Here is a 72,089-nt window from a genome sequence, read left to right as displayed (position 1 = left end):
TTGATTGCATCTTTTATAGTAACTAATGTATTTGAAAGGAAACATACTTTAGAGAGACTAATGAGTCAATTTAGTGAAATGTAAATCACTATAGTATTAATTTGGATTATTGAATCCATATTGACTCCGACGATGAAATGTTGGAAATTGACTCATACATACTTTGGCATAACCATAAAGGCACTTTGGTTGTGACATGATATTTCGTTTTGAAATGACTCATATGTACATCACTTTGTTTTAGTGGACGAGACAACAGGAAAAAGATTGACAGAATGCGAAGTAACGACATGTCTCTCAATAAGTGTTTTCTAAAGTACCAGATGCACAACCCCCTCCTCCCTCCCATTATGCTTTTAAGTAATAGAACATATCACTCATTTTACAAAGTCTTCAGTAAAACAGGATCGAGACCATCCTAAGATGCAAATGGTAAACAATCCATATTATAAAGATAAAAAGGTGAAATTTAGAAAAATATTCATGCAGAATGCGGACCATTAAAGTGACTTACGGCTCTGGTGAATGTTTTGACATTTGGACTAGTAATAGTTCCCAAGAAATTTGGGTTTAAAAACTCCTAGAACATATAACACAATACAAAGTGCAAAGGCTCACCACCCTTATTAATGCTAGAGAATTTACATCAAAAAGACTTGATGAATATTGCATGTTTAATAGGATCAATATAGAGCATCTTATACCCAATGGTCTCGTGGAGGCTACCATCAAAGGTTACAGATGATGCCTAAGGAATAGGTTATGCATACCAACCTATATTTCATTGCTTTGGGAATATGCAATATTACACGCATCTTACTTAATTCGTTTTTAGAACCCAATATTAGTCAACCTTTTCTACGTACCAGTTGGTAACTGGATTTAAGCCTGAAATTCGTATTCTTATGCATTTTTAGTTGCACTATATATGTGCTATTACGACTCCACATCGTACTATGACGGGTCTTCAAAACTGTTAAGTAGTTTTGTTGGAAATGAGTTCCCAACAATTATCCGCATTTTAAAACTTTTGGCAGGAGATCTCTTACCGCTATATTTGCGGGTTTTCACTTTAAGGAGACAGTCTTCCCGTCGTTAGGGGGAGATAAGAAAAAGTATTTTCCAAGGGAACGACATGAATTATCGTGGTGTTTTCCCACTGTGTCTCATATTGATTCTTGTACTCCACAAATGTAAATGTGAAGTGATAAAGAATATTCGATTTTCAGAATATACACTGATGTTGCTAAAGTGATGAGATCACATAGCTGCAAACCTACCTGCAAAGTTACAAATTCACAATACAGGATATACACCATTGCAACTACACTCAGTGGAAGTGTGTTTGAGGCCGTGGCTCCATAAAGGAAGTTGGAGAGACCAATTGGTTCGATCAATCCTCACCTAGAAAGGAAGTAGGTGAGTAAGGCACAACTTATTTATATCATCAGAAATCATCTCATAAGATTGTCTCTGAATATGTCCATGAATCAAACTGGAGGACGCTCTGAAATTTTAAATGATTCTAGAGAACAATAAAATCCCGACGGATTATGAGAATGCATATGAGTCAATGTAAAGATTATGCGTGCACAATAATGATATAATCTATAAATAGTTGCTCCAGAAGTAGAGCACAATGAGATCGAACCATGCTTTATTTTGATTAATTTCAAATAAATAGCATATTTGGCCTACGCAATCCGGGTAGAACTTAGTTCTTTGACAAATTTACGGGTATTTGGTGTGGTAGTACTGACGAACCTAGTGTAGATCCTGTGGGACATATGTGGTTATTTGTCACAAAGTGCAGTGAGAAGAATGAGGTCTTAAAGTATAAAAAATCACCTTGTGGCGCGAGGTTTCTCACAACCCCTGGATCGCTTACTCTTTTGAACATCATAATATTCAGTTAATTAGTTTGCTTGGTAGTTTCAAAAGAACTTGAAACATAGTAGATGTGGTTATATCTCTGGAGATTTAGACTCAAAGATATTTGCAAAAGTGCATGATGGCCTTTTGTTTCCCAAGTCGAATGACTCTAAACCATGAAGTGTGTTTGCAGTTACACTGGAACACTCACTTATTGATTTAAACAATCAGGCGGATGTGGTATACCCGTCAAAGTGACTATTTGATTGGGAAGGGATAAACAAGTAAGGTTTTGTGCCATGCGTATTAAATAAGTCCTGATTCAGAATTATAACTATCCTATGTCGACGGTATGGACATGATAAGTACTCTTAATGGAATAAGAGATCTTACAAGTTATTTAAAAATCTGAATTTGAGATGAAAATCATGGGAAATCTCGATCTTATCTATGTTCTAAACTAGAAGACCGAACTTGTGGTATATTATTCCACCAGTTTGCATATGTCCATTTTCAGGAAATTTAACAAGGACGTGCATGCTTCTAGCACTCCCATGATTAGTCGAGTTTCAAATGTACATAAATGACCAATTCGTCTAAAGGAGGATGAAGAAATTGGGTCGGGAGATGAACTTTCCTTATATAAGTATAATAGACGCATTATTGTACTTAACATAATGTACTCGACCAAATGTTACATCCTCAATGAACTTGTTAGCTAGATATAGCTCAGCGCCAACGCAACGTCATTGGAAAGTATAGTGAATGTAATCATGTGCTTAAAAGTAACCATTGACATAAATTTGTTTTATCCATGCAAAAACATAAAAAGGAATGCTAGCGAAAATGCAATCCAAAGGTTGTTGATTATAAAGGAACAATAATCTCTTCTCCAACGAAAGTAATCAGGGGGAGATACGGTAGACTACTTTCTAGGTCATTACCAATATTCAATTTTGAAAAGTACATGACTAAAGGAACAGTCTGGAACAACTCTGAAAGTAATTAGGGGGAGGATCCAAGGATATGATGTCGACATAATTTACTTCGAAATTGAAGCTGTGTTGTACTCTTTTTCCCTTCGATCAAGTTTAGTTTTCCCCAAAGGATTTTGTTACTCGACAAGGTTTTTAACGAGACAATACTAAAAGCATCAAGTATGTTGAACATTGAAGACATAAAGATCGCGTTTATATTATTAAAAATATCTGAATCAAAGAAATGAAACACGATAGTCCGTTAAGCAACGTAACTTCCAGAATCAACAACATGGCTCTATAAACATCCAAGTCACCAAAGTAAAGTGTGATAAACTCCTTTTGACTGCATTAGACTAATGAAAATTGACTGACATCAGGGGGAGCACCTAATGGTGTGTTGAACTCTTTTCCTTCACCGAGGTTACTTTTTCCCACAGGGTTTTGTTGCTCGGCAAGGTTTTTAACGAGACAACAACAAACACCGGGAAGTAATTTCCCAACTAAGGCTATTGTCTTTCCCACAAGGATTTCCTGCCTTAGGAGTTGTGAAGCAACTAGTCAACTTCAACGGAATAAAGTGATCATCTGCAACAGATCACCTTTACTTGCATCTGTCACGTTGTACTCTTTTCCCTTCGTCAAGGTTTTATCCCACTGGGTTTTCCTTGTCAAGGTTTTAATGAGGCAACATATTTGAGTCCAACTATGTTCTAAGTTTGCTTAATATTGTACTCTTTTTCTTTAATTTAGGTTTTGTCCATTTGGGTTTCCCTGGCGAAGTTTTAACAAGACAATTAACTTAGACTCATCGATCCGTGAATATCATATTGCGTGTGATGAACTACATGTAAAATACGAGACAACATGTGAAATACTACATGTGAAGTGCTATACCAAGGTTTTATCCCACTGGGTTTTTACTTGTCAAAGTTTTAATGAGGCAATTGATTTCGGCACAAACCATCAAGGAGAGGACGTCATTTGAAGAAATACATTCAAAGCACTATATGTGAAGCACTATGTATAAAGTTTTGTTATTGAACCGCACAAGGGGGAGTGTTACAGGGCCTACGGCCCATGGATGTGCGGTCCATGGGTTATCCATTTATATGTATATATTGTAACCTATGTAATAGAACTGCTAATCTCTCTAATATGATGGTTCTTCTTCTTATCTCCACATCTCCTTCCTTCACTTCTGATTCTCATCAATCAACATTGGTGTTTTGTTAGTTTATTGATTGTTTTCTAGGATCATAAGTCTAATTTTTAATGTTTTAATAGTTTTTTATGAAATTAATTTTAAGATATGAATCTACAAATTTATTAATGTTTTATAAGAAACGGACCTGTGCATTGCACGGGTGAGAAACTAGTAATTAATAAAATAAAGGAAAAGAGGGGAGGGACGGCTAGAACCGGTGGCACGGGCGGTCGGCTAGCCGTGCGGAGCCCACCACTCACCGTTCCTACTTTATTTTTTTATTTATTTTTTATCTCCCCTCCTTTTTCTTCTTTGATCAAACTTCCAATCCTAGTTCTTCCATGTTTTTGGATGTTCCTTTGAGCATTATTACTAAATACACTTGTGCCTCTTGCTCAGGGCTTACTCGGAGGTGTCCCAAATGCCCGAAAGGTAAATATCCATTATTATTTCATGGAATTCAGTCGGGAAAAGCCATGAATCGGCGTAAGTAAATATTAGGGTTTAACTAGTGTAATTTTCTAGGGATTCACCGGTGAATGCCGCACTAGAATTAATTAATTATTTTCTAGAGATTCACAGTGAATGTTGCACTAGAATTAATTAATTAGTTGCTCTATACTAGCATGCAATATATCTAGGGGCATTTAGATATGATGTGATCAACATCATATATTATTCTGGAAAAATTCAGCACCAGACATCTTTCAAATGCATTGCACATATTAAAAGGATACTGAATTGCTCAGTATAAGATACATGGAATATCGAGAACTCTTAAACAAGAAGCTCTGATATTGCCGACATGTATCGAGGTCATGGAACTGCAATTCGTTTTTATTTTTTACGAAAAGCGAAGACATAACTCTTATGCATTCTAACATGGTCAAAGATACATGATTTTCGGTATGATTTTTACGAATATGACATTTGCCAAAAATCCAACATCAATAATTGTACTCGTGTGCTGCTTTTCACTAGTAAAACGAAGCTCCGAAGAACACGTTAAATCGTTGGCGCAGTCGCATCACTGCATATAACACGTGTGTACGAATCCTGTGTGAAACTCGTTCTTGTCAAAAGTACTCAAAAGTGAACTGCGTTAAGACAAACCCCATAACCAAAACTTATTTGCGGATAGCTCCCTAACTATCTAAGCAGCGCTTAACCAAAATTATGTCTAGTATACTCGGCATAATAATCACAGCCAACCAATATACCTAAGAACAACCTCCTCACTACAATTTTCTCTCTGCTCTCTGAGTTTTTCGCTGCCATTTTCCCACAAAAAACTCCCCTTCCGAAAACCTCTTCTGATCATTCTCTCCGCAGCTTCTTGAACCCTTAAAAAATCAGTCTTTTACTTTGATTCCATCCAAATTTTTTCTTTTCTTCATTCAAATCTGCACATACCGGTACGTTTTACTTCACGAATTCATACAAAAATAGATAATTTACAGCTCAAAATTTAGAAACCTTATGATAAATGTTAATAGTTGAAAGGTTGATTAGTTCTTGTTTTTTTTTTGTTTCGCACCTAATAATGTGTTACGGTCAGCAGTATTGTATTGGTCTATGACTTTTAGTTCATCACTACAACCCTAATTTTGTGCACTTTAAAAATTGTTTTTTCCTATTACTTTTATATCCGTAGAATCACCAGCTATTTGTTAGTCTTACTGTCTGATCAAAAGAATTTGTGCCTTATTTTCTAACTAGGGTTCTGGATTGGGATACGTTTTTTTACCTAATAGTGTGTAAGGGATCGTAATATGTTTCATATTTTTGTTTGTCTGATGGATTGTGCGTGTTGTGTGTTTAAGCATGTCATAAGAAGATGAATTCATTCTCTGTTACGCGGAAGAAAACTCCTTTTCAGAAGCATAGAGAGGAAGAAGAAGCAAAGAAAAAGGTAACAACTATTTCCGTTACTTATCTTGGTTTTGTGAGCTGCTTTGGCGTTGTATGTTGACAGCTTTTTTGGATTTTCAGAGAGCAGAGGATGAAACTGCACGACTGTATGCTGAGTTCTTGGAGTCATTTCAGAGTGATAGCACTCCTGGATCGAAGACCTTTGTTAGAGGAGGAACGATTAATCCCAATGATAAACTGAAGAATGATTCTGAAGGTCAAAATCATACTCACTTCCATATGCCTCTTCCCTTCTGTAATTCAATTTTATTTGGTTTGTTTTACGTCCTCGATATATGGGTGGCTTTTTATTCTGAGAGCACATTAATAAAAAGGTGGGCCTTTTATTCATTCAACGATGGCAGGAGGAACTTCCAGAGATGGGGCATCTGTTCCAAAGAAGGGTAGTAGGTAAATGAATGTACTTTAATTCTGAAGATAAGAGTCATGGTGTTGCCTATATTCCACATACTGGAATGCTGCAATGCATCTTGGCATGTCTAGTATACGCTACTTAAGGCTGAGGAGGATTCTGGAATATTAGATGAAACATGCAAATTCCTTAGGTTCTACAAGAATATATTTCTTTACAAATGTCCTTTGGGCGTTTCTGTCTTGCACTTACAAGAAGATTACTCGCTCGCACTAAACTTAAGAGCATATAAACCTTAAAAAAAATGTGACCCACTTTTCATGAGTTGAATGGATGAACGCACACGCATTTACGCCTTTGTTGCATAGGTTAGCCGTTCTCTGTCTCAGGGATACAATTGATTGTGTTGTTTCTACAGTTATGTAGAGTTGCTAAAATTTCCCTTTGGCACCAGATGTCTGTTGTTTGTAAGGTACATGCTGCTGCACATTTATGAGATTGTCATGGCCTTCTTAAATTATGGTTTAGGGTCTGCTAAATGGTGTTGTTGTCTTGCTCCGCTTACTATGTTTTACAAGTTTGTGGGCATTCCCTGCAGTTTGCAACTACTGGCCTATATCTGCTGAATCCACCAATTGAAATCATCAACTGGTCTTTGGAAAAGCACTTGTGGGCATTCCCTGCAGTTTGCAACTACTGGCCTATGTCTGCTGAATCCACCAATTGAGATCATAATCAACTGGTCTTTGGAAAAGCACGACAGTAGATAGCATATCTATTTCCCTTCTTTTCTGGCATTGTTTGAATTGTTATAAAATTTTGAATCCTACTGCTTTTACTCAAGGAAATTGCTTTCCAGCCTACAAAAACTTTTGCTAACATATTATAAGGCTATGACAACACGAATACGCGTCTAATTGCATTGACTTGGGTTTGAATTTGTATTTGTCATTGATGTTTTGCTTGAAATTTTAGTTCTAACTTCTAATTTTCTATACTGTGGGTTATCAAGCTGGAACATGTTTTACTCCCTATTTGTCCCATTAACTTAGGGGAAACATTTGCAATCACATATCTCCCTGTCAATGTATGCACTATAGTGTCCGCGATTGTGCGAAGTATGTTAACTTGTCTTGCTTGATGCTTGTCGAAGTGTATTCGCTTGCAAATTACTTGCATCACATAGACAGGTGCTGTAATAAATGTTTCGGTATCGATATAATTTCTCTTTGGGAGGTTTTTTATGTCTCAGACACTGTTGTTTGTGCTGATTAGTGTTTATATAAAAATCTTGGCACCACTCCTATGTTCCAAAGATTGATTAGAGCTGATCCAGAAAATAGGTTTTAGAGTTCACTACTTTCAGCTAAATTTTTTTCATTCTTTTCTATAACCTACCGTCTTTCGTATACAACCATCTGATGAGGTATCATCTGACCCGTCTTCCATTTCAATTGGTCACAAACCCAAGCTATTGCTATTATTAGGGAAGGGAAGTGTGCATGCCCTAATGTCATAGTCAGGTAATATAAAGTCAGGTGTGCAACGGGGACCCGTTTAGGAGAATATGCTCTTATGTTTTTCCTGTGCTACTCCCACAGTTTTGCTGTATGTTGCGTGATCTTATGCCATAAGAAAATTGTTTGCTTTTGTTTCAGAAGTTATTTCAGAAGTCTGTTGCTTTGTGGTCTTTCATTAATCACCATAATAGTATTTAATTATTCTTTTCAAAAGAAGCATTTGGTAAAGTGAAAATTCAGCCATAGCTATGTTTCTACAGGTACGTTCCTTCTTTCTTACCACCTCCGACCAGAGCAAAAGAACCTGAGAGAAAGGTAATTCTGTTTGATACTGCCACTGGTGTTTGTGATTCTCCATTTCCGCCAACAATTGGTTATTGATACTTTAGTACATATCTACCGCTAATAGCTCTGCATCAAATTTGTAGGAAGAGGAGAAACCAAAGGAGAAAGAGAAGGGAAAGTCTAGGAACATCGATCATTTTATGGAAGAGCTGAAACTTGAGCAAGAGTTAAGGGAGAAAAGGAACCAAGAGCGTGGTCAATCACGTGATGGACGCCAGATTGAGAACTCTGCTGTAAGAACTGTGACATCTGAATGGTGTCTGTGCATTGTAGGACTGAATATGATATTATCAGTTAAACTAAATATACTAGTCTCGACTGTTTTCCTCCAAATGCTTAGTTACTAAGTATAGCATAAGTTCTTTACTGTGCACAATAATTATAATTGGGAGAAGTTTCTATTGTTCTCTTTTATGCAGTGGTGTCTAAATATCATCATGTCTCTCTCTTATTTACAGAAAGTAGTTTACTGATTTGATGCATATTGTGTCTCCAGCCACTTAGCCGATTTGACGAGCTACCCGATGATATTGATCTTAGCGGGAGGCTTCCTGGATCATTTGATGATGGGGATCCACAAACTACAAATCTATATGTTGGAAATCTTTCACCGCAGGTGAGTCACGTCTCTAAATACAACTTTATTTTCTCCCGATTTTGAAGGCTGGCATTTAATGATATTATCCCGTTTCTTTGTCCCAAAAACTACAGGTGGATGAAAATTTTCTCCTGAGGACTTTTGGAAGATTTGGTCCCATTGCTAGTGTAAAGATAATGTGGCCTAGGACGGACGATGAACGCAAGCGACAAAGAAATTGTGGTTTCGTAGCTTTTATGAATAGAGCTGATGGACAAGCTGCTAAGGATGAAATGCAAGGTTTGAACCTTTCTATATTTTGCATGCAGACTAGCCCAGTTATCCGCTGTTGAGTATTTACTTGCATATTTATGTTTCTCATATAATCACTGTATGCATGCTGATATTCTCTCAGTCATGCTGAGTATATGTTCCCTTTTCTTATTATGTTTTTGTATTAATTGAGGTCTTTGAGGCTTAATCTCGACATATTGGAGAGGGTACGTTATGCGTTGGCACTCTATAGTACTTTAATTCATACAACGAGTATTTGTAACTGTAAACTGGTTATTATATAAAACTCCCTCCGTCCCACCAAAGATGACCTATCCATTTTAATTTTGTGTCCCTCCAAAAGTTGACCCTTACAAATAAACAAGGCCATATTTCTAAAATTACCCTTTAGTGGATTATTGTTATTAAATCTTACTATAAGAAATATGTATAATTTGATAGTCATATTTATAATCGTTACGTAGGTGTTTTAAAATGCTTTCCAACGATATAAAAGTTACAAATATCCGTGGCATAATTTGAGAGATATTTCATTTATAAATTTTACTATTTTGTTATGCATAAAGATATAACTGTAAAAATATCCCTCCCTCCTTGCCTTAAGAATTGTGCAAACTTGAACTAGGTCGTCTTTGGTGGGACGGAGGGAGTAGCTTATGTATGCTTCATGTTTCTGTATTGTATAATTTGAGGTTGTAAAAGTCTTTTCTACATATATGGATGCTTATTCTTGTCTTCGTGTTGGCTCTTAATGAACTTGTTGTGTCTTTGCATCGCTGTGTTGAGACTCAGATATAGTAGGATTACTGATTACCTTCTCACTTCTTTTATGGGCAGGAGTTGTTGTTTATGAGTATGAATTGAAGATTGGATGGGGTAAGTCTGTCTCCCTTCCAGGGCAAGCGTTACCAGCTCCTCCACCTGGGCACATGGCCATAAGGAGTAAGGAGGTTCGTCTTAGATGAATTATTTTTTGAAAGTCATAGCCTTCCATTGCTCACTAGGCGCATATATGTGTGCGTGTTTATATTGCGTAGATATCCAAGGGAATGCCTGTTTTTTATCTGAGATCTTCTCTTTTACATTTTTAACTTGTATGTTACATTCATAATTCTTTAAGTGAATCAATCTAAAACTGTTTCTGGCAACTGACAGGGTGCTACTGTAATCTTGTCTGGCCCTGATGGTCCACCAGTAACTTCTGTTACAAATCAGAGCTCTGAGTTGGTAAGTCAACTAAATAATTTAGAACCCTGTTTTTGTCAAGTAACTTCCTGAGCATCACCGTGTTACCTTGTATTCTACAAACTTTTGAACATTTTCAGGATGATGACTACATCCTGTTCTTTTATTTTCTTGCTATTTTAATGGTAGGTACACGGATCGACATGTTAGATGTTCATCATAATAAACCTAATCTTTGTTCATATCTGCCTGACAAGAGAGCTTCACTTTCTAGATTTTCGCCACACCAGAGCACAGATTCCATGTCAGACTCCTGCTGACATTGTTGTGGGTAAATGTACAAAATAACGTCAGATGACGTGTATATATGTGTCCTGTGTGTGCTTGGTCTTGAATGGAGCATATAGTTAATATCTTGCGACTTAATGGAAAAAAAAAACGGTACATGCCTTGCATGTATATACAAGAGTTTGAGATCCGATAAAACAAGTTGTCATAGACTTATAGCAAAATAAGTATGTGGACATCCCTGTCCATGTTTTTTCTTTTCTTAGCTCATCATGTCAGAGATCATGTACCAGCGTCCGACATATACGCAAGTACTCGTATCATTGTTACATATGTTACCACCATTACTTTCACTATTACTGTTGTCTTATTTTTTGTACCGTTGATGTGTTTTCATCAAAACTACAGAATAAGAATTTTTGGTGTTCAGGTTCTCACCCCTAATGTACCTGATATAACGGTTGTCCCTCCTGAGGATGATCACCTTCGCCATGTGATTGATACTATGGCGTTGTATGTTCTTGATGGAGGATGCTCATTTGAACAAGCTATAATGGAGAGAGGTCGTGGTAATCCTCTGTTTAAATTCTTGTTTGAGCTTGGGTCAAAGGAGCACACATACTACGTTTGGAGACTGTACTCTTTTGCTCAGGTACGTCTTTATATCTAACTGAATTGGGTATCTATGTTATCATGTAAGTGACAAAACATTGGGTAGAACATGTTCTCTGATCTTGTGCAATTATGTAGGGTGATACTCTTCAAAGGTGGCGAACAGAGCCTTTCATTATGATAACTGGGAGTGGGAGGTAAATCATTAGTCAATACTTGCTAATTGAGTTGTGCACGAGAGCAGAATCTGAATAATTTGATGATACTTGTATTTCCATTCAGATGGATATCTCCACCTCTGCCTGCAGTCAAGAGCCCTGAGCATGAGAAAGAAGCCGGTACTACATTCGCTGCAGGAAGAAGCAGAGTAAGTCTTGTACTGATGTTGTTACTCTGAGCATCTTTCTTTTACAGTAGAATGTTTATGGGTTGTAATCCAGTTTTGTTTTTTCTTGAAAAAGCTGTGTGGGTTCTAATTTTACACAGTTTCAGCTTATTTTTGAACCTTTCATGATTTGACCATTTTTCCCTACTAGTTGAAAAAAATATTGCCTTGTAATACTTGGTATTGTGAATTCCGGTTATCGTCTTTCATGTGTATGAGCTCTTTCTTTTGCCATTCTATAGCGTGTGGAACTGGAGAGAACATTAACCGATCCACAGAGGGATGAGTTTGAGGATATGCTTCGTGCTTTAACTTTGGAGAGAGGCCAGATAAAAGAAGCCATGGGTTTTGCTCTAGATAATGCGGATGCAGCTGGGGAGGTAATACATTGCTAGTTATATTTTTCTCTTGCAAGAAAACTTTATCCTTACTCTTCAAGAATAAAGCAGTATTATCCTTGCACAATAATCAATAATGCTCCCCGTAATCCATCTGTTGGCAAAAGGATATAATTCCTTAGTGTTGGTCACATTGCCTGTAGTCATCTACCTCCGATACACTCAAATTTTATGGGGATTAGTTACGTTCAGCCCCAATTTTTAATGCAAGTTGTAGATATATTTTAGTTGGATAAAAAAGTTCATTTTCTAGTTCTACTGCCTCTTCAGTAATTTACTTTCTGAAGCTTTTCTACTTTGATTTTCATGGTGGTATACAATCTGAGACAGATAATCAAAAAGAGAAATAAGTTAACATCAACTTTCCCAGTGTTTTACCTTTCGATTTCAAATAAATTATGTTAACGGCATTCATGAATTTGTTGTGTTTTCAGGTTGTCGAGGTTCTTACTGAATCTTTGACGCTGAAAGAAACCCACATACCTACTAAAGTTGCAAGGCTCATGCTTGTCTCTGATATCCTTCATAACAGTAGCGCTCCTGTAAAAAATGCTTCTGCATATCGTACAAAATTTGAAGCAACCTTACCTGACATCATGGAAAGCTTTAATGACTTGTACCGTGGTGTATCCGGAAGGATGACTGCAGAGGCTCTCAAGGTAAGCTGTAAGTGGGAATTTAATCGTAGACTTCCTCCCTCTCTCTTTTATGATCTCTCTCTCGTGATCTTATAATGTAATTCTGGCAGGAGAGAGTTCTGAAGGTTCTTCAGGTATGGGCAGATTGGTTTCTATTTTCCGATGCTTATGTGAATGGACTGCGGGCGACTTTCCTTAGATCTGGGAACTCTGGAGTTACGCTTTTTCATTCTATATCTGGGAATGCTGAAGAAGCTGAAAAACAGAAGTCCGAGGATATGTCCGAAGGGGATAAGCTCAACCAGGATGCGGCATTGGCAATGGGGAAGGGGGCAGCGACACAGGAATTACTAAATCTTCCTTTGCCTGAGCTGGAAAGACGCTGCAGACATAATGGATTATCACTTGTTGGTGGTCGGGAGATTATGGTTGCAAGATTACTTAGTCTTGAAGAGGCAGAAAAACTACGGGGTTATGATCGAGAGGATGATATGAAATATGGACAAGTCCCTACAAAAGCAGTTAAATATTCTAAGGACGGCAGCAGTTGGAGTGGGGATAATGGTGGTCATATAGAAACCAATTTTGGTACGGAACGAGTGAGTTCGTCAGGATGGAATCAATACGAGGAGGATTCTGTTCAGTCACAAAGAAAAGGTTCTATACTGTTGTCCTCAGCTCTTGCTATTCCACAACCGGAATTAATTGCTTTTACAAAGAAGGGAAAGGCTGAACCTGTTCTGCCGGATTCTAAATGGGCTCGAGAAGAGGATGGAAGTGACAATGAAGGCAAAACTCGGGATCTGGGGTTAAGCTATTCATCTTCTGGAAGTGAAAATGCCGGTGATGGTCCCAGCAAAGTTAATGATGTAGAAGTTTCAACTGATTTAAGCACTTTGTCCCACCTTGACAGTGTCATTAATGAAGAGCAAAGGTTGTAACTTAACTTCTATTGTCAGGTATCTGAAGTCACCATCTACATCGTTAGTTGCAGGTCCTAATAAAATTTTTCTTTGCATAAACAGGCAAAAGTTAAGGCGTCTTGAGGTAGCTGTTATGGAATACCGTGAGTCGATTGAAGAGCAAGGGATCCGGAGTCCTGGGGAAATTGAGAAAAAAGTGGCTAGTCACAGGCGAAGATTAATTTCTGATTTTGGACTATTGGGTTCTGATGCAGATGTCACTGGAAACACCAGGCATTCTCCTCGTAAGTATAAACACTAAAATGCGTACTGAACTGAAATGCATCTCTGCTGCTTCAAGTCATAGACATTGGAGGCTTCAAACATAAAATAATTTCTGCTCCTAAATAATTGGAGCCGACAACGAAGCTAGGCAAGATCTGGTTGTCATACTAATACACAGAGATGGAGTATTCAAACAGTCTCTTTGACTAGTTATCTTTGGCTCTCTGGAGGTTTTTTCGTCATGGATTTATTCCGTGGCATTGCTGCTACACCATACTGAAGATTCGCCTAATTTTTGTTAGACTAATTCGTTCTAATTCCGTATGGATAAATTTTTATTAAAAAACTTGAATTTTGCAGAGATTACCTTGGAAAGAAAAGATAGGCAAGGTGATTCCCGTGAATCTTCAAGGAAACGACATCGCAGTCAAAGCCCAAGTAGGAGTCCTCAGCGCAAGTCTTTATCCGCTAGAGACAGGGATAGAGAGACTGATCTGGACAGGGATCGGGATAGGCACCGTGTTAGAGAAAGAGGTCACGAGCTAGAGACTGAAAGGGTGAGGGAGCGTGAGAGTGGAAGTAGAGAAAGGGATGATCCTGACAAGGACAAAGGAAGAGAGAGAGACAGGGGCTGGGACAGAAGGAGAAAAGGGAAATGAAGAAAACATGACTTGAGTACACAATATATCTCCTGAAAATTAATACTATGTGGATAGCCAGAGGGCATGTATGTTAGATGTTGTTGCATTGATAATAAACGTTTCATGTCAATTTTGTTATTTATGTACGCTGAGCAATCCCTCAAAAGAGAAGGGATAATGGGTTTCATCCGAAAGATCTTTTCAGTTCAAGTTGGTATTGGGCTGCTGGGGTTTTCGTTGTCTTTTTCTACTTTCCGAGTCCAAATGGAGTTTTCCTAAAATTTGAGGATTTCTGGATCTGCATATTAAAATGGGAAACTTGATAAAGTGCCCCGTTTGAAATATACAAGATGGAAATTGGAATTACCCCAGCTTTTTAAAACTTTTCAAAAGTATCTCTCACATTTAAGTTTTCCATCCAAGTTAGTTAACACTAGTTTACTTTTCCAAATTTTACCTATTTACCCTTTGGTTATCATGTTTACCTTCTATGTCATTTTTCATTTTTCAGGTTCAGTGGAGCTCGGTTCAGGTTTGTTACATAATTTCCCAACAAGGTTCATCATTTCCATGTATTTTGGGGTTTTTGGTTGGTGGAGAATCAACTTTCTATAACATTTTTCAGGTTCATCGAGCCCTGTCAGAATCGTTTCACCGCATTCGTCGAGCCCGGTTCAGGATCGTCGAACACTTTACTCTTTATATCAAGGGGATATTGTTCGGGGGTAAATAAGACATTTACTAGATAAGATAACTGCCATCTAACAATTAACTGGATAGAAACTGTTATTTGAATAAAACAGTAAAAGAAGGTTATTTTTGAAAAATTTTAAAACCTTAAGGGGTACTTTCATCTATTATATTTCAAAACGGGGGTACTCTATCAAATCCCCAATTCGAAGCGAGTGGAGCTGCCATGCCCGTATGGAAAAATAGAGTTAAAATAGAGTTCGTGGTTAGGCTAGTTCCTATGGGGCATGATAAACTACTAGTTCCTATGGGGCATGATAAACCAAGTTGTTTACAAGTGCTATGGGTAACGGTTTAAAAGACAGTCGTCCCCAACAACAAAGTGTGTTCATATGATAGGCCGAAGAGAGAGAGTAATTGGTGTATAAATTTCACCCACCCTGGAATTTTCCTATCAGGTTCCTTTTCAAGATTATGGAGATGATACTGCTGATTTTATTCAACCCGATTCTTCTACTCAACCAGAGAGCTCTGCTTTGTTGAAATTTACCTTGGGTCCAGGCATGGTGACATGGAACTTTGGTCGAGAAACTGAGTAGATTAGATGTAGTTTAATTTTCGACTGTTTGAACTATTTTTTACCATGTGATTAAAAAATATCGGGAGTTCCACCTATTTCACAAATCTCATCTCATATTTAAAACAAAACAAGTGATAAAAAACCAAAGTGACCATATTTAGTAGATAAAAACTCCACCCATATGTTGAAATTTATAAAAACACCATATTCCCCAAAAGTAACACAAAAACCCCAAATCTTTTAATATGGGCATCCATTTCATTTTCAAGAAATACCTGGCCTACCCTTCTATTCATCTTCTTCTCCATACGAGATCTATAGTCTCTCTGTCACTCACACCACCACCAACAACAGCTCGTCCTCCTCCTCCCGCACCACCATCAACCACAGTCATTTCATGATCCTCCACCAACATCTTCTCTTTTTCTTCTTCTTCTCCCATTACCACAACAACACGTCCTACTCCAGTACCAACATAAATTTATACAGATCGAGAATGCGAATTGGGAAAAGAAAAAGGTGAAAATCGAACTAAATCTAGAGATTTGATTTATTTATTTATTTTGTGTAATATTAATGTGATTTTTCTTCTCAATCTTTCTATTTTGAAGTTGGATGTCAAAAAAATTGGACTCAAATGTCAATTGGTTTGTGGATTTGATGAACTAGGTTTAGGGTACTTGAAGAATTGGTCTCAAACGTTGGATAAATCAAACCATCTTTTGATATTCTAATGAAGTGTGGATTTTGTTCAAGTATAGAGACTTGTTACTTATATGTTAAGTTCCATGAGTATCATACCTTTTGAGAAGCCATGAATTGTTCATGAGCAAATGCCTTTGTCATATTATGGCAGCAACAAGTCTAACCGGGAATTACAATAAGGTTTTCAATCATTTTTCATCATTGTTTCTGTTGGTTTCATCATTTTTTCTGTTGGTTTCATCATTTTTTTCATCTGGTTCCATCACATTTTTCTTTTGGTCTCATCATTTTTTCCTATTGGTTTTCATCGTATCTTGTGCTGAAACCTTCCCCTCCCCTATTTATGTTTGTGTTCATGTTGCAGGAATCTTTCCTTTTACTTATGTGGTGGTTCTACCGAGAGTCATACTCAAGAGAAATCAATCATATTCCCGCAGTTGAAAAGCCTCTGATAGTGTCCCAAAATCGATTGTTCATGGTCCCGATAATGGGTCATGGCCAGGTCGTCCATCGAAGAAGAAAATGATTCCCAGTACAGGTTCAGTTCCCAATTAAAAGAAGAGTTCTTATGGTTTATGCCATGTTCAGACCACCCATAATCGAATGACATGCTCTTCGCGGTAGATGTGAAGTCATTTCGACTACAAGTCATCGAATTTCAGTTTCAGTTTTCGTTTAGACTACAATATGTGTTTCATTTACTTTTTCATATTTCATTAGATATTTTGTTTTGACTGTTATTTTTCATCTTTTTTACAAGTAAAACAATGTTAATTTGCTGCAGTTGTTTTCATTTTAAATAGGTTTGATTAAGTTTGTAAGTTTTTACAGGCCTTTATAATTTGGTGCAACCAAAGTAGGTTTCATCATATTTCTTTGAGACCATTTTGGGTTTCATCATATTTTTTTTGGAACCCTTATTGGTTTCATCACTGTTTTACTTTCCTTTTTTTTGGCATCTTTAATTAACAACATAAAAGATAACATTCCCTATTGTTTGCTAAGGTAAAATTACTAATTGATGCTACAACATAATCAATTAGTGAAAATTTATGGGTATTGTCACATAAAAATGAGACATTATACTTCTGTAGACATAAGCTTTAAGGGACGAAAGCTGAAATCTTTTTTATATAAAGTGATGAATAACTTATTACCATTACCATTAGTCGATAACCATTTTACAACTAGTTTAAACTTCAACTAAAACTGAATCTGCAAGAAGAACTGTAAAAATAAAATAAAATTGGGAACCACATGTGAGTATTATTCCCCGTTGTGAAGGAGGCTCTTATACGCCAACTCTGGTCTCAAATTATGCACCTTTTCTTGTATATCATCTTCAGGAGACGCCATGTTTCCCTTTAAGAGGCTCTACATGTAATGGAAAACATGAAGGCCACAATCATTCTTGAAACAACCAAAAAAATGTCTCAATATTTCGCACTCACAACAAAAAAAAAGAAAAAAAAAGGATGGTTTTACCAAACTTCCAAATATATCTGATGATTGTTCTAGCTTACCCTATTTGTTGACAACACTAAGGGGTCTGCATAGTGTATGTTGTTGGTTGACTTGTCTGCTCATCACAGGGGAGATTTGCATCGTACCGTGCAAATGCTACCACACACAAATGATGCAATGAGCACATATACGGCTCTGTTTCTCTTTCTCTCCATGTTGTTAAATCATAATCACCAAAAAAATCAAGCATATGCAAACCATAACTGAAAATGATGAAACCAAATTGATTCCATCTTTAAAACCCATTTACCACGGTTACAAGTGACAAGATGAAAGTGTTTAGCAACAGAAAACTAATAACTAAAAATGATGAAACCAAATCTGGTTTCATCATTAACATTAAACACGCTAACATAAAACATTAACTAAACATTCAACAAAAAACATTAACTAAAACCAATTAAAAAAGATGCAGCGAGCACCTATACAGCTCTGTATCTCTCTTTTTTTCCTGTTGTTGAACCATATGTAAACCATAAGAGGACATTTAAGAAAATCACCGATAGAGTTAAGCGAATCATAGATAAAAATGATGAAACCAATTTTGGTTTCATCAAAGAGACCATTGAACAAAATCACCAACAAAGTTAAGCGATGTTTGTGTGTTCTGTTGACGATTTTTATCCAACATAGATGAAAATGATGAAACCAATCTTTGTTTCATCAAAGAGACCATTGAAGAAAATCACCAACAGAGTTAAGCTAATCATAGATGAAATTGACGAAACATGGTTTCATCAACGAAACCATTGAAGAAAATTGATTATGAAACTAACAGAATTGAAGAGGATGAAACTATCAGAAAATCAATTACGAAACTAAAAATATTGAATGGGATGAAGCTAACTTATGAAACTAACAGAAACCTACTTATGAAATCACTGATGAAACCTATTTTATGCAAAATCAGTGATGAAACTAAAATTTGTGAAACCAAAAATCAATTCATGCATACATGAGACAGTAAAATCGACGGTGTATTGAAATTAGTTTTCGATCTACCTTTTGGAGATTGTTCAACCATTTTCTTAAGATTTTTCCTTTCTTTTTCTCTTACTTCTTCACCATTTTTTGATTTATGTCAAAATCAAAATGAAACTTAAACCTAATTTTCTTTCATTTAAGGTTAGATTCCTTGGTATCGAGTTCATAAAATTATTTTGTGGACTAAGAAGAAAAAGGAATCAAAATTGGTTTCAGATCTAGGTTTCTTCTTGTTTCAGAGGGAGAAAAGAGGAAGTTTAATCGTTATAAGATAACGGAGTGGGATTTATTTACGAGGGCTCAAATATATTAATGGGTAATTTAGACAGTTAAGGTTAAATAGGGTTTTTGTGTTATTTTTGTTTTGATGGGGTTTTTGTAGATGGATAGTGACACCTTTGGGATTATAACCCACGACATGTATTTAAAATACGGCTGCATGAATATTTACCATGTATTGGGGGTTGAACTCATATTTACCCCATTTCCTTTCCAAACTAGAGGAGGATGCAATAATTTTCCTACTGATCCCAGAATGCAACGTATTAATAAGAATAATCTTCAGAATTAAAATTCAAATCCAAACCGGTTTTCATTTCGTTGAATTTTTAAGGGGAATTATAGGTTTGCCCCTACTTGGCTAATTGATCCTAAATTTACCCCTACTTTTATTTTTCTATCCAAAAACCCCTTAAATATTATTTGTGTGACTCACATCCTCATAGGGGATATGAACATGATCTTTGAACAATCAGACAAACAAGGAGGCTTACCATCTAAACGTGCTGATTGTGCCTACTATAAAATTATCCTTGAATGCTGGTCTTTTAGACCTAGACTTCACTGGTTATGAATTTACATGGAACAATCACAGAAAAGGTTCAGCTAATATACAAGAGAGATTAGATAGAGCAGTTTCTAATGCTGAATTGAACTTGCAATTTCCTAGCGCCAAACTTACTCATTTAGTGGCAGTAGGTTCGGACCACAACCCTAAATCCTTAACTCTTGATACTAATACAGACTTATTTGAATATACTTTCAAATACTATGACACATGGCAGAAGGAGGATTCCTGTGTTCAAACAATAAAGAACTCTTGGAACATCATGAATAATGATATCCCTTCCATAGATCTAGTTTCTAATCTACAATCTCTAGGTACACATCTTACTCTATGGAAAACAAACATCTTTGGTTTACCTTCTAAAAACATCAAAAAGATCCTTAATGAGATAGATAGAATCAACAATTCACCCTACTTGGTAAACAAAGAGGAAAAAATTCAGGAAAACTTAAACAAACTAGAACAACTCCACATTACTCAAGAAAAGATAGCAAAACAACAATCCAGAGACAACCTAGTCACAGTAAGAGAAAATGGAATACAATAGATTGTCTCTCAAACAATAATAATGTTATAGCCTTTGATTAAACTGAAATGAAAAATATCCTAGCGGAGTATTTTAACAACCTCTTCTCAGCTATTCCCTCAAATCTCACCCAAGAAAATGCAATTTTCCAACAAATACAAGCTCGTGTATCTGAGGATGATAATGAAACTCTTACTCATATACCATCAAAAGAGGAAATTCTAAAGGTATTGGAAAGTTTAAAACCTAAGAAATCTCCGGGTCCTGATGGCTTCCCAGCTAGTTTTTTCAAACAAAACTGGGAAACAATGGGAGATCAGGTTACATTGACTATTCAACATTTCTTTCGAACAAGAGAAATTAATCCTGATCTCAATAAAACTTTCCTCCTCCTCATCCCTAAAACTATAAACCCTAAAACTCCTAGTCAATTCAGGCCAATTGGACTCTATAATACAATTTATAAAATAATTACAAAATTACTGGTTAAGAGAAACAAACCACACTTAGACTCCAAAATAACTCCTTTCCAGGTAGCTTTCCTCTCTAAAAGACAAATTTCAGACAACATTATTATTGCTCAGGAAATTATCCACTCTTTTAAAAAGAAAAAGGTTAAACATGGGGGGTTTGGGATCAAAATTGACATATCAAAAGCTTTCGATAGAGTTACCTGGGATTTCTTAATGCCAGCTCTTAAAGCTTTTGGCTTTAATCAAACTTTATGTAACCTAATTTTCCAATGCATTTCCACATCTTCTATTGCAGTTCTTCTTAATAGTAATCCAGGGGATTTATTCAAACCAACTACAGTCTTTAGACAGGGAAACCCTCTATCACCCTACTTATTCATCATTTGTATGGGAATTTTATCTAGACTATTACTGATCAAAGAAAATGAGAAAGTTATTCATGGTGTTAAAATAACACAAAAAATAGCCCTATCTCTCATCTATTCTTTGCTGACACTGCCTACTATTCATCAAAGCAGATCTTACGGAATGTAATTCTACTAGAAATAACCAGTGCGTAACGGCACGACATGAGCCTGAATAATTTTTGACTATAATATTACTATAAACTATGATAAGGATATTTTAACATTGGAGAACTTGTAGCAATTATATACTTCTCATACAAATAATTATAGCTTTGGTCTCACTTGAAATTCTGTAAAATAGTGATTTCTGTAAAAAAAATTATAATTTCAGTATCAACCAAAAAATATCATCAAGTTCGAAATAACTGTGTCGTAGGGGCAATATTTCATTCATTTTCACGCAAGGAGCTTGAAAGTCAGGTTCAAACTAATAAAACACTAAATATCACATCTGTTTGGTAAAATTTAATGATTTTATGAAAACTAAAATGAAAACAATATAAGCTATATATTTTCATAAAGTAACTTACACCTCTTAGAAAACATAAGAAATCGAGCGTAAGAATCACATATCCGTTGGATCTATTGAGTAACCAATGTTCATAAAATATGTTAATTGGGCTTGATAATGGTCGATATATGTTCTGTTGAGTAATGATTAATCGTTTAAATCATTTTGTTGGAAAATTAACTCATTCTAGAGAGTTATCTGGAAATTCGCAATCCCATTGCAAATGTGGTGATCTACCTTTGGAGAACTTTGGATAGTACGTCAAAGTAAAATATATAATCCACTCGAATCACCACACTGAAAAACTCAACTCATGAATCGCCATTTTCAAGGGATGCTGGAATATGCTAACAATCGGGTACGACTAAACTTATGTTCGGTATTGGAATATATCATCAAAAGAACTAACATCCTCATAACCATTTATGCTAAGTCAATTATATATGTGTTATATTTTTTTTAGTTGATGATTTGAGTGTTGTGCATTGGTACCGGTGGATTTACCTTGACATTGTTAGTATTCCACAAAGATTATATATTTTACTTGACAGTGTGCAAAACAAAGATGATACTGCAAGCTATCGATTTTGAAAAGTGATCAATATGGTGGAACAATGTTGCTTATTATGGTAGAGTTTTTCTAGCAAAAAAAACAAAACTACAATTACAATGAAAAAGGGAAAAATAAAACTTATTTTTCACCTTTATAAAGTATATTTAGATGTGAAACAAAGATTGAAAAGAGGGTAAACAATGTACTATCATCTTATATCTATGTATGCTTCAAAAAAATAAATAAAAAATCTTAGATCTACGTAACTGCGATTGCATTATATCAACTGAAAGTATCACTAATCCTGATTACAATTCTCAAAAATTGACTAAACCCTAAGAAATGATTTCATAACATTGACATGGAAGCTTAAAAATAAACATCCATACCCTTTTCGTATTTTGATCGACCTTCCTTGGTAGAATATGCACAATCTTTAATGAAGAAAGACCAACCATGGATACAAATTCTTTTGGTTCTTTAAAAATTTATGAATCGCTCTTGACATCTTTTTCCGCCCTAGTATTCATCTTCTTTGACACTGTATAATTCCCAAATCAACCTATACAAAAAATCAAACATTCATCCAGTCAAAGAACTTCAGAAAAAGAGTAAAAAGAGACAAATTGCTAACCTCAAATTCTTGCTTATTTCTTCGTAGAGAAATTTCAGCGAATCGAAGAGCGGGGAAGAAAAAAAACCTCAGGAGTAAAGCCATCAAAGAAAGTAAAGAGGATAAGGCGGTAAGCATGATAAGAAAAGAAGGTAAATCTAGCAAACAATATTAACTAAATACTCAAGATGTAATACTCAGTCGGTTGCTTCATCTGGCCACTTTGAGCCTTATTAATCAGTCGTTTTTTCTTCTCCAATGTCCGAGTTCGCATCAACTTTAATCGTGGAAAAAGAACATGGGTTCCGTACTGTATTATTGTATCCACATGGAGACTATGCAGGTCACTTGGGATGCCACATAGACGTTTTGAATGTATGAATAGACCAACCTGGTAAAGAGAAAAGAGCTTCACTTAAAAAAGGGAATACGGAGAAAAATACATCTAAAGCTCACTATTTTTTTCTTAAATAGGAGGGATATGGAGCACACAGATGCAAGTAAAATTTAGATATCCAATCTGGAAAAGGATGATATAGAGACAATGATCGATGCATGCCACTGATCTAGCTAACCTGAGAAACATTCAAGTTCTGGAGAGTAAAATTGTCTTTTGTTACAGACATTTTGTCGAACATACAACATATATTATTTGATTGTGCAATCTTTTATCAACTCTTAGGAATGGTACAAGGAAAGAAAAAAACGAAATATATACAAAAAATACATGCGATCTCCGAAATAAGATAACAACCCATAACTGGAAGAACAAAATATTTGTTATCCCAAACTAAATCCAAAAACCAAAACGAAGTGAAAAAAATATACCACAGTGAAAAACTAAGAAAATAAATTCAGCAAAACTGAAGAGAGGAATGAGAAAACCTATTTGTTCGAGACTCCGAGTGGTGGAAGAACCGAAATCGTTTTCGAATTGGCTGATAGATTAAAAATGGAGAAGCCATTAAATGCACAGACGCGCGTTTTAGTTTAAACGTCGAAAACAATTGATAAGAGGATACAGAAGGATTGTTCATGCTAGGGTTTGATACGGAGTTTCTTCTAAAATGAGGGGAATAATGGAAGAGTAAAAAAAAGATGCTTAATATTCACAGAGGTGGATAATTAAGATTGCGTGCGCGGTGCGGCATTGAAGACGTTTATCCACTAGATTTATGATATACTGACTTAAAAGCAGGGACTTAAGAAAATGAAAAACGACATTCACATTGAATAATAAAAATAACTCGAGGGATTCAGTTAAGAAGTGCAAGCATGAAGGGGACTGAGAGACTTGGACCGGGAGAGAGGTAAGAAAAAACACTCATTTCGGGTTGAATCCGGACCATTATTTGTCTTTCGTTTGTCTGCAAAATGTTATCCAGCCGTTGAACCCTCAAAAACCCCTTCTGTTTTGTATTATAGATTATTCAAATAATAGAAACTTTCTGTTAGAGCACTTCTCGGTCAAACTTGCAAGTGTTGCTATCTCAAGCTTGTTTTTCAATGTTAGTGATCAAAACTATAAGTCTTGATTTCTAGTCTACTTATAGTGATGTCTCGGACTTGGATAGATTGTGTAGTTCAGCATTAGACTTCACGGAGTTCATCAATTGAAGACGAAGAACTACCAAGAAGAACTTGTGGAACTTCAACAACAAAAGGTATGTGGAGACTAAAACTCATCTATCACTCGGGAAGTCAATATCTACTCTATCTCGTATATTGAGACATAAGTCGTATTACTATATGGTTTTCGATTATGCACATCTGAGATTTCGAGCTGAGTTTAACTCGCTTACATATTTCTCGAAATATGTGTAGGTAAGATTTCTTTTCAACCAAGTTCATCTTATATTCTTGACGAAAGTCAAACGATGATCATGTAAAAATTGCCGAGTAACATCTTACATGGTTTGTGTGATACAATCATTTGGTATAGACTTGGAATGTTTCGTTATAGTTATTTCAATAACTTGAAATTGCTTTGATGCTAATAATATGTGAAAACGGCTATTGTCATCCTCTAAGAAAGTTTCAATGATTGAAATAGAGTTTAGAACACTTAACTAACATTGGATTATAAACATGTTATGCACTCTTGCATATATGTGATCCATGTCCGGGAACCATAGTATCCATACCCGTATGCATACCTGTTGGTTTGGGAAGTCTGGGAACCTAAGTGCACCTACCCGTACGCATACTGGCGTAAGGTTCATGTCCGGAAAATTCTGCTGTGTTTGGAAGTATGCGTATCCGTTCGCATACTGGAGAAAACCATACTTGGTCCGTCTATTCAGGTATGCATACCCGTTTGCATACTTGAGTGGTTAAAGTTCTAAAATCGGTTGTGAGATGAACAAATACATTTCTATAATAAGGAATGCATTCTTTGCAAACCGTGGCTATAATGTTCATGAATTGATTCGAGTGAATCAAACCGATTTTGCTTCAATTGTGTTCTTGTATACTTCTATGAGAATATAGCAATTGCACAACTCTTTAACTAGTTTCATTTGAGTCATTTGAACTAGTTATGGTTAATATGAATAAGGTTGATATGAGAGTATTCATATAGCTAACCTCGGTTAACTACTGTTGAGCCAACATGGTGTACACGTTTAGGTACGGTTACATAAACCTAAATGAGAGTACATTTCATTTGTTTATAACAATCTAAGTTCGATCAAACGGTTGAAAGATATTAGCTTGGATCTAATCAGGTTTTCATCTAATGGTGAATATTGAATTCTTTTTTATCAAGGTAACTTAGATTACAAACCCTGATTTGAAAACTATATAAGGGAGAACTCTAGCACTGGGAAACCTAATCGTTACACCTCATCTAATGTTAAGACCTCATAAGTCCGTGTTTACAGCGATCTGAATATGGACAGAAGTACTATCTCTATAAACGTACCACCAGTCTTCGATGGCTCAAATTACTTATGGTGGAAAATTGCTATGCGTGCCTTTCTTCAAGCGCGTGATTTTCAATCATGGGTTTATGTGGTTAATGACTATGATCCTCCGGAGGTTACATAAGGCAATGTAACAGTTCCAAAGGATATTGGTAAATATGATGCTGCTGAGATTCTTGCTGCAAAGTAAAATTCTGACGGATTAAATGCTATCATCCATGCCATTAACCCAGAGCTCCAGCATCATGTGACTACTTGCACAACGTCTAAAGATGTCTCAGATATCTTGGAAACTGTATTTGAAGGGAATACCTGTGAAAAGGAAGCTAGGCTTCAAAACCTATATTCTGATTGGGAAAACCTTCATATGGCGGATGAAGATTCTTTTGATGAGTTTAATCACAAAGTGTCTGAAATTATTAATGCATCTTTTGCATTGGGTAAGACTATTCCGGAAAAGGACATTGTGATGAAAATTCTCACATCATTGCCATCCATATACGATTCTAAGAAGCATGCCATCGTTGAGGGAAATAAACTTGCAACTCTTTTCAGAAATACTTTGGTTGGAAAGTTAAAGATCTTTGATCATAAGCATACATCCAAATCCAGAAAGGATGTTGCTTTCAAAGCACAAAAGAACACTAAATTACTTGACAAAAGTAAAAGTGTTTGCATCTCTGAAGATGATCTTTTTGAGGCTGATTCATTAGATGAAGATCTTGACAAGTCATTATCCTTGATCATAAGGCAGTTTAGGGATCTTCTTTTGAAGAGAAGTGAACGGTTCTCCAGAGATAAACCTAGGTCATCAGTTAAACCTCATAATCGTGTTCCTCCTAAAAACATGGATATTGATGAAATTGTTGACTAGGATATGCCACAGTGCTTTAAGTGTAAAGGTTTTGGTCATTTTGCAAATGAGTTTCCAAATCGGAAAAAATACACTGGGAACAAAGGTCTAGATGCAACTCTTGATGAAATGTCTGACAACTATGATTCTAGTGAAGACGAAAAGTCAAGTATTGCGCTTCTTTGTGAAAACATTGATTTTGATAATTGTAGCAATACATACATCAATCTTGATATTCTTTCAGAAGAAATCTCAACTGGTCTGGAAGAAAAAATGGATCTATCTGTTTCTACTGGAAACTCGTTTTCTGATTTTTCAGGTTCCACTATGTGTCTAGCTTCTTACACATCTCGGGCGTCTGAATCATCTTCCATGTTGACATCCTCTTATTGTTCTCTTAAAGGTCATGAACTTTCAAAGTGTTTCAAGTACAAACACACAATAAGATACGTCAACAAACTTCAACGAAGAGCGAATTGATTAGCAAACAAGATCAAACTTGTTCAAAAATCATCAGAGGTATGTAAACTCATATCTTCTTCGAAGAAGTTAGTTTCCAAAGAAAAGTCTAGATCACTAGAGGAAAAATTATGGTCCAAACATTCTGTGAAACAGGTATCTATGAATTTCTTCTAAAAAGGTTATGGTGGACAGATTAGTGTTCACCCCAGCACAACTTGATTGTGTTGTTTGGCGTTAGAGCACTGCTCGGTCGAACTCGCAAGCGTTGCTATCTCAAGCTTGTTTGTCAAGTTTAGTTTCCAAAACTATAAGTCTTTATTTATAGTCTACTTATAGCTAAGTCTCAGACTAGGGTAGAAAATGTAGTTGAGCTCTAGACTCCACAGCGTTCATCATACAAAGACGAAGAAATACTCAAGGAACTGGTGGAACTTCATCGACTAAAAGGTATGTGGAGACTTGAACTTATCTATCACTCAAAAGTCTATCTACTCTATCTTCTATCTTAAGACAAAAGTTGTATTGCTATATAGACTTCGATTATACACATTTGCTATTTCGAGCCGAGTTTATCTCGCTTATCTATTTCTCGAAATATGTGTTGCTAGGCTTTCGCTTTGGCCAAGTTCATCTTTACTAGTGACGAAAGTTATATTAGTTTCAATTACTTGAAAATCGCTTTGACGAAAAATAGCTTGTGAACAACAAGTATATAACGTCCTGTAAGAATGTTTCAATGATTGAAATGAGAGTTTAGAATATATAATCTTGAATGGATATAAAAAATGTATGTGAACTCATACTTGTGTAAGTCCATAATCCTTGAACCAAAGTATGCGTACTTTGCTGCTCAGGATAACCGGAACTAAAGTCCGCGTACCTGTATGCGTACTTTCGGAAGTTCACGTCCCGTGAATTTCTGCTGGAGTTTGTGAACTGAAAACAAACTTAATTCGAGTACTTAAGTATGCGTACCGGTATGCATACTTGAGTGGGTTATTTTCTAAAAACAGTTTATTCGTGAACTTAAACTTATATAAACTAAGGAATGCATATTTGCAAACCGTGGCTATAAAGTTCATGAATTGATTTGAGTGAATCAAAATCGTTTTTGCTTCGATTGTGTCTTATATACTTCTATGAGATCTAAGCAATTGAACTCTCTAACTAGTTCATCTGATTCATTTGAACTAGTTGTGGTAAATAAAAATAAGGTTGATATAAAAGTGCTCATATGGATAACCATTTGGTTAACTACTATTGAACCAAATAGGTGTACACGTTTATGTACGGTTACACAAACCTAAATGAATGTGCATTTCATTTGTGTATAAAAAGCTAAGTTCGATCTAACGTTTGAAAGATATTAGCTTGAATCTAATCAGGTTTTCATCTAATGGTGAATATTGAATGCTTTGTTACCAAGGTAGCATTGATTGCAAATCCTAATTTGAAGACTACATAAAGGAGAACTCTAAATACTGGGAAACCTAATCCCCACACCTCCTGTGTGATGCTAGTTCTATAATCTAGAGTCGATTCTCCTTTAACCTTAGGTTTCTACCGAGACCCCGTAGAAGCCAGACCCAACTATTTTCTCTGTAGTTGCATGATATGATCTTGTTTTTTCTATCGTATTTGAGTACAATCGTAAGATTGGCTTGAGATTAATTTCTCCGATAGGAAAGATAGAAAAGTAGTCACAAAAACCTTTGTCTCATCGTTTGTGAATCCACAATATCTAGTTTCGCCATCATACGATTTAGATAATTGTGAGGTGATTGATATTTCTAGGCTGTTCTTCGGGAATATAAGTCCGATATATCAATTGGTTCCTGTTCACCTTGATTTATCAAAAGACGGAACAAAACTCGTAGGTATTTTTGTGGGAGACAGATTTATCTATTCCTGTAGACTTTTCTGTGTGACACAAATTTATTTACTAAAGTCTTCGACTTTGGGTCATAGCTGTTAGACCATTGCTCGGTTGAACCCACCAACCGTTGGTATGTCAAGTTTGGTCGTCATATTTTAGTGAATCAAAACTCATGTTAAGAGTCGCTTGATTATGTACTAGAGTTAAACTTCGTATAGGTTAGATTGTAAGCATTAGGATATGGGACATTACAAGTATTGCGAAGTCTTGAAGATGTGAAGAAGCAAGGAGCTACAACGACAACAATCATCCTTTCACTTGAGGTTAGTGATATTTGACTTGAACTGTTTCATTCCCTAACGTATCTTTCAAGTCGTGCATATTGAAAAAATAACTACGAAGCATATATGTACTCTAGATAGACATAGTATTAAGAATACAATACGAGGTTTATTTCTTAACCATTAAACTTTGTAGATAAGACATCGCCATAATCATTTGAATGCTATCGTGATTATGTATGGGTATGAGGTGAGGATTTCATCCTAGGGAACAATGTTTACATGTGTTCTAAGGAAGTAAGTTCATAAACTTGTTTGTGAACCGAAAAGGAAATTGCCAGGAGTTATTGGTTTTATTATTCATTGCATATCTTATGAACAACCAATATGTGTGATAGAGTATAACCGCTCACAAATTATTGTGCTCTTGGTAGAACTATTCACAAAGTCCTGACTTTTATATTGGTATAACTTTGATTAGTAAACCAATCTTAAGTAATCACCTGTGGTATGATCGGATTATGTCTACCTTGGGTAAAGGGAATCGATCCTAGTAAGGGAAAGGGAACCGATCCTTGTAAGGGGTGCAGTACATCAAGGGAAACCAATCCTTGTATGGGGTACAGTGAGGGAAAGGGAACCGATCCTTGTTGGGGGTAGGGAACCGATCCTAGTGAGGGAAAGGGAACCGAACCTAAGGGGTGCAGTGCAATACGGAACCGATCCTTGTATGGGGTGCAACAAGGTTTATAGCAGAAAGGGGAACCGATCCTATGGACATGTGAAACACATATAAGTTAGATACCATATATATGTGGGGAACCGATCCTAGTACCCATTCAACCGAATCTTTGTGAAGCTAGTGTGACTATGCGTAGTACTCACATGGAGATAAAACCGAAACTTGTTTTGGTAGAACCGTAAACACATGATTGTGATTGACCGTTGGTTTGATCAATCACATAGTTCTTGAAAGTCAGATGAACCAATTCTAAACTTGTTTGGAAGTGTGGAAAATCGATTTCTAGGTTGTAAGTGGGAAAGAGAACTTACAAAGTAAAGATGTCGACAAATTTTGAACACCTGCTGAGAATGTTTATTTCTATAATTGTTCAAAGATTCCTTAACCACTAAGGGAAGAGAATCCCAGGATCGAAACATAAGTAAGTTAAGAATCTTTTAATTAAGGCTATTAATTTCACTTTGTAGGGAAATTATAGAATTAGTAATGTGCATTTACTGATTAGATTTTTCGAGAGATTTCGATTGTTATTTTTGGACAGAGCATTTCCAGGAATTATGGAAACCAAATATGTGCTTTAATGAATATCTTGAGAATATTTTCGGTTTTGGAAATTCCTTAGTGTCCAAACTTCCTTGTCTATAAATACACGAAGTTTGACTTTCTAGCAAACTAATCCTTTGTAACAACATACTTCCTCTTTTGTCTTTGTTACTAGTGTAGACGCCTATCGGAGAGGAGAGTAATCTAATTAGGTGAAAATCTCTTACGACCGCTCGTTTTAAAATCTTATTTAGGATTGAGAAGCTCTAGCGCGACCCGTTGGTGGGAAACTAGATAATTGCGGTTTATCTTTGTTTTCGATTGATTTGATTGACTAACAGTGGTTGAAATATGATTGCACCTAGTTTGTTTATTTTTTAGAATCTTCTCTTCTGATATAAGATTCATTCAAACTAGTTCAGAGTTTTGACATGGATCTTTAGACTGTTGTTAGTTCTAATGATGATCTTGTGATAATCCATTGTTAACAGACTCCATTCTGTGCGTGATTGATCACAAGAGATTCAAGTGATTGTGTGTAGGTTTTTATTGAAAATTTAAGAAGATTTGAAGATAAAGAAGATATTGAAGATATGACTTGGGTTTATAATCTTTGGTATGCACAATACTTGTTTGGGTAAAAGAGGATCCAATTGATAATCGATTTATCCTTGTGGTAGATTGGATTGATTAATTGAGTAGATCGGCATCAACACGGTTCTTCGGATTAAAGGTGTTGTTGGCTTAATCTTAATCGATTACCTTTGGGTGATTGAACATAAGATAGATCTAGACCCGACGAAGGAGTTTATGTTAAGATTAGGGCTGTCAATGGGTACCCATTACCCGGACCCGGAACCGGACCCGATATATTTGGGTCCGGTTCCGGGTCCTAAAGTTGGACCCATTAGCTACTTAGGACCCGACGGGTAATTACCCGATTGGACCCGAATTTAAACGGGTCCAAACGGGTAATACCCGTTGGGTACCCGTTTATTCATTCTTTTATTCATGTTTTTAGCAAAATTACAAGTATTTTTGATAGTTTTAGCTTTGATATTTTACTCATTTAAATTTTTTCTCTTACATTTAACCTTTATTTAGTACATTAATAAGAAATAATAATAAATTTTTATAAAAATTACTTAAATCCAAGCCAAAAAGAGAAATGTATTAAGTTTTTGAGGTTTTTTAAATAGTTTTACTAAGACCCAATGGGTACCCGGAACTGATGGGTACCCGAGTATTTAAACGGGTCCGGTTCTGGGCCCACAAGTTTAGGAACCGGACCCGGAACCGTTAGGAACCGGACCCGACCATTATAAGTAGGGTCCGGGTCCGGGTCTAGTGATACCCGGGAGGACCCGGACCCGTTGACACCCCTAGTTAAGATAAACGAAAGAGCCTTTGTCCGACTCATATCACTTGGTTGAATAGAGTTGATACCAAACAGATTTCTTGTTCCTTTACTGTTTGGAATACGAACCAAAGGGATTGTTCCAAGTACGTGACTTATTCATAAGTCGGAGGCGTGGGAATACAGACGGAACCAGGTGAACTATAGGGTTAGTTACTTGGTCTCAACTATACGAAGTTAAGTGTAATTTTGTGTAGCGGCTTAATCCTGAGAGTATTCAATTCTTGACTAGGTACCGGGGTTTTTCTGCATTTGCGGTTTCCTCGTTAACAAAATCTTGCTGTGTCATTTACTTTTATTTTCCGCATTATAATTGTTTTATTATAATTAAAGTAAATTACACAAACGTTAATTCCTATTTACTTGATAAGTAATCCTATTGTGTTTGGTTAAGTCCGAACCTTTATATCAAGTAAACATACTTCATTGTTGTATTGTCTCGATCTCGTATCCATTGACGATCACACGAAGTGTGAACCGATTAGTTGTATTGTCTCGACTCAGTCCGTAGACAATAACTTTCGGAGAAAGGACTTATAGGTAGGAAAAGTTTTAGCTTGAGGTATACTTGGGTACCCTCGCCTTTTCAATAGAAACTATTAGTTGTGGGTGAGATCATCTAAGGGAATCAAGTGCGTAGTATCCTAATGGGATCAGAGACATAAGGAGTGCAACTGTACCTTGGGTCAGTGTGAGATTGATTGGGGTTCAACTACATTTCAGACCGAAGTTAGTTTGTAGTAGGCTAGTGTCTGTAGCGGCTTAATACAATGTGTGTTCAATCGGGACTAGGTCCCGGGGTTTTTCTGCATTTGCGGTTTCCTCGTTAACAAAACTTCTAGTGTATGTGTTATTTCTTTTCCCCATTATATTTTGTTATATAATTGAAATATCACAGGTTGTGCGTTGAATATATCAATTGGTAAATCCAACCTTTGGTTGTTGATTGAAACTAATTTATACTTGAACATTGGTCTTTGGTATCGTTCAAGTTAATTTCTCGTGTTCAATTAGACTCGCATATTTCTATTTGCTTTAGTAAGTATTGAATCGAGAAATTGAGATATAACTCCTTGATATACTTTTTATAAGATTGAGTCTGACTGTCTAGTTGGGTCTCTTAAAAGTATATTGGAGTTTTTCCATACAGATTGCTAAGCGAAATGTTGGGTGTGGTTGTTAGACCCCCACTTTTTCAGTTGGTGCGTCTTGTCTCATGTGCCTGATAAAAAGAGACAAGTTTGTGCACACCTCAGGCTTTAGGAAAACATAATTTTTTTAGATTGTTTTGATTTTCTCTTTTTAGTTTTACCGTGCTTTGCAAGTTTGGAATTCGTTCATCTTTTCATATCTAATTGATATTGGAAGGGACTTCCCTGTTTAATCAATAAAAGAGGGTTATTCTCGACAATTATACCCTCTTTATGGTTGAGAGTTGTGCGTGCGTGAACTTGTGTTTAAAGGTTCTGTAACCCTACATTCCTTTTTCCTCCTCTTGAAACTCTTTTTATCATAAGATTGCTTGAGATTATCTTGTGATTTTCTCTCACTATTTCGTTGGTATGGATATTCCAAGCATTATGTATTCTGATGGAAAAGATGTTAATATGATTTTTAAGCCATCAATCATGAAGGAAAAATATAAATCTCCGTTACCTCTAACTTTGAAAAGAAAAAGAAGGAATGTGAGGAAGCCAAGAGTTATTCCTTCAAATTCTCAGAAGTTTTCTGATGTTCTTGAAGAGTTGAAGGAAAAAAGGAAGGAGATTCAGCAAATAAAGGATATTGTGTTGAGAACTCTTGAAATTCAGAAGGGCCTAGTTCGGCATCAGTTCAAAAGGTTTGTTGGAATTGACTCATTTCTTCATGAACCTTATGTTCCCATGGCTGTTAACGATAAGGAGTTCGGGGACGATAAATAAATTTTCAGAGGTCTCAATGTCTAGGAAACTTCTTATGAGAATTTATTCTTGTGTGTTTTTAAGAAGGATAACTAGGGTTTGGAATAGCCATTACTGTGAGTACACATAGCTATTGCTAATGCTTTTCGTCTTGCAATGTTTTTAGATTTATTTGATTAAATTCTAAAGTTTATTTGGAAGATGATTTCTGTAGTATTAATCTTTATGGTTTTATATATTGAAAATTGTTATGGGATATGTTGTTTACGTCTGTGAACCTTGACTGTCCCATACTTGTTCAAAAGTTAACTCTATTGTATGTCGGTATGAAAGTATTGATAAAAGATAAAATGAACTTTTGACTACAAGAGTTAAGCCTACTATGTCATTATGCAAATATTGATGGAATATATGATGAACTTTTGTTTACAAAGATTAATTAAGTCTATTTTATATGTCATTGTGCAAATAGTGATGAAAAATAGAATGAATTTTTGATTATTCCGCAGTATTGGTCTTTCCCTGATCCACATCTTTGTGTATGTACTGTGTTTCTCCGTAAGTTCTCTTATGTTGAGCATGGCCATTTGAATTGATCATTTTCCTTGTGGTTAATTCAATTGAGATTTTTGGATACAAATTCATGTTTCATGTGATTTGTTAATGTCCAAAGAAATCCTTATTTTCTTGTAAAAGTAAGGTCGCTCTTGTTGTTCTTTCGGGAATGACATTTTATGGGAGAGAGTTCTTATTTGAACTTGTGCTTAATTTCCAAATCTTTGTGAGGAGTGCGGTTGTGGAATATTGTAGGAGTTATCTTGTATCTTTATAAACTCCTTGATGAATACACTGAGTTTCAACTATGTGAAATCATCGAAACAAGTTGGTATGTTGTTCTCTTTTGGTCATTAAGTATCTCTATGAAAATTTCATGAGGATCCCACTAGTTTTCGTACCTTTTCCAATTTATATTGACAAAAGGGGGAAAATTAATGTGTAGTTCACACTACAAATACATATGGTTTATGGATCATTATGTAAGGGGAAATGGTTTTAATATTGAGATGAAGTATCTACTAAGGGGGAGTGATACATATCACCATAGCATTGTTGTCAAAGTTGTGATACAATTGGACTTTGATGATGTATAATGATACTATGACACTATATAACAATGATTGAGAGCAACTGTTTTCTCATTGTTATAGTTACGGATCTTCAACAACAATGATGTTGAGTTGAACACATTTGGAATCATTGGAGTACTTGGACGTGACAAAGATTTCGATTAATGTTGAAGAACCAAAGAGATCAAGCATTTGGATGAGAAGTTACAAAGTTTATTTATTTTGTAATCCATATGTATTGATAGTTTTGTCATTAAAATTGACAAAGGGGGAGATTGTTAGAGCACTGCTCGGTCGAACTCGCAAGCGTTACTATCTCAAGCTTGTTTGTCAATGTTAGTGATCAAAACTATAAGTCTTGATTTCTAGTCTACTTATAGTGATGTCTCAGACTAGGATAGATTGTGTAGTTGAGTATTAGACTTCACGGCGTTCATCAATTGAAGACGAAGAACTACTAAGGAAAGCTTGTGGAACTTCATCAACAAAAACTATGTGGAGACTAAAACTCATCTATCACTCGGAAAGTCTATTTGTACTCTATCTCCTATATTAAGACATAAGCATATTACTATATGGTTTTCGATTATGCACATTTGAAATTTCGAGCTGAGTTTAACTCGCTTACATATTTCTCGAAATATGTGTTGGTAAGCTTTCGCTTTGACCAAGTTCATCTTATATTCTTGACGAAAGTCAAAAGATGACCATGTGAAAATTTCCGAGTAACATCTTACATGGTTTGTGTGATACAATCATTTGGTATGGACTTGGAATGTTTCGTTATGATTATTTCAATAACTTGAAAATTGCTTTGATGTTAATAGTGTGTGAAAACGGCTATTGTCATCCTCTAAGAAAGTTTCAATGATTGAAATAGAGTTTAGAACACTTAACTAACATTGGATTATAAACATGTTATGCACTCTTGCATATATGTGATCCATGTCCGGGAACCATAGTATCCATACCCGTATGCATACCTGTTGGTTTGGGAAGTCTGGGAACCTAAGTGCACCTACCCGTACGCATACTGGCGTAAGGTTCATGTCCGGAAAATTCTGCTGTGTTTGGAAGTATGCGTATCCGTTCGCATACTGGAGAAAACCAGACTTGGTCCGGCTATTCAGGTATGCATACCCGTTTGCATACTTGAGTGTTTAAAGTTCTAAAATCGGTTGTGAGATGAACAAATACATTTCTATAATAAGGAATGCATTCTTTGCAAACCGTGGCTATAATGTTCATGAATTGATTCGAGTGAATCAAACCGATTTTGCTTCAATTGTGTTCTTGTATACTTCTATGAGAATATAGCAATTGCACAACTCTTTAACTAGTTTCATTTGAGTCATTTGAACTAGTTATGGTTAATATGAATAAGGTTGATATGAAAGTATTCATATAGCTAACCTCGGTTAACTACTGTTGAGCCAACATGGTGTACACGTTTAGGTACGGTTACATAAACCTAAATGAGAGTACATTTCATTTGTTTATAACAATCTAAGTTCGATCAAACGGTTGAAAGATATTAGCTTGGATCTAATCAGGTTTTCATCTAACGGTGAATATTGAATGCTTTGTTACCAAGGTAACTTAGATTGCAAACCCTGATTTGAAAACTACATAAGAGATAACTCTAGCAACTGGGAAACCTAATCCCCACACCTCCTGTGTGATACCAGTTGCGACTAGAGTCGATTCTCCTTTAGGTTAACGACTTGAAGACTATATCTAGCTTCTATGGCCTCATTGAAATGATTGTGTTGTGTGCATACAAATCGCAAGTACAACTTAACAAATACCAACATGGCAACTTAACAAATACCAACTTAACTGTTAGAGCATCGCTCGGTTGAACCCACCAGGCGTTGGTATGTCAAGTTTGGTTGTCATATTTTAGTGAATCAAAACTCATGTGAAGAGTCACTTGATTATGTACTAGAGGTAAACTTCGTATAGGTTAGCTTGAAAGTATTAGGATATGATACATTACAAGTATTGCGAAGTCTTGAAGATGTGAAGAAGCAAGGAGCTACAACGACAACAATCATCCTTCCACTTGAGGTTAGTGATATTTGACTTGAACTGTTTCATTCCCTAACGTATCTTTCAAGTCGTGCATATTGAAAAAATAACTACGAAGCATATATGTACTCTAGATAGACATAGTATTAAGAATACAATACGAGGTTTATTTCTTAACCATTAAACTTTGTAGATAAGACATCGCCATAATCATTTGAATGCTATCGTGATTATGTATGGGTATGAGGTGAGGATTTCATCCTAGGGAACAATGTTTACATGTGTTCTAAGGAAGTAAGTTCATAAACTTGTTTGTGAACCGAAAAGGAAATTGCCAGGAGTTATTGGTTTTATTATTCATTGCATATCTTATGAACAACCAATATGTGTGATAGAGTATACCCGCTCACAAATTGTTGTGCTCTTGGTAGAACTATTCACAAAGTCCTGACTTTTGTATTGGTATAACTTTTATTAGTAAAACCAATCTTAAGTAATCACCTAGTATGATCGGATTGTATGTGCCTTGGGGAAAGGGAACCGATCCTTGTTGGGGGTAGAGAACCGATCCTAGTGAGGGAAAGGGAACCGAACCTAAGGGGTGCAGTGCAATACGGAACCGATCCTTGTATGGGGTGCAGTAAGGTTTATAGCAGAAAGAGGAACCGATCCTTTGGACATGTGAAACACATATAAGGTTAATATCATATATATGTGGGGAAACGATCCTAGTACCTAGTCAACCGAATCTTTGGAAAGCTAGTGTGACTATGCGTAGTACTTACATGGAGGTAGAAATGAAACTTGTTTTGGTAGAACCGTAAACCCATGATTGTGATTGAATGTTGGTTTGATCAATCACATAGTTCTTGAAAGTCAGATGAACCAATTCTAAACTTGTTTGGAAGTGTGGCAAATCGGTTTCAAGGTTGTAAGTGTGAAGGAGAACTTACAAAGTACAGATGTCTACAAACTTTGAATACGTGCTGAGAATGTTTATTTCTATAATTGTTCAAAGATATTCCTTAAAGGCTAAGGGAAGAGAATCCCAGGATCGAAACATAAGTAAGTTAATAATCTTTTAATTAAGGTTATTAATTTAACTTTGTAGGGAAATTATGGAATCAGTAATGTGCATTTATTAATTAGATTTTCCGAGAGATTTCGATTGTATTTTTGGACAGAGTATTTTCAGGAATTATGAAAACCGAATCTGTGCATTTATGAATATCTTGAGAATATTTTCGGTTTTGGAAATTCCTTTGTGTCCAAACTTCCTTGTCTATAAATACACGGAGTTTGCCTTTCTAGCAAACTAATCCTTCGTAACAACAGACTTCCTCTTTTGTATTTGTTGCTGGTGTAGCCGCCTACCGGAGAGGAGAGTAATATAATTAGGTGAAATCTCTTACGGCCGCTCGTTTTAAAGTCTTCTTTGGGATTGAGAATCTCTAGCACGACCGGTTGGTGGGAAACTAGATAATTGCGGTTTATCTTTGTTTTCGATTGATTTGATTCACTAAAGATGGTTGAAATCTGATTGCACCTAGTTTGTTTATTCTTGATAATCTTCTCTTCTGATATAAGATTCACTCAAACTAGTTCAGAGTTTCGACAGGGATCTTTAGACTGTTGTTAGTTCTAAAGACGATCTTGCGATAATCCATTGTTAACAGACTCTGTTCTGTGCGTGATTGATCACAAGAGATTCAAGTGATTGTGTGCAGGTGTTTAGTGAAGATTTAAGAAGATTTGAAGACAAAGAAGATATTGAAGATCTGACTTGGGTTTTATAATCTTTGGTGTGCACAATACTTGTTTGGGAAAAGAGGATCCAATTAATAATCGGTTTATCCTTGTGGTAGATTGGATTGATTAATTGAATAGATCGGCATCAACACGATTCTTCAGATTAAAGGTGTTGTTGGCTTAATATTAGCCGATTATCTTTGTGTGATTGAACATAAGATAGATCAAGACCCGACGAAGGAGTTTATGTTAAGATAAACGGAAGAGCCTTTGTCTGACTCATATCACTTGGTTGAATAGAGTTGATACCAAACATATTTCTTGTTCCTTTACTGTTTGGAATACGAACCAAAGGGATTGTTCCAAGTACGTGACTTATTCACAAGTCGGAGGCGTGGGAATACAGACGAAACTAGGTAAACTATAGAGTTAGTTACTTGGTCTCAACTATACGAAGTTAGGTGTAATTTTGTGTAGCGGCTTAATCCTGAGAGTATTCAATTCTGGACTAGGTCCCGGGGTTTTTCTGCATTTGCGTTTTACTCGTTAACAAAATCTTGCTGTGTCATTTACTTTTATTTTCCGCATTATAATTGTTTTATTATAATTAAAGTAAATTACACAAACGTTAATTCCTATTTACTTGATAAGCAATCCTATTGTGTTTGGTTAAGTCCGAACCTTTATATCAAGTAAACATACTTCGTTGTTGTATTGTCTCGATCTCGTATCCATAGACGGTCACACGAAGTGTGAAACGATTAGTTGCATTGTCTAGACTCAGTCCATAGACAATCACTTTCGGAGAAGCACTTATAGGTAGGAAAAGTTTTAGCCTGAAGTATATTTGGGTACCCTCGCCTTTTCATTAACAATGTCCGATTTTCTCGCGGCAAAAATGGTGAGAGGATCATCTTCTCAACTGAACAAGGAAGGGTTTTTGGATTTAGATCGGAACAAGAAGTGCGTGCATGGATCGACAACAACATCAGGAATCAAGAAAAGTTAGGTTGCCGTGGTTAATGGTAATAAGGAAGCAAACAAGAAGACACAAGACACGATTATAACTTCTGAAGAGGAGGGTGAATGGGAACTAGTAACTGGGAAGAGGAACAAAAGAAGAGGGGATCGCGATAATAATGTTATTTCTATTGACTGTATATACAAAACTTTCGTGCTAACAAAGAAATCTGATGGGATCTTATTGGATGAAAAAACCAGAAACACGAAGAAGATTATACAGACCCTAGTTTGTAATGAAGGAGTTATCTGGGTGAATAATATACTTAAGAAGGAATCAAAGAAGAGCTTCTATGGCTCTTGGTTTTGGATTTTTCATAGAGGTGAAGAGCGTATTCTATTCCCTCGCGGAATCAAAATAAGCATGGAGAATTTTTCAGAGCTACTTTTTATAAGCACAACATCAAACAATCAATGTGTTCTCCAGCCTAAGATGGAGTCACAAGATGGTCAACTTTGTAGATACTTTCAATGAAGTGGTTTCTCATAAACCACAAAAGTCTCAGAAAGTCATTGTGGATCAAAAACATCCTTTAGCTCTGTATGAGTTAATTCCAAGACAAAACAATGCGATACCTTCTACTGAAAACTGGAGTCATGCAATCATTATAGAAACTTCTCAAAAAGTGGTTTCATGGAATAGTATTGGGATCGAAATTGCAAACAGATTCCATATGGACCTGGATTTTGAATTATTTCCTTTTGATTCTCAAAAAGCTTTCTTTTTCTCATCTCAACAGGATCGAGAGAAGATGTACAAAATGATCTTTTGGATTTTAATGGAATGTCCATCAAATTATCTCCCTGGTGATCCAATTTAATTTCTTTAACTGAGATAAATTATTCTGGATCTTGGATTGAAATTCACGGAGATCCTTTTAATATCTGGTGTTGGAGCACTGCTCGGTCGAACTCGCATGCGTTGCTATATCAAGAATGTTTGTCAATGTTAGTGATCAAAACTATAAGTCTTGATTTCTAGCCTATTTATAGATGTCTCGGACCAGGACATAGACAGAGTAGTTGAGCTTAGATTTCACATAGTTCATCATTTGAAGACGAAGAACTACTAAGGGGAGCTTGTGGAACTTCTTCGACAAAAGGTATGTGGAGATTTGAACTCGTCTATCACTTGGAAAGTCTATTTCTATTATCTCCTATATTGAGACATAAGTCGTGTTAAGATATAGTTTCTCTATACACATTTGAGATTTCGAGATGAGTATATCTCACTTACATATTTCTCGAAATATGTGTTGGTAAGCTTTCGCTTCGACCAAGTTCATCTTATATCATGAGAAAATTTCCGAGTAACATCTTACATGGTTTGTGTGATACAATCATTTTATGTAGGCTTAGAATGTTTCAATAATGATTATTTCAATATCTTGAAAATTGCTTTGATTCTAATAGTGTGTGAAAACGGCTACTGTCATTATAGAAGAATGTTTCAATTTTTGAAATAAAGAGTTGAGAATGTAATCATGTTTGGATATAAGCATATATAGTGTGTTCCTACATTAGTGTATAGATCCATAAACCGGGAGCCAAGTGTATGCATATGTGTGTATACGAAATTGGTGAAGGAGACAGGTTAAGTATGTGTACCCGTACGCATACTGGCGAAAGTTTTTGAACCGAGAATTTCTGCTGAGTTTGGTTTTGACAAACTCTTAACTAGTCACCTTAAGTTCGAAAACTTCTGATGAGTTTGGAAACTAAATAAACTCAAATCCGGTTGCTTAAGTATGCATACCCGTACGCATACTTAAGCTGGTTACTTTGTCAAATCGCTCAGTTCATGAACTGAAACGTTTAAATCATAAGGAATGCAATCTTTGGAAACCGTGGCTATAATGTTCATGAATGATTCAAGTGAATCAAACCGGTTTAGTTTTAATTGTGTTTTCTATAACAATTGAACAGCTCTTTAACTAGTTTCATTTGAGTCATTTGAACTAGTTATGGTTGAGATGAATAAGGTTGATATGAGAGTAATCGTGTGGCTAACCTCGGTTAACTATTTGTGAACCAACATGGTGTACACGTTTAGGTACGGTTACATAAACCTAAATGAGGGTACATTTCATTTGTGTGTAACAAGCTAAGCTTGATATAATGGTTGAAAGATATTAGCTTGGTTGAATCAGGTTTTTCCTCTAACAGTGAATATTGAATGCTTTGTTACCAAGGTAACTTGGATTGCAAACCCTGATTTGAAAACTATATAAAGAAGAACTCTAGCAACTGGGAAAACTAATCTCCACACCTCCCGTGTGTTACTAGTTGCATAACTAGAGTCGATTCTCCTTTAACCTTAGGTTTCTTTTCGAGACCCTGTAGGTTAACGGCTTGAAGACTTCATTGGGATTGTGAAGCCAGACCTAACTATCATCTTTGTAGTTGCGTGATCTGATCTTGCTATTTCTATCGTGTTGAGTACAATTGAAATAATTGGCTCGAGATTTTATATCTCTGATAGGCAAGATAGAAAAGTAATCATAAACACCTTCGTCTCATCGTTTGTGATTCCACAATAACTTGTTTCGCTTGTCAATTAAGTTTATTGTGAGGTGATTGATAATTCAAGGCTGTTCTTCGGGAATATAAGTCCGGGTTATCAATTGGTTCATGTTCACCTTGATTTATCAAAAGACGGAACAAAAACTCTTGGGTATTTCTGTGGGAGACAGATTTATTCAATCCTATAGACTTTTCTGTGCGAGACAAATTTGTCTATCAAGTCTTCGACTTTGGGTCGTAGAAACTCTTGGTTGTGAGTGAGATCAACTAAGGGAATCAAGTGCGTAGTATCCTGATGGGATCAGATACGTAAGGAGCGCAACTGTACCTTGAATCAGTGTGAGATTGATTAGGGTTCAACTACAGTCCAGTCCGAAGTTAATTGGTAGTAGGGTAGTGTCTGTAGGGCTTAATACAGTGTGATGTTCAATCTGGATTAGGTCCCGGGGTTTTTCTGCATTTGCGGTTTACTCGTTAACGAAATTCTGGTGTCTGTGTTATTTATTTTCCGCGTTATATTTTGTTATATAATTGAGATATCACAGGTTGTGCGTTAAGATCAATCAATTAGAATATCCAACCTTGGGTTGTTGATTTACATTGATTGACACTTGAACATTGGTCTTTGGTACCGTTCAAGTTACTCCTCTTATTCAATCGGGCTCGCAGATTTCTATTTGCTGATTGCAGATTGAATTAAGAGTTAGAGATATTAAACTCTTTGATATAGTTTACTCTAGATTGAGTCTGACTGTCTAGTTGATTCTCTAGAAAGTATATTGGAGTGAGTCCTCTCAGATTGCCAAATGAATTGTTGGGTGTGGTTGTTAGACTCCCGCATTTTCATCTGGGGTCCTTCTTTTTATACTAAGTTTAGTCAAAAAATTGGTGGTATTATGGAGGTTCATCAGGCAACAACAAATTGGGAAAATGCATCTGCCATTCGATTGAAGGTACGAAGTTTCGATTGTATCAATTCATCTTTTTTATGTCATTTTGGGGGCTATTCTTTCCCAGTTGAAGTCTCATCCTTGAATCTCATCAATGGAGTTGCTAATCATATACATAAGAAGATTGGGGTTCAAAAACTGGAGATCATCTCTTTCGAATCGCTTCCCACTGAGTTGCAAAAGTCAACCGAGCCACCAAAATATCTTTCAGTCAATCTCAATTGGCCGAAAATTTCTCAACTTGTATTAAGACCCCATGATTCAAGGCGTAAAAATATTTCTAGGAAATTTGCAACTGTTGAGAAAGGAAAGAATATTGCGCCAATGACAGTTTCAAATTCAAATTTGAATTCTAATTTTGGATCCAACAATAACAGTAAAATATACAGGTCAGCAGAATCAAATTTTTCCACCCAATGTTTGGTTCCATCGTCGGACTTGGGCAACCCAAATTCAAATTCAAATTCAAATTGTTCTCTGTAACTGGGTCCATCCACTTCATTGTCACCGGAAAAAGCAATTATTGTCTCTAATTATTATCAAAAACCTCTAACGACTATTACACCAAATTTGCAAAATGAAGAAGATGTGGAAGATTATTTGGAGGCGGCTGTTTCAATTCCATATCTGCAAATGATTGATCCTTTTGGTAACTCACATCCATCTGAGATTGTCCCATCTACTGTCATTGGCGATTTCGATTTTTTTTTGGAAAACTACAGAAAAATGGAGTTCTCTAAAGCACAAAGTAAATCCAAATTTGAAGAAATATTTCGAAACTGTTTACTTGAAATGGCAGCAATATGTCCAATACTGGGTATTCATATTAAGGGTACTCAAGCAATATTTCGGGAGCATATTCTTAAATGAGCCTGAATGAGAGCCAAGTTGAAGCAGATGATAAACCTAGCATTGGTTTTAGTGGTGAAACAATGACAGCAATGGGAAGAATTAATCTACCTAAGCTGGTGGGAGGAAGGACAATTATGCAATATTTCTCATTGTTAGATTGCCATGCACCCTACAATGCTATCTTAGCACGCGATTAGATTCATGCAATGGGGGCGATAACTTCCACTATCCACCAGTGTTTGAAATTCATTACTCCAGCAGGAGGGATGAAAGTTAGAAGCGATCGGGTGTCATCTCATAAATGTCACCAAAGCGCAATGGAGGAGTATAGAAAGTCCGAACTAAAGGGCTCGGAAATACTCCAAGTTGAAAATAAAATTTAGCCATCACAGTACTTCCCGACCTCTTATCAAGGAAGAGGAAAGGAAGGACAGACAACTGTTGAGGAGTTGGTAGAAGTACAAATTGGGGATCGAAAGGAGCAAACAACGTTTATCGGAGCAGAATTACCGTTAGGCTAAAGTGAGAGCTTGATTACCCTATTGACGAACAATAGAGATGTCTTCGCGTGGAGCCTCAAAGACATTCTAGGTATTGATCCTGGCACCGCGTGCCATCGGTTGAATATCAGTGAAGGATTTAAACCAGTAAGACAAAATCCGCGAAAGATGGCTCCAGAAAGGAAGGAAAAGGTAGCCATGGAGATTGACAGGATGCTAGAGGCCAGGATCATAAAACCTGTTAGATATCCAAAGTGGTTAGCAAACATTGTAGTTGTTCCGAAGAAAAACGGGAAAATCAGGATATGTATCAATTTTACAAATTTGAATAAGGCATTCCCGAGCGATCCTTATCCAATGCCCAGGATTGTTGATTTAGTAGATGCCACCTCGGGTTTCGGAAGACTGTCATTTATGAACTGTTTTTCTGGATATAATCAAATTCCGTTATTCAAGGAGGATGAAGAACATACGACTTTCATAACAGATAAAGGGATATATTGTTACCTCGTCATGCCATTCGGTTTGAAAACGCAGGGGAGATTTATCAGCGTCTTGTGGATGAAATGTTCAAGGATATGATTGGAAAAACAATGGAAGTTTACAACGACGATATGGTGGTCAAATCCAAAAAGAAGGAATCTGACCTAATGGACTTGAAAAGAACCTTCGATCGACTTCGAAAATATGGAATGAAGCTAAATCCCGCGAAATGTTCTTTCGGACTCATGTATGGGAAGTTTCTTGGGTACATGATGACACAGAGAGGGATTGAAGCCAATCCAGAACAAAGTAGATCAATACTGTAGATGCCATCACCCAGAAATAAAATACAAGTGCAAAGGCTTACTGGGAGGTTAGATGCGTTAAATAAATTTATTTCTCGTGCATCCGACAAATGAAAATTGTTTTTCCAGATTCTGTAGAAGGCACAAAAACTCGGTTGGAACGAGATATTTAACCTCGCCTCCTGTCCTCACAAGCCTGAAGACTGGCCAAACAATCTACATTTATCTTGCTGCAAGTGATTATGCCGTAAGTGCGATGTTGTTTGTTCGAGAGCCAGAGGAGAAACCGGTCTACTTTGTTAGAAAATCACTAACAGACGCCGAGACTAGGTACTCAAAAATAGAAAAGATGGCACTAGCACTCATGCACGCTGCTAGACGTTTAAAACCATATATTTGAAGGATGACTACTCGTAGTATATACCGAGTATCCGTTGAAGAAGGTATTAGGGAAGACAGATGATTCCAGCAGGCTAGCCACATGAGCTACCTACCTTGGCACATACTCCATCGATTATGAACCAAAAACAGCGGAAAAGGGAGATGCTTTGGCATCGTTAATGGCAGACTTCCCAGTAGAGGACACTGAAACTTCTGAGTCAATTCTCGATGAGGAAATCTTGCAGGAAGCAGATAACGTACTACCCATTCCATTGCCATAGGACCATATTAAAGTAAGTAAGAAAGTCTCAAAGATGTAAATGTACAAGCGAGTAATAAAGACTCCGTACCGATACCTAAAAGCGACAGTGGGATATGGAAGATCTACACTGACGGGTCAGCGAGTATCGATGGAGCAGGTGATGGATGCGTGTTAATTTCCCTGGAAGGATTACGGGTGGAAAAAGTTATTCGACTAGGATTCACAGCTTCAAACAATCAAGCTGAGTACGAAGCTGTGACCTCAGGACTGAAACTGCGCTTCACTTGGGGGCGAGGAAGGTTATTCTAACGATCGATTCAAGATTGGTAGCCAATCAGTTTACAGGCGCATACAAAACCAAGAATGAGAGGTTAGCTTCTTATTTGGAATTTATAACCGAGTTGGCAAAAGAATTTGAAGTTTCTACTATCAAGCAAAAGCCAAGACTTGAGAACAGACATGCAGTACAAGTCAAAGCAGTTACGAGAGAAAGAGTGAAGGTCCGTATCTTGATCACTGCGATTCCTTGAGAAGGTAATGGTGCTGTATAAACGTAAAATCAAAAGAAATTCAGCCGACTCTTCTTGTTAGAAAGGAAGCATACCAAAGGAAAATAAAAAGAGCAAAGCTACATTTACCCAAGGAAGCTAGCAAGAGAGGAAGGATAGCTGCAGATGTGATTTTGCGATGATTATTCATCTATATTTATATAGGAGATGAATAGAGGCGTACGCAGTATTGGCTAGGAGTTTGAAAGGATAAGGAAAAAGTGAATACTAAAGGGAGTCGATTTCTTAGTTCCACAAGGATTCAAATCCACAATTTTAGGCGGAATCGAACTTTTACTGGCCATGGAGGTTGACGCTGTAAAACTACAGTACGAAATGCACCATAACGGGTGTACATAGTATGTGGAGATTGGAAAGTACTGGCAGTAATACAAGCTGTCACTTATAAAAACTAGGGCTTAACCCGTACTGTAACGACACGGGAAATGGTATTTCAAATATATCCGTCGGTTCATATATATCACAAATGTTTGCTAAAAATCGATCAACTTAATCCAAGTCTAAATGTTTTTGAGGTGTTGGTTAATAAACATGTATTAGTCTCAAATATTTTAATACTATATATGTAAGTCATACAATCCTTTAGGACAAATATAGTTAAACGTTAACCAATTCTTCAAAATCTTATGGGCCTATGGATAATAGAACACCATTTCATTAACTTCTTCAAAAAAAAGTAGTGTCCCTTATTCGAAAAGAAATAAATCATCAAAGGTCGTTCACCAAATTTATAACAAATCTGAAACAAAAAATTACTTCAAAATCAATCAGATTAATCTTGCAAAATCTGTTGGCTTCAAGGATTATTTTTCTCCCTTTGGTGATATAAATTATTCTAAATTTACAAAGATTTGTGTTTTCCTAAAGTTTAATAATCTGTAATTCTTGATCCATTTCGTTTTTTTATCTACTTATCTTCTCTCTTTACCTATTACCATGAACTATTTCTCAAGCATGCATAATCATATGAAGTCGAGGAGAAACGGAAAAAACATAGATCATGAAAAAAAAATGAGAACAGAGAGAGATATGATAAACTAATAAATCAATTAGAATTGATCCGCATGTAGCCTTGTAAACTTTTTTTATAGGTTTCATCTTCTTACCTGCCCGACACGACAAATCTAAAAACCATAGCTATTGATTTATTTTCTCCCTAGAAAAATCTGAACTTTAATATTTATTTTAATTTAAAAAAAATAAAAATAAAAAAAGCAAATTTAAAAACTAATAAGCGCACACGGCGCAGCTTGTTGCTCGTTTGTCTGATGTGTAACTATTTTTTTTATTAAATTGAAAAGATACTCTCTCAATGGATTTTTCCTGAAAAACTAATATAAAATAATTTTTTTTAATAAGGGCAACTAAATAACCTAAGGACACCTTTTTCATCCCACTACCACCACCACCATTAACGTCGTCACTCCACCATTCTCACCAACACCCACCACCATTATCCTCGGCGCCGATCCACCAGCCTTGCCCACCATCATAACTACCATTAACGCCTAATGATTTAATATAAAATAAATTTATTATGTATTATATTAATGGAAATATATTTATTTGATTAATTAAAAAAATATTTATTATGAAATATCAATAGAACATTTATTATTGAAAGTTAATTAAACTGATTATTTTACAACCGTAGATTTAGCTTTTCCAAGAATGAATCCATAATGGCATGGATGTTATATAAATTATGTATAATCATGTCAGATTATTTACTGAAAATAGATTCTAGTCAAATTATTCTGGACTTTGAAACAGAAGCCCGAAGAATATGGGCTTTTTTATACATGTAATATCATTTTGCAGATACCAATTTATTGTCAAATTATAACGTGTAATCTGAATAATCTTATAAGTTTCTGTGTAAGTTTATCTATCAAGATGAAATCAAAATTCTATTTCCACTAATATCTAAACAAATAGAAACGAAAAATTGGTTCTTGAAAAAATCACCTTTCTCAACCAAAAATTTGTGAATATATTGAAACCCCAACGACCTGTGATAGCCAAATTTTAGTCACAAAATACATGCGCCCCTAAATTTAACCATGAGGTTATTGTAATCAATAAGTCTATATTTGAAAATGTATACTTCAGCTAAATATACAACAAATGATATTCAAGAAAATGATAGAAACCCCGAACATTCATACATGAAACAATGTAAAAAAGAAAATATTATCTCAAATGTTGTTAGCTCAGAGTAGTTTGACTGGTCACAGATGTACGTTTCGGTGGACGAAGATTGAGAGAAAATTGAGCGGAACTATACTCTTGGATTTTTTCCTTTCTGCAATCTATCTCCTTCCCAACTTCATTTCTGATTTTCGTTTGCTCCAAAGTAAGGAATTAGTGTTTTCAAACCCACTCATCATACCGAATGTGGGAGGGAGAATCAATTGTTCAGTTTTATGGGAAGGTAGGTTTGTAATTTTTAGTTGATCAAATTTTTCCATTTTGATTTAGACTTTGAGATGGGAATAAGAGAATATGTAATGAATTTTTCTCAGTTAAAGTGCGTATTCATGGGATCGAACGAAACCATGAATTTACCAATTGGGAGGAAAAATCAGAACCAATCTTTATCTTTCCTCACTTAGCAAAGCTTCATTTTATAATACAGTACAAAGAAATAGGCAGAAAAGTATACATAGCTAGGGTACAACCCTTACCGTAACGACACATCTCGATAATAAGTAAATTGTTTTGTATTGATGACAGGGTGTAGAATACATCCTATTTATTATCTATTGTTTATGCTTTCTCTGCTATTTTTCTTGTAAATTATGTATTTTACGCGTGTTTTGAGTTTTATAGCTACTTTGGAGTCATGCGGAAGAAAAGAAGAAGAAATCATCCAAATTGAGCGACAAGGGCAAACTAGTCATTTCAGAGACGAACACAATTCAGAGCCAGTAAGATTGAGCTGACTCGGCTAACTCCCTTCCTTGACCCAGCTGACTAACAGAAGACCGTTAGATTGACAGTTAAATATAACGGTACCGGACGGAATATTCTGTCAGCGGCGATGAAGATTCCAGCGACCGGTAGGGAGCTTTCCGGTGTCGTATTCCTTTGGTACCAGTGAAGTTCCGGTGACTCAATTAATGAAGAATTTTCTAGACTCATGGGTTTGAACAATTGAGCTTGGATTTGGAAAGAGAAGATGAAAGATTTGAGAAAGACTTGGCTTTGGAAGTTGAGCTACAAAGGGAAAGTGGTGTTATTATGGAATGAGGATTCTATTCCTAAGAGGATTGCTAGGAAATTGAAGCCTATAAATAGAGAAGTTCTCTACACAACTTTTACACACCTTTTACACACACAACACTTATCTTTTCTTAATTATTTGTGTGAACTCCTTAGCATGAGTAGCTAATTTTATTGATTGAGGATGAATTCCTAGTTCTTAACATGTTTTGAGTTTTGTTTTAAATCTACTTTGAAGTTTTCACATGATTATCGTTTGTTTTTACTAATAGGTATGTTTATACATTCATGGTTGATTGATAGGTCGTTTAGGATGCATACTAAATTGATTTATTAATTGATCTAAAGATAGTGAAAGTTAGGGGATAAGTAATAGTTTCTTGACTCTTTACACAAGTAACAAACACGAGATCTTGCGGAGGGATTCCGTGGAGCAATTGTGTGTGGAAACAACGTTAGCAAGTAGACCTTGAGCTAAGAGTCTAATTACTAATATTAACCTAATAAATTCATAAATCTTAATGCGTTTAACTAAATTACATCTTGAGTGAGATACTACTAGGTGGTTTGGTGAATAGAATCCGGTAGTCGAGAACTTCCGTATCCGGTGATACTAGGGATTTAGGGGTTTAGCACTAAGCTAGCTGCTTAACCTACGGTTGGTGATAATCTATGACTAATAACATGTGGATGAAAAACATAACTTGAATCATTATTTTGCAACGAAGAAGGATTCCTTGATCTAATCTCTCTTATTGATTTCAACTTTATCTTTTTAATTGTGTTGTTTATTCTTTTACTTTATAAAATCTAAAACCTCCCTTTTTGTGACATTATAAGACAATTAAAACCTCTTACTCCTCGTGGGAACGATCCTTACTATCGCTATATTACTTGTTAATTAGTGAGAAAAATATTAATTAATATTTTGTGGTTCCGACACGCTTCAAATTTTGGCGCCGCTGCCGGGGAGCAGCGGAGCAACTTTAGTTGTTTTTATTTTATTTTCGTTTTATTTTTGCTTCTAATATTTTTTCTTTCTAGAATTTTTATTTCAGGTACCAGTTTTCCATGTATGGTGGACAAGAGCAAGCATATTACAACAATCAATACGGTTTTCAACCTCAACATTATGTCAACTTCCACCCATCCTTAGGATACACATTTTATGGATATTCTCATACATATCAACAACCTTATGACGGGTTTGTAAGTGAACAATCACTAGGAGGGGAGGATAGTAATGCTTCTAAATCTAAGCGTGATCTCCTCGGTGTAAGGCAACCTAGTTTGAGGGAAATTGAGAGAATGTTCTGTCAATTGATCGATGAAGGCCTAGCATCGGATGAAGAAATTCTTCAAGCTAAAAGAGCTTTAAGAATGGAGCGTGAAAAACGTTATTATATGGGTTATGATGATGATTTTGAACCTTATGAAAATTATTGTAACAAGGATAAAATTATTCCAACTCTGGATCATAATAACGATCCTTCACCGATTCAAAAGGAGGAGATTGGATGTGACTTTCCTATTGTTATAAATGGTGTAACACCCTCAAAAGAAGATCTTTCAATTTATACCGAAGAAGATTTTATGAGAGAGGAATGGACCGATTCTGATGACGAGGATGTTGAAGCGGTGATGCTTGAGAATGAAACCGAATTGAATGATTTTGTGGAAGACCCAATTGAACATTCCAATGATTATAATGATACCAATACTTTGGTTAAGGAAGAAAACGAAGAAGAATGGTTGCAAGGTTTGATAGAGGACCATGATATACAAGAGGTAAGTAATTCACCTGAATTTTAACTAAATTACATATTAATGCGTTTAACTAAATTACATATTGAGTGAGATACTACTAGGTGGTTTGGTGAATAGAATCCGGTAGTCGAGAACTTCCGTATCCGGTGATATTAGGGATTTAGGGATTTAGCACTGAGCTAGCTGCTTTACCTACGGTTGGTGATAATCTGTGACTAATAACATGTGGATGAAAAACATAACTTGAATCATTGTTTTGCAACGAAGAACGATTCCTTGATCTAATCCCTCTTATTGATTTCAACTTTATCTTTTTAATTGTTTTGTTTTATTCTTTTACTTTATAAAATCTAAAATCCCCTTTTTTTGTGACATTATAAGACAACTAAAACCTCTTGCTCCTCGTGGGAACGATCCTTACTATCGCTATATTACTTGTTAATTAGTGAAAAAAATATTAATTAATTTGCTGTGGTTACGACACGCATCAATTGATTTTGACTTGTGCCCGTTTTTTTGTAGTAATTATATAACGCGATATTTTGTGGTTTTTTTTTTGTTTTTCTTTGATCTTTCATTAACCGAGTTTATTTTATTTTATTAATAAGACGATCAACTAAATTCTAATTTATAATGGTACCTATTTTTTAGCGATACAAAATTAACATAACCTATTGCTACTCACCAACCGTCGCCACCATTAAAATACCATATATAATATCATTTATTTCTCCACCACAACCGCCGCCTACCGCCCGTTGGCCGTTTGTCGTACTTCTAATTATTAAATCACAAACATCATGAGTAAAATTACGGTTGAACAAACTTAGATCGTTAATTAATTTATTCCGTTACATTTTTATTGTTATATGCTCTGTTGTGTTGCAATTAATTTTATTTTAACGGTTAGAACCATGATCTATACAACTGGGTGCTAAAGGTAGCAAGGGTACCGTTTAGGTGATCAGGCGGTTATGATCATTTGTTTTAAATGGTATGGTATCATCCTAAATATATGATATTTGTTTTTGTCAATCGTGATAACCAACTACATCTTTCACGATATGATGTTGCTTGTGTTGTAAATATACAAAACTAATATTGTCCACGACTATTCACCAACATCACCATCATAAAACCACCCATTGGCATTATTTTTTCCACCATCACTGATATTATTGCCTCCACCACCACCACTTCTACCAGCCACTACTTCTTCCACTACTAACCACTAATTTCTATTGATAAAGTAATTTTTTTTAAAATTATTTGGTAATGTAAAAATAACTATTTTTTAGATTAATTAAGAAGATATTCAATGATGAAATTTAATAAATTATTCATTATGAGAGATTAATGAAACATTAATTAATAAAACACTCATAATGATTAATTTTAATTAGAACAAACCACAATCATGAATTTAACTTTCTCCGAAATGTATTCTGGCCGCTCTTTATCTAGGCTAAGTTGTCCAAACTATGGTTTGTATTCTATTCTAGAAATGACACAAGTTGTGATCAAGAGGGGACGTGTTCCTTTTATGGTTAACACACGTGGGCTTATGTCACGAGGGGTTAGTCCCACTAAGGGACTGTTGAAAGAACTATACAGACCCAATAAACATGTTGGGTTTGTGGTCTACTAGTGACGCACAAGGATTGACCAAGTTTCAAATCAAAGAAGGAATTTTTGAATGCATACTGTGGCATTTATAAAGTAGCATGAGCGTATGTCACAAAGGAGATCGCCCGGGGCTGCACTAGAATGTGTCATAATTCTTTTTTTTTTCTCGGTCATATAAAATTAAAAAAACGAAAACTGTACGGGGACTAGGCCTCCCTAATGACTAGCCGTGAGGCCATTAACAGGAAACCTACTTGAAGCAATAATAAACCCTTTCGGCCATTCCACAGACGGAATAAAGTCTGGCCTACCCTCATAAAACTCAAATAAATCCTCATCCAGTAAACATGCTTGCTTGGCTGAGGCATCAGCTGAAAAATTAACTTCTCTATAGCTATGAATATAACGAATATTGTTGTAAAATTTTTTCGCAAGTTTCCACTTCTGCACCAGCTGCCACGGCAGTTCACCCTTTTGAAAAGCTTGTATACAATTCATCGAATCAGAACGAACACAGAGACTCCGCATATTCCATCTCTTGTCCAACATCGCGCCATAAATAATTGCACAAACTTCAGCATAGTAATTGGTTTGCCAACCAAGACCAACACAAAGAACACCAAGCACTTCCGAGTTTGCATCACGGAAAACAACACCAGAACCATCTTGGCCTGGATTTCCGAAAGAGGCACCATCACAACAGATCATGATTTCATCTTGATTAAGAGGATTCCAACTAACTTCAATTGGGGTAGATGTTTTGCACGATCTATGCCGCACCTTGAAATAATTCAAAATGCGCAGATCCTCTAAATTATTATGCATATGACCCTTCATTCTAATTGAGTTATCACGAATTACCTGATAAAGTCTCCCTTTAAAACCAAGCCATTGAACTGCCATATCTTCAAAATAAGACTTATTGCGTAACTTCCATAATTCCGTGACAATTGCAAGATTTGCAACAAGCCATAAGTCTTTTATCATTCGGCTACAACCCTTAGCAGCCTTATACGAATCCAACAGATCTTCATTAGGTTGCAGCTTGAAAATTCCAGCCGCACAATCCCAGATCCTCCCAGCAACTCGGCAATGCCAAGTGATGTAGCTAAGAGTTTCGCAACTTTTCCTGCACAAGCGGCACATAGTAGGCATGCTCCTACCTGTCTTCTTAATAATATTGTCTTCACCAGCACCACATTGCTTGGCCCAAATCTTCCAGTATTGTACGCTCAAGTTAGGATGCACAACCTGCTTGGTAAAAAGAGCCGCAGTAGGCACAACTTCCGCAGACACTTTAATAGCGGTCTTAGCCGATTTGACTGAAAAGCGCCTTTGCTATCTAAATCCTAAATTGTATAAACTTCACCACCATCAATAATTGGAAAATCATCAACGTCAATATTGCATCGAATCATCAAATCTATAGTTCTCTGAGGAATGCTCCAAGCTCCATCAACAATAATATCACTTACTTTAGCCTTAAAATCATTTGGGCCTTTGGAAGTGATGCCAAATCTATGCGCAATAGAAAAATCACCACACCAATTATCAAAAAATAAGGAAGTATTAGCACCATTACCTATAATCGAGCGTGTATGCTTCTGCACAAAATTGTAAGCCAAGCGAATTCCTGGAAAAACCGAAGAACCCAGCTTATAATCTATCAAATTTCCATTGATCTTAAAGTACTTTGCCCTCAAAAATCTGGCCCAAATCTTGTTTGAGTCCTGAATACAAATCCAAAGCTTCATTAGCATTGCCCTATTAACATCATTCAACTTATTAATGCCAAGGCCACCTTCACGCTTCGAGAGACACTGATCATCATATAGAACAGTAAAATATTTACGTTTCTCAGCATCACCGGACCAAAGAAAATTCCTAATGTCCCTTTCAACTTGCTTAATAACCGTGCATGGCCACTTATAAACATCCATACAATGAATAACATAGCTAGAAATAACCGATTTAATTAGTACAAGTCTCGCCTGAAAGGATAAAAGCTTACCTTTCCATCCATCCAGCTTGTCCATAATCTTTTCAACAACTTGGCGAACATGAATATGGCGAACAATACCAGGTTTCAATTGAATTCTTAAGTATTTATCCGGAAATATATATCTTTTCATACCCAAATAGCTAGAAATAGCAATAACACGAGAAAGTGTATCACCTCCGTAATAGAACTTGCTCTTTGCATAGTTTACGCACTGGCCAGACGCATGTTGATACAAAACCAGCATATTCTTCAAATTTTGCAAACTATGAAGATTACCTCTGCAGAATACAAGGATATCATCCGCAAAAAGCAGGTGTGTAGGCGCCACACCTTTTTTACTAACCATAACATTCATACTACGGTTTGCAAACAACTTAGAAAGATTGCGACTTAAAACATCTTCAATAAGAACAAAAATCAAAGCAGATAGAGGATCACCTTGTCGCAAACCTCTAGTAATACTGAAGTAACCTTCAGGATAACCATTAATCATGACAGAAATCCGAGATGAGCTAAGGATATTAAGAACCCACGTGCACCAAGAATCATAAAAGCCATATTGACGAAATACTTCAGCTATGAAATCCCAACTAATCGTATCAAAGGCTTGAGCAATATCCATCTTGAGGCCAACATTACTATGCTTCCTTTCTGTATTGATCTCATTGATTAATTCAGACGCCAATGCTATATTCTCATGTATATTTCTACCCTTCATAAACGCCACTTGCTCTTCAGATATCAGCTTATTTAACACAGTACCAAGCATGGTAGCTATAATCTTAGTAATGATCTTGAAGAAAAAATTACTCAAGCCAATTGGCCGATGATCTTTAATAGCATCAGATTTGTTATTTCGGAATAAGAACAATAAAACTAGAGTTAGTGCCATTGGGTTTTTTACGCATAGACCAACAGTTTGCAATGGCATTAAAAAGATCTCTAGAAATAATGTCCCAACACTGTCTATAGAAAGAACCTGTGAAGCCATCTTGTCCAGGCGCAGAATCATCTCCCAAATCAAAAACTGCCACTTTAACTTTCTCCAAAGACAGAATAACATCCATGAAAGCACTTTCAGCAGCTGAAATACTCTCATGATCAATATCAAACAAAGCTGGATCAATATTAACGTCACCACCAATGAACTTGGACTGATAATGATTAACAATGAAATCCTTTATCTCATCCTGCAAAAACAAAGTAGTGTCATTAGAAACCTTAAGTTCTGAGATGGTATTTTGACTTCTCCTCATACGGATGCTATTATGAAAGAAACGAGTATTCTGGTCACCATCCTCCAACCAAGTTACTCTAGACTTCATCTTAAGCATAACTGCCAACATTCTCACATCATCAACATCCTTTTTAGCATCCACAACTTTTAGGAATTGAAACTCATCTGCCGGGTCATAATCAAGAAAATCATTCTCAGTTTCAAGTTTCAATCGAAATTGCACATCTCCAAAAATATTTATATTCCAAGTTTTCAACACCTCCTTTAATCTCTTCAGCTTAGAAGTAAAAACAAAAGGTGGCGCACCATTAAGCTCCAAATTCCAGTTCTCCTCAACCAGCCTCATAAAACCTGGATGGGAAAGCCACATTTTCTGAATTCTAAAAGGAACTCTATTCGACCTTGGATTTTCAAAAGCAAACCCAAATAGGGGGAATGATCCGAACAAACCCTTGGCAAGGCCTTACATTTCCAATTGGCGTACTTATAGCACCAAGCATCATTAATAACCCCTATATCATGTTTAGAAACAATTCTTTGAGTTCCACTTCGACAATTAGACCAAGTATATTTCTTACCAATGGCATCAGCCTCAACCAAGCCGTTGTCAGAAATCTAGCTTCGAAACTCATTCATATAGACTTCTTTGATTGGTCTTCCACCCTTCTTTTCCTCCAAGCGTAGAACGCAATTAAAATCACCCAACACCAACCAAGGAATAAATATATAACCTAAACCCAATTGACGCCAAAGTCTTTTCCTTGCCACCGGATCATAAGAAGCATGGAAAGCCGTGATGAAATCACCTGCAAAATTCACAGTAATTGCCTGCTTTGAAGAATATAAAATATCAGGCCGTAACAGAGTATTCCTCCATAAAATCCAAATATTACCCTTTTCTCCATCAAACTCATTTGTAATAACATCCTCACAGAAATCAACTAGTTTGAGTGACCTAACAAAACGAGCAGTGCAGAAAACATATGGTTCCGCAATGAAAATTACGTCGGGTTTGTGTAAGAAAAAAAGCTCATTCAACTTGGCTCTTGCACCATATTTATCCAAGCCTTGAGCATTCCAATAAAAGACACGCATTATTTAACCACGCTCCTTGAAGGGCTTGCCGAACCCTTATCATCCTCTTTGCGCGTCTGACTTCTACCCCTTCTAACAGCTTGGCCTTCATCCTCCACCTGTTTTGCAACAGGCTTGGTTTTCTTTTTTGGCGTCATTTTAGGAGCGCCATTCTTAACCAAAGTATCCATCTTATTCTTTTCAGCTAACTCCCTTTTAAGTCGTTCTTCTTCATCCTTAGCAGCACTCCATTCCAAACTTTCATCTTCAATCTCTACATTACTAGTACTCGCAGATTGCAAGGTATCCGGTTTTTTTTTAATAGGCAAGGTATCAACTTCAATGTTTTCTTCTTCCTCTTTACTATCTTCTATACCAGTTTCAAACCTATTAGAAGTCTCGAGAACTTCGTCAGTTCGAACTGGAGAGGTTCTTCTAGACGTTCTAGTTGGAGATCTAAAACGATCATCAATTTTTTTCAAAACATAATTAGTTTGCAGCTCACCCGTTACATTTGTAACCAAATGTGAATCTTGAACCTATTGCGTATTTGATGCATCTTGCTGGGCAATATTATTTTCTTGTTGGTTTTTCTCCAAGTTCAAAACTCTCGCATCCTCTTGGGCACGCTTCTCTTCATCTTGCCGCTTCTTTGCCATAAGCAATTGTCTTGTATTTTGTAGTTTTTCCAAGAGCACGTCTTGCTCAAATTTAGCAAGATCAGCAGCCTTAGCCATGTCATCAACTATCTTTTTTTGTTCATCATACACTTTATAGAGCTCTTCTTCTTGTTTTTCAAGGTCCAAAGAAATTGTACCAGCATCATCTTCAATTTTACGCAAAGGCACTGAGCTAGCTGCAAGATTAGTGCTAGCGGACTCAGGAAAGGCTTGCGGAATGTCCACAATACTATCATCCCCCGCAACACTAGCCGATGGACTAGTAAAATGTAGATGGCGCCCAACAAACTTAACTCCACCAATACATAAATCATCATTCTTACTCTTAGGATCCACAGGTTGTTATTTTTCAGATTGATCGTCTCCAGTATTTTCCGGTGGTGGTGGTGGATCCTTTGGCTTGACAAACTTTTCCTTCTTCCAATAATCTTTCAATTCATCCATCTCAGCCTAAAGGGTTGCACGTTTAACTGGATCCTCCTCGGCATCATGCAACTTCTCCAAATCTTTGTACTTAGACGATCTGCATTGCGAGAAAGTGTGTCCAACTGATTTACAGTGTTCACAAAACTCTGGCCTATTCAGAACATTATAATCAAGACGATAGCCCTCCGGAAAATCTTCATCATGAATAACAAGCTTTGGAAAAGGTTTTGAAAAATCTATATCCACGAGTACCGCAGCAAAGTAGCCATACTCTACTCGCATAGTTCGCGGATCAACAACAACAGGCTTACCAAGGCCACGACATATTCTGAATCAAATTTCCTCTTCCCAATACTCAAAGTGGAGATAAGGAAAACGTATCCAAACTGCTTCCCTAGAGTTTTTTTCCGATTCAGGATTAAACATAGGTGTCCATGGTAGCATCTTCAATTATTGTTCCTTAACTTTCCACGGAATTTCATAGCTTACTCTTTTTCGATCAACTTCATTGTTCAATTTAATGACAAAATAACCTTTCACCCATGGAATAAACTGGACTTGGCATGTTAGTTTCCATTGATCGCAAAGAATACGCTTAACATCTTCGAATTTAGCACCTAGGGTTTTAAAATCAAAACGACCCACAATACTGAATTTCCAATTTTCTTTGGATCGTTGACTAACTTCTTTAGTAATTGTGATCATAATATCCCCTGTAGACGCACGAACTGGAGGATGTGATAGAGAATCTGTATCAATAGTTGACATAACATGAGCTCTCTTCTTAACTATCTTTACGTATGAACGATTCCCATCATTGGAATTGTCCGCACCATTATTAGGGTTTTCAGTTTTTGGAACATAAACTAGTCTTGGCCTTGAACGTGATCGATTCCTATTGAAATTCCTATTTTGAACACGATCATGACGCTGTTGATTTGATTGATTACCTAGATAAGGCGGAGCTGGTTGATACAGAGCCATTGGTTGACGCCAAATCCTAGCACAAAGAACGTAAAGAAAAAAAGAGGAGAGAAGAAACCGGAGCTAGTCCGGCCAAACCCTAGGTTCTTGCTTTTTTTTAAGAGGAGGAATGTGCCATAATTCACTTGAGCAATTATGGGTACGACGCCGCATGAAGCTTTTATTTTCTTAATTCTTCAACAAGTAGAGAATTAAGAGGGGATGATGTTTGTACCCCATTAAAATGGTGTACATGCGTGTCGCACAAGCTATTTGATGTCGGTAAGATGCGGTTTATCATGGAAACCATCGGTTTATTAAAGAAACCCGTTTGGTTTATTATGGAAACCAATCGGTTTATTAAGGAAACCCTTCGGTTTATTATGGAAACCCATTGGTTTATTAAAGAAATCCGATTGGCTTATTATGGAAGCCTAGATGGTTTATTAAAGGAACCAGTGCTTAGTATAGAAGCCCAATCCAGCCTATTATAGAAGCTCAAAAAACTTATTTTAGAAGTCATTTTGAGATAGACACAAATCTTGGAAGATAGACAAGGATCTTCCAAGATAGTTACAAATCTTGAAGAGATAGATACAAATGTTGTGGGGATATACATAAATCTTGAGAAGATAATATGGATCTTCCAAGATAGGCTCAAATCTTGTGAAGATAGACAAAGATCTTCCAAGATAAACTCAAATCCTGTGAAGGTAGACAAGGATATTCCAGGATAAACATGGATCTTCATGGATAGATACGAATATTAAAGGATAAGTATAAATCTTGGTGATTATTTGGATAACCACAAATCTAGGGTTATTATGGAACTAGATTAGGTTTTTATGCCTATAAATAGAGGCAAAAATCCAACTCAAAAGATACACAATTTCTATTCCTTTTCTCCACAATTACTTGCTTAGAACTCTTGTTGATTTTAACATCGCAGTGTCTTTGCACGTACCCCCACCACTTTCCATCAACAATTCTGTGGAGATTTTAATCAACGGCGGCGATTGGATCATCTTACACACATCTCGAAGATTATTGGGGTGATTAATTTTCGCACCAACAATGGTGTTTACAAAATTATGTCTAATATTCTTGCAGAGAGATTCAAGTTTGTTTTGCCTTCAATTATCTCCCAGCAACAAACTGCTTTTGTCAAGAAGAGACAAATATTGGATGGTGTTCTAAGCTTTGTGGCATGACAAGAAGGGTAAAAAAAAGCTATAATTGGTAAAATGGACAACTATTATGAGAAGAAAAATGTAGCGCCCCTAAGCTAGCAGCTGACTAATTCAAGATATTAACTGAATAAGAGGCACTAAAAATCTAAAACATAACTTAAGCATTCAATTAAGAAATCGGCTACAAAACTTAACCCAAAAACTAGCCCCGCTCAGAAACATATTAATATATACAAAAACTCCTCTCATGTGATACATAACAATAATCATTTAATTATAAATAAAATATACAACATAATAAACATAGCATAAGACTCAACGCCACAAAGCTTCCACTGCGCAACTCTGATCTGTCTCTGAAATTGAAAGTGGGAACGGGTGGAGCACATCATCCCTAAAAGGAGTGCCCGGCAGGAATAACATTTAACTTTCAAGTAATCATAAGCAAGAGTTGGAAAACAATACATATTTTTCTGAAACATTAAACAGTGACTAAGTCACTAAGGTAAACATACAAGTATATTGAACAAACTCCTTCTTTCAAACAATGTATAATATTCGTGCTAACCACACTCATTAGCTATTGATATCACCAAGACCATGATAACCCACTCTAAGCATAAAAGCTGAATTCATGTAGATATAATTGTGAAGGAGCGTATCCTATATACCACAAGTGGAAATTCTCATTTCCCATAACAATTCGTAATGACAAACAAAACATTACAAGTCCTTTTTAAATCGTGGAAAGATTCACGGAATCAACAGAATTGTCATAATGTAATATAAACAAAGCATGGAATGCACAACTAGACAACGCATGAATTTGATAAACACAAATCTTTGTAAGAGAAAACATCAATGGTTACAAGAGAGTCAAATGTATTCCCACCTCTTTTGACGACAAGCCACGCCTACCTCGAGATCCACGATCCACTGGTTCATCCTTTGAATCGATCGTTGTTAATATAGACTAACTGTTAATCATATAAGAAGTCTAAAAATCTAGTCAAAATGGCTTACACAAGAATCATACAAATTTATCTAATGGTTATAAGCCCAATTATGGTTATACACCTTTTATTTATCCATCTTTAGCATAATTAAGGTTTGCTAACTCAATTAGGTTGATTCTATAATCCACTAGCTAGGTCTAATGGATATCTACACTTTGTAGAAGAAGCCAAAGGTTAATTCAGACCACAATGGTCCAACACATCAAAATAGAAACTAACTATAAGCCCAAGCCCAACAAACCATCTCCTTACCAAGGCCTGGTCCTTCTGGGTCAACGGTCAAACTAACAGTCGCAGGTCAACTAACAGTCAACGTCCAAGTCAAAGGTCCTGGTCAAATGGTCAAGTCTGAGTCGAACCGATTCAACTCAGGTTACAAGGTTAACTCGACTCAGTCAGATGATCTGAGTCACATAGAAAAGAAGACTAAATCAGACTGAATCTGTCCAGTCAGACAACTAACACTTCAGGCCTGAACTAAAGAACATGCCAAAGGTTCTTACATCCTAATTTCCAACTTATCAGATTACATTCCTACCTTTTTATCATTGCAGCAACTCAATTATATCAAATAACTAAATAGTTCATTTACAAATACAAAATCTGTTTACCTTAATCTGCAGTTGCAGGCTTTCACTAAGGCCACTGCTATAACAGCATACAATCAACTTCAGCTCAAACATCTCACAAGTACATTCAAGTTCCAACAACAATAACACTATCAACTACTAGCCCTCAACTCAATTGCAACATCAAATAACTCTGCACATTCATTTCTATAACCCCACAACAGCAACACAGGCAACACTAGCACCTGCAGAAAAACTCATGCCTCAACATCATCTCAGTTTCCATCTCAATTCATCTAAACCACCAATATACACAGTTACATTCATCATACAGAACCACCACCTGCATATCCAAATCCAAAAACTGCAACTAAAGAATGAACTGCTTAAACCCTCTTCTTACAATACCATCTCATTCCACCTGCAACTTCAGAGTCACTCAAACACTAAAACCATTTACCAACACAAACAAACCACCAATACCAATTTCCAACACCTACAACTGTAACTCAATCCAACACCCCCAATTCAGTTTCTGCCTACACAATCTGTAAATTTAGTAACACCATTCTCATGAACTGCCTCCTCAACTTCACCATCGCCATAACCAATTCATACATAAACATTATCTCCATTTCTGCCACTACTCTTTCGCCTGTAACTCTGTATCACAACAGCAACAAACCATTTTATACATCTATATCAACACAAAACAAACTCCTCATCATCTGCAATACCAGCCCAGTTTCATTTCAAAATAATATGTCCTCCACATCAACCACAACTATAACCACAGCCAACCCAATACCCCTCACTGAAGTTTCATTCTACATGTCAATTATAACCACTAATTATCAGATTCATCTCTTCTGCCTCAACAGATATAACACTAACGCCTATATCATAAATCAATGAGTATAACAGACTTCAATCAACTAAAGAAATATTACCTTAATTCCAATTCCAAGTGAAGTAGATAATCCTGATTCCTTGGTTTGTCAAAACAAAAATCAGTTCAGCATCAACATCAACTCAGTTACGTTTTTAATTAGCAGAATTAAACCCTAACTCCATCAACATCTTCAAATCAACCACTACTTGAGCTTCAGTTACAAAACTACAAACCTTAACTATCAAATTCGAGATGATTATCAACCTTATGCCCTAATTCAGGATAAACCCATCTCTATTCTCTTCCCTAAACCACTAATTTCATCTTCTAATTTCTCCTTATCCAAAATCCTCAAGAACAAAACCTTAATTCTCGATTCACCACCGAATCAACTTCAGAAACTCAATTAAACGACTACCCATGCTTCCTTATCTAGCAGTAGCTCTATACATCATCTTCAAAATCTTTAGAACGTCAATCCTAATTGAAAACCCTAAATTGTATACTCTGAGTTTCCCTTTTCTGATGAGCCTGAATCACTTAGACGATTCAACACCACCACCACTAGATATTGTTTGATATTCCCTTACCCTTTTCGATCTCCGACTCTTAAGACTTCTCACAGAATCACCGGCGGAAAAAGAACAAGAAAAGAAACAGGGGAAGAAGAAAGAAGAACAAGAATGAAGAAGAAAGAGAAAGAACAAGAGAGAATGAATTTCTCTTCGATCCGTTTCCGGATAAGGCCGACGAGATTTACTAAAGAACCCATGTTCTGGATAAGGGCTGCCAAGGCGGCTAAAAACTAATATGATGATTTCTTCTTCGTCCGGTATCCGAATGACACGTTCGAGTAGTCCATTTCGCATAACTTTACGAGATCTATTCAACCGTACTAATTTCGTACCTAAATCGTTGTTAGATTAATTTATATTAATTAACGTTCGTGTTAAACTAATCGAGTCATTATCGACTAAAACGTCTCTTGACTATCGCTAACCAGTCAAATAACGTTGACGATCTTGAGGGTCTTTACAAAAAAGATCAGGAGGTTTAGGCATTAAATTTTGAAGAAAGTCAATCTAGCACTGCTTATCAAATGGTGTTGGAGGTATGTTGTTGAGGACAAGGCTTTGTGGAGGTCTATTTTTTATGAAAAATAGGGGCCTGGATAAACAGTCTGGATTCCTAAGGTACCAACTTGCACTTATGGAAGATCACTCTGGAGAGCCATTACGAAGCATCAGTCCAGTTTTTTGAAGCATACAAAAATTTAAGATCAACAATGGGTCACTATGCAGATTCTGGGATGATAACTGGATCCATGACATTCCTTTAAAGACTTTCTACCCAAATCTATTGCAGAAATGGGGAGAACTTTCGGTAACTATGTTGTATAGGATCTGCACATTCCAAGAAGACAAAATGCTGCTGCAATATCTGAACTTGCACTTCTTACTGCAGACTTACATGATTTCAAATTCAACATGGGTGCAAGTGATGAGACGCAATGGACTCTTACTAAACATAATATTTTCTCTGTTAGCTCCATATATGATAGGTTAATTCTAGATGACGATGCAACTCCAGCTGATTTGATTTTTTTCTCTCATTTGGAATTTGAAATGCCCTCCTAAGATTGGTTTCTTTCTTGGTTAATTGCTCATAGAAGACTCAACTACTGGAGATTTACTCTTAAGAAGGAGAATTGATGTTCCAGATACATGTCTCTTCTGTAATGAGATTGAAACTTGCTCTCATCTCTTGATGCACTGTGCATTTGCTAGACATGTTTGGGAGAAGATTTTAACTCAAATGAACTGGTACTTTTCTATGCTTGCTGATGTCCATTCTCTCTTACATGCCTGGGATATTCTTCAAAGTAACAAAGTTAGAAGTGCAGTTTGGAATTTGGTTCCTGCAGCCGTTATGTGGTGCATTTGGAAGGAAAGGAATGCAAGAATTTTTTCTGACAAGGTTTGTAATGCAACATCAGTTATGAATAAAGATATATACTGCATGTTCACATGGACTTTGGCCATTCAAGATTTTGAAAACATTGTTTCTGCAGATGTGATGAAAAATTGGTGTAATATCTATCTTGACTCTTGATAAGTTCTGGTAGCTTGTTACCAACTTATTACTTTTCTTTCTTTTTTCTCTTGTAACCTTTGTCAGTGTGGTATAGTCCTATTATACCCTCTATTTTTTGATCAATAAATTCCTTCTTTACCGATCAAAAAAAAAATGACTTGAAGACTTCATTGGGATTGTGAAGCCAGACCCAACTATTTTCTCTGTAGTTGCATGTTCTGATCTTACCTCTACTATCGTGATTGAGTATTATATTTGCTAAGATTTATCTCCGATAGGTAAGATTAAAAGTAGTCACGAACATATTCGTCCCATCGTTTGTGATTCCACAATATCTTGTTTCGCTACCATACAATTAAGATTACTATGAGGTGATTGATAATACTAGGTTGTTCTTCGGGAATATAAGTCTGGTTTATCAATTGGCCTGTGCTCCTTGATTTATCAAAAGACGGAACAAAACTCGTAGGTATTACTGTGGGTGACAGATTTATCTATTCCAATAAACTTTTCTGTGTGAGACAGATTTGTTTATCAAGTCTTCGACTTTGGGTCATAGAAACTCTTGGTTGTGGGTGAGACAGCTAAGGGAATCAAGTGCGTAGAATCCTGCTGGGGTTCAGAGAGTAAGGAGCGCAACTGTACCTTGATCAGTGTGAGATTGATTAGGGCTCAACTACATTCCAGTCTGAAGTTCATTGGTAGTAGGCTAGTGTCTGTAGCGGCTTAATACAGTATGGTGTTCAAAGATGGACTAGGTCCCTGGGTTTTTCTGCATTTGCGGTTTTCCTCGTTAATAAAATTCCGGTGTCTGTGTCATTTCTTTTCCGCATTATATTTTGTTATATAATAGAAATATCACATGTTGTGCATTAAATCGATCAATTGGTAAATCCAAACTTTGGTTGTTGATTGAAATTGATTGATCCTTGAACATTGGTCTTTGGTACCGTTTAAGTTATTTCTCTTATATTCAATCGGGCTTGCAAATTCCTATTTGATGATTGCTGATTGAATCGAGAGATTGAGATATAAAACTCTTTGATATACTTTTATCTAGATTGAGCCTGACTGTCCAGTTGATTCTCTTAAAAGTATATTGGAGTTTGTCTATTCAGATTGTCAAACGAAATATTGGGAGTGGTTGTTAGACCCCCGCTTATTCACTTTTAGTAAAGCCTCAAATGATAAACTTCGACAAATCTGGAGTGTTCTTTAGTAAAAAAGTACATCTCAAACATCAAAGAATGATATCAAAACTTCTTAAAATAAAAAAAATAGACTCCAAAGATTCTTACTTAGGTGCACCTCTCTTCATTGACAAATCAAAGATTAAGCTCTTTGAAAGTATAATAGAAAAAATGGAGCAAAAGGTTCAAGGATGGTAAGGAAAACTCTTAGCTCAACTTAGTACAATGGTTCTTAACAAGGCAGTGTTAGCCAACATGACTACTTATCAGATAGGTTGCTTTGTAATTCCTATAAAAATTACAAAAACAATCGATGCTCTACAAAGAGACTTTTGTTGGGGGAAAGAATCTAATAGGAAGGGATACTATCCTAAATCTGAAAATGTGGGGGTATAACAACCACACCCAATCTGAGAGGACTTACTCCAATATACTTTCTAGAGAATCAACTAGCCAGTCAGACTCAATCTAGAGAAAAGTATATACAAGAGTTTATATCTCTATCTCTCAATTCAATCTGCAATCAGCAAATAGGAATTTGCGAGCCCTATTGAATATAAGATAAGTAAACTTGAACGATACCAAAGACCAATGTTCAAGGATTAATCAATCCAACAACCAAAGGTTGGAGTTCCTAATTGATCGATACAAAGCACAACCTGTGATATTTCAATTATATAACAAAATATAATGCGGAAAAGAAATAACACAGACATCAGAATTTTGTTAACGAGGAAAACCGCAAATGCAGAAAAACCCCGGGACCTAGTACAACTTTGAACACCACATTGTATTAAGCCGCTACAGACACTAGCCTACTACCAATGAAATTTGGACTGGACTGCAGTTAAACCCTAATAAATCTCACACTGATTCAAGGTACAGTTGCATTCCTTACGTCTCTGATCCCAGCAGGATACTACACACTTGATTCCCTTTGCTGATCTCACCCACAACCAAGAGTTGCTACGACCCAAAGTCGAAGACTTGATAAACAAATCTGTCTCACACAGAAAAGTCTATAGAATGAATAAATCTGTCTCCCACAGAAATACCCAAGAGTTTTTGTTCCGTCTTTTGATAAATAAAGGTGAACAGGAACCAATTGATAAGCCGGTTTTATATTTCCGAAGAACAACCTAGTATTATCAATCACCTCACAATAATCTTAATCGACTAGCGAAACAAGATATTATGGAATCAAAAACGATGAGACGAAAGTGTTTGTGATTACTTTTTATCTTGCCTATCGGAGATATTAATCTCGATCCAATTATTCCAATTGTACTCAACACGATAGAAACAACAAGATCAGATCACGCAACTACAGAGAAAATAGTTGGGTCTGGCTTCACAATCCCAATGAGGTCTTCAAGTCGTTAACCTACAGGGTCTCGACAGAAACCTAAGGTTAAAGGAGAGTCGACTCTAGTTATGGAACTAGTAACACACAGAAGTGTGGGGATTAGGTTTCCCAGTTGCTAGAGTTCTCCTTTATATAGTTTTCAAATCAGTATTTGGAATCCAAGTTACCTTGCTAACAAAGCATTCAATATTCACTGTTAGATGAAAAACCTGATTCAACCAAGCTAATATCTTTCAACCGTTAGATCGAACTTAGCTTGTTACACACAAATGAAATGTACCCTTATTTAGGTTTATGTAACCGTACCTAAACGTGTACACCATGTTGGTTCAATAATAGCTAACCGAAGTTAGCCATATGATTACTCTCATATCAACCTTGTTCATCTTAACCATAACTAGTTCAAATGAATCAAATGAAACTAGTTAAAGAGTTGTTCAATTGCTATATTCTCATAGAACTATACAAGAACACAATTGAAGCAAAATCGGTTTGATTCATTCGAATCAATTCATGAAAATTATAGCCACAGTTTGCAAAGGTTGCATTCCTTATTTTATAAATGTTTAAGTTAATGAACATAACCTATTTTAGAACTTTAACCTTCAAGTGTGTGAACGGGTATGCATACTTGAAATACCCAGACCAAAATTGGGTTACGCGAAATTCTAATTCCAGCAGAAATATTCGGAACATAAACCTCACGCTAGTACGCAAACGGGTGCGCATACTTAGGTTCCCGGATTTCTCAAGCCAACAGGTACGTGTACGGGTACGCTTACTATGGTTCCCAGACATGGATTACATATGTGCAAGAGTACACAACATGACATATCCAATAATGGTTAAGTGTTCTAAAATCTTATTTCAATCATTGAAACTTTCTTAGAGGATGACAATAGTCGTTTCCACATACTATTAGATCAAAGCAATTTTCAAGTTATTGAAATAATCATAACGAAACATTCCAAGTTTATACCAAATGATTGTATCACACAGACCATGTAAGATATTACTCGGCAATTTTCACATGATCATCTTTTGACTTGCGTCAAGAATATAAGATGAACTTGGTCGAAGCGAAAGCTTGCCAACACATATTCCGAGAAATATATAAGCGAGATAGACTCAGCTCGAAATCTCAAATGTGTATAATAGAAAACTATATCGTAACACGACTTATGTCTCAATATAGGAGATATAGTAGAGGTAGACTTTCCAAGTGATAGATAAGTTTCAGTCTCCATATATCTTTTGTTGATGAAGTTTCACAAGCTCTCCTTAGTAGTTCTTCGTCTTCAAATGATGAACGCCGTGAAGTCTAAGGCTCAACTACATAATCTATTTCCTAGTCTGAGACATCTATAAGTAGACTAGAAATCAAGACTTATAGTTTTGATCACTAACATTGACAAACATGCTTGAGATAGCAACGCATGCGAGTTCAACCGAGCAGTGCTCTAACAAAATCTTACGACTACCTCTGCAAACCACTCAACAAAGGTGGATTAGGTTTTAGAAATTCTCACAAATTCAACTTAGCAATGATAAAAAAACTAGCATGGATACTATTAACTGAACCTAAAGTCTTATGGGTTTCTCAACTTAAACCAAAATATTTCAGGAAAATCTCAGCCTTTAGATCAAAACCCAACTCCACTAGCTCCTGGATATGGAAATGTATCAGCAAAGGGATCAAACTAATTGAACATAATAGCATATGGGAAGTTGGGGATGGGCTTAACATAAACATATGGGATGACAAATGGATACCAAATCTAGAATTCAATCTAAATCAGCTAAGGAACACAGTTAACTCGCATTTAACACTTGTGGAAGATCTCATAGATCCTACCACCAAAAAGTGGAATTTCACTCTAGTCCAATCTCTTTTTCCTAACCACATAGTAGGAAGAATTTGTAGCATCAGATTAGTTATTGACAGGAAAGTAGAACCAAAACCAGATAAGCTCAGATGGATGCTAACCAAATCAGGAGATTTCTCAGTGAAATCTATATATAAAAAATTAACAGAAAATACGATAAATACACATAACCTAGGATCATCTGATAACTTCTAGAAAGGACTATGGGCTTTAAATTTGTCACAGAGAATTAAAGTATTTACCTGGAAATGTCTTCAAGATGCAGTTTCCACTAATTCCAAACTATCTAAATTCATAAAATACATCTCGTCAAAATTCCCCTAGGCTGTGATGCTGATGAAACCTTAGAACATATTTTGTTTCACTGTACCTTTGCACAATCTGTATGGGCCCTTAATCCAAACCCAGTAGAATTAAAATTTAGTGTTACTGCAACTTTCTTGGATATTTGTAAAGCATGGATGGATCAACCTAAATTTTTTTTACCAATAGAAATCATCATGACAAAAATCTGGTATATCTGGAAGGAAAGATGTGACAGGGTGTTTGAGAATCAACATAAAACTAACTTGCAACTAGCCCAAGAAATACAAAGGCATTTGTGTTATTAGAGTAATACTAAAATCAATGGCCCTACTGGACTAACTAGTTACAGGGATCAACATAGGATAACCTAGAAATTACCTAATATTTCACAATACAAGAATAATTTTGATGCACCTTGGTTATCTCTTGACAGTCCAACGGGATATGCCATAATTTTGCGTAATGATACATGAACGTTGAGCAAGGACAGGCAGGACCAATCACAGCAGCATCTCCATAAGAGGTAGAAGCAATATGGATCTCCAAACAGCAAAGTGGACGAGAGCACAAGGCTTATTAGATTTCAGCATAGAAGGCAACTGCAAAAACCTCTTTGACTATTTGAATGGGAATCCCTCTTCTATATTTTGGCAACATTAAACTATCATGGACGAAGTAAAGTATGAGATTAGTTTTTTTTCTTCTAATTTTTTAGGTTTTTTCTTTATTCCAAGAATAGCCAACAACTCTGCTGACCTTCTCGCAAAGGAAGCTAAAACTTTTGAGAATACTTATAGTTGGGCAATCTATCCTCCTTTTTGTATCACTGAGGCATTGAAAGTAGATGTATCAAATGCCAGAAACAATCTGACACTAGATGACTCTACTTCACCAGTCATAAGGGTTGCTATCCCCTGGGTTAGCTCTTCGAATGAAATTTTAACTTGCAAAAAAAAAAATGCTCAGAATTACCCTAAATTCTTCTTTATAGAAGCCATTTTACCCCTCACTCTATCACCAAATCATCAAAATAGAGGTGGCGATGCATATCTTAATTTCATGGATTCTATTAATAATTCAAAGAAAAACATCAATATATCAGGATCAAAGGAAATGGATAAAATACGAAGAAGAGCACCAAATGACAGGGGGGAAAAGTCTTTTACAATTGAAGAGGATAAATAATTTCTTAAAACTTAATTTACTAGTTACGGTTTAATATAAATTATATTGAAATTGAAGTTACAAATAATGGTGCTTAAAATTGAATTGACATTAGGCGAAAGATCAAAGTAAGGCTTTCTTCTGTATTCGAATGATTTTAACTATAAACCAATTTTTATCGATTCATGAGATACGTGAAACAAACTGACATCCCATCATTTTTGGGTTGGGTTTATTTTTCTCATGGATGAGAATGAAATTAGTAAGGCTTAGTCTAGTGGGCATTCAAGATTCAATATTTTCTCCCAGAACCTTCATTTTTTCGTTGAATTCCACTGAGCGCTCAACAGTTTAGTTGAACGTGAGATGGAATCAAAACATGAACAACAACTCGGTTGACGTCCCAAAATTTTCTTAAACGCCAGACAAAATAGCATCTCAGCGAATTCTCTCAAAGATTCTAATCCTTAAACAAAATCATAGAACATCAACAAAAAAACAAAAAAAATCTTCATCTTACCTTGAGTTTGATTGTTGATGAAAATCTTTGAAGAAATAATCGTTAAAACCGTGATCCAACCAGCAACAAACCCTTTATACGTTTTGGATAAAAAACTATGCAAATCTAACGAATCTACCCATACAAAATCTAGGGTTTTGAGAAAGGGAAGAACATGAGAAGTGAAATGGGAGCGGAAGGTTTCTATGATTTTTTAGTCGAACTAGAGACGCCAACCTGTTTGGCGTTTTGACTTCATTGACTCGGTCCAGACGCCTAACAGTTGGCTTTGAATAGAGATGACTAACATGTTGGCGTCCGACGACTACTATGTTGGCGTCTT

The 72,089-nt window shown here is 36.1% G+C and overlaps 3 protein-coding genes and 1 long non-coding RNA gene across 4 annotated transcripts; 1 reads left to right on the top strand and 3 right to left on the bottom strand.

The window, feature by feature from the left end:
* The first annotated feature begins 5,250 nt into the window (after window positions 1–5,250).
* On the top strand, window positions 5,251–14,623 carry LOC113301211 (protein RRC1-like). Its single transcript, XM_026549953.1, has 18 exons — window positions 5,251–5,471; window positions 5,880–5,968; window positions 6,049–6,184; window positions 6,333–6,378; window positions 8,121–8,175; window positions 8,289–8,438; window positions 8,702–8,821; window positions 8,917–9,082; window positions 9,914–10,026; window positions 10,232–10,303; window positions 10,980–11,201; window positions 11,300–11,358; window positions 11,444–11,528; window positions 11,789–11,926; window positions 12,379–12,603; window positions 12,693–13,516; window positions 13,608–13,789; window positions 14,130–14,623. The coding sequence occupies exons 2-18, from the start codon at window positions 5,894–5,896 to the stop codon at window positions 14,426–14,428; spliced, it is 2,967 nt and encodes a 988-aa protein (XP_026405738.1). The 5' UTR covers window positions 5,251–5,471; window positions 5,880–5,893; the 3' UTR covers window positions 14,429–14,623.
* Window positions 14,624–15,972: 1,349 nt separating this feature from the next.
* On the bottom strand, window positions 15,973–57,526 carry LOC113305574. Its single transcript, XM_026554595.1, has 6 exons — window positions 57,238–57,526; window positions 56,174–56,782; window positions 54,775–56,070; window positions 54,557–54,690; window positions 53,447–54,443; window positions 15,973–16,139 (listed from the first exon to the last, which is right to left on the bottom strand). Exons 1-6 carry the CDS (start codon window positions 57,524–57,526, stop codon window positions 15,973–15,975), a joined length of 3,492 nt encoding a protein of 1,163 aa, XP_026410380.1.
* Window positions 57,526–58,893, bottom strand: LOC113305573 (SWI5-dependent HO expression protein 3-like). Its single transcript, XM_026554593.1, has 3 exons — window positions 58,657–58,893; window positions 58,052–58,473; window positions 57,526–57,961 (listed from the first exon to the last, which is right to left on the bottom strand). The coding sequence occupies exons 1-3, from the start codon at window positions 58,891–58,893 to the stop codon at window positions 57,526–57,528; spliced, it is 1,095 nt and encodes a 364-aa protein (XP_026410378.1).
* A 2,015-nt stretch (window positions 58,894–60,908) lies between these two features.
* LOC113301208 lies at window positions 60,909–63,956 on the bottom strand. The gene is made up of 2 exons (XR_003336096.1): window positions 62,392–63,956; window positions 60,909–61,741 (listed from the first exon to the last, which is right to left on the bottom strand). It is a non-coding gene; the product is annotated as an uncharacterized LOC113301208 (long non-coding RNA).
* Window positions 63,957–72,089: the final 8,133 nt, after the last annotated feature.

The sequence above is a fragment of the Papaver somniferum genome, chromosome 8 (assembly GCF_003573695.1).
Source record: "Papaver somniferum cultivar HN1 chromosome 8, ASM357369v1, whole genome shotgun sequence".
Taxonomy (NCBI): domain Eukaryota; kingdom Viridiplantae; phylum Streptophyta; class Magnoliopsida; order Ranunculales; family Papaveraceae; genus Papaver; species Papaver somniferum.
This window is presented reverse-complemented; position numbering and strand designations above follow the sequence as displayed.

What these genes read in the sequence shown, in the direction of transcription:
- LOC113301211 (XM_026549953.1), top strand. Translation starts at nt 5,894, where the DNA reads ATGAATTCATTCTCTGTTACGCGGAAGAAAACTCCTTTTCAGAAGCAT. An exon ending in GTCATTAATGAAGAGCAAAG is followed by an intron (nt 13,517 to 13,607) that starts GTTGTAACTTAA and finishes TTGCATAAACAG; the next exon opens with GCAAAAGTTAAGGCGTCTTG. An exon ending in AAACACCAGGCATTCTCCTC is followed by an intron (nt 13,790 to 14,129) that starts GTAAGTATAAAC and finishes TGAATTTTGCAG; the next exon opens with AGATTACCTTGGAAAGAAAA.
- LOC113305573 (XM_026554593.1), bottom strand. Translation starts at nt 58,893, where the DNA reads ATGCGAGTAGAGTATGGCTACTTTGCTGCGGTACTCGTGGATATAGAT. An exon ending in ATGATGCCGAGGAGGATCCA is followed by an intron (nt 58,474 to 58,656) that starts GTTAAACGTGCA and finishes GGTGGAGTTAAG; the next exon opens with TTTGTTGGGCGCCATCTACA. An exon ending in CAGCAAGATGCATCAAATAC is followed by an intron (nt 57,962 to 58,051) that starts GCAATAGGTTCA and finishes TGATCGTTTTAG; the next exon opens with ATCTCCAACTAGAACGTCTA.
- LOC113305574 (XM_026554595.1), bottom strand. Translation starts at nt 57,526, where the DNA reads ATGCGTGTCTTTTATTGGAATGCTCAAGGCTTGGATAAATATGGTGCA. An exon ending in AATTACTGTGAATTTTGCAG is followed by an intron (nt 56,783 to 57,237) that starts GTGATTTCATCA and finishes TTTCCCATCCAG; the next exon opens with GTTTTATGAGGCTGGTTGAG. An exon ending in AGGGTTTATTATTGCTTCAA is followed by an intron (nt 16,140 to 53,446) that starts GTAGGTTTCCTG and finishes GTACTGGAGTAG; the next exon opens with GACGTGTTGTTGTGGTAATG.